A 72,089-nucleotide genomic window follows, 5' to 3' on the forward strand; every position below is an offset into this window, starting at 1 on the left:
GCATAGTATGGTGTAGTTTTTAGAACTCCTGTGATATTAGCATAGTATGGTGTAGTGGTTAGCACTCCTGTGATATTAGCATAGTATGGTGTAGTGGTTAGCACTCCCATGATATTAGCATAGTATGGTGTAGTGGTTAGCACTCCTGTGATATTAGCATAGTATGGTGTAGTGGTTAGCACTCCCATGATGTTAGCATAGTATGGTGTAGTGGTTAGCAATCCTGTCATATTAGCATAGTATGGTGTAGTGGTTAGCACTCCTGTCATATTAGCTTAGTATGCAAAAACGGTCAAAAGCTACATGCATAGGTTTGATTTGTGCCTTAGGCTGTAAAAATGCGGTAAAAATATGAGTCGATGCTTGCTGCGTTTTTACCGCGATTTTTTTATATTTTTGTTTTGTTTATGACATTAGCATAGTATGGCGTAGTGGTTAGCACACCTGCGATATTAGCATAGTATGGCGTAGTGGTTAGCACTCCTGTTATATTAACATAGTACGCTTTAAGATGAGCATCCTCCCCAAATTTTTGTACGTCTTACAAGCCCTCCCGATTCACATACCCCCCGCCTACTTTGATCAAGTTAGGTCTATGTTTTCTGACTTTCTTTGGGCGCACAAGCGACCGAGGCTAAACAGGCAGCAACTCACGCTCCCTAAATTGTATGGCGGCTTGGCAGTCCCAGACCTGCGGAGGTATCAACAAGCAACTCATCTGACCAGACTCATCGACTGGAATCGCCACCAGGCCACCAAGTTGTGGCCCAGCTTGGAACAGTCCCAATGCAAGCTCCCGCTGGACAGAGCACCGTGGTGTTACCACTCGCTGCCGAACGAAATCAGCCATCACCCACTGGTGGGATTGACTGCACGGACTTGCTCACCGAACGCCTAATTCCCGGAAGATCCAGCCTTCTTTCTGCTCCACGCATCCAACATTCCGCAAAAGATCTACAAAAAATCTCGCCACCTCCTCGACGCAGCCAAAATGTGCATCCCTCTCTGCTGGAAATCCACACAACCTCCATCTATAGGACTGTGGCTCAAAAAGGTGGAAGAAATTAAAAAGATGGAGGATCTGATCCTCACATCTCGCCACCGACAGGAACGCTTTACGGAGACATGGCACATCCACCTCTACCCTTCTTGACTGTCATCCATCTATTTTTTCCTAGTGCCTGCACCTCTTTGTCTTCACCGGCCTATGTGCTGGCCCCTGCTGTGTACGTTTCCGGCTCTCCTTTAGTATGGAGGGTCTTCTTAGTGCTGACAGTTGCTTCCCCAGATTCAGAACCTGGGCTTCCATGGAAACAATGGGCCTAATCCTCAAAAGAGATACGACGGAGTAACTGCTGTTACTCCGTCGTATCCCTGGTCCTAACTATGGAACTGATCCACAGAATCAGTTTCCCATAGTTAGGACGAAGATCCAACATGTGTAATTGAATTACACTGCCGGATCTTAGGATGCAGTACCGCATCCGCCGCTGGGGGCATTTTGCGTCGAAATGTCGCCTCGGGTATGGAAATTAGGACTTACGGAGATCCACGAAGCTTTTACGCTTCATTTTTTCTCCGTAAGTTTTATTTTGCAAACGCAAAATTAGGGCTGCTTTTACAAAGTGTAAACTGTTTACACCTTGTAAAAACAGACCTTTCTTGCTAGCGACGCGATTTTTTTTTAATTTAAAATTTTTTTTTTGGCGCCGTATCTTTTTTTTTACCCGACGCAACTTTATTGTCCCGTCGCAATCCACAAAGCCCGACGTAACGTAATTTTGCGCTATGCACGTCAGGAAAATGACGTCACAAGCATGCGCAGTACGGCCGGCGCGGGAGCGCGCCTCATTTAAATGGGAATCGCCCCCTGGAGAAGAGGAACGCCTTGCGCCGGCCGGATTTAAGTTACACCGCTCAAAATTTCTAGGTAAGTGCTTTGTGGATCGGGCACTTAGGTAGAAATTTTGCGGCGGTGCAACTTAAATAGGAAAAATTACGTTACGCCCGCTGGCTGAGGATTTGGCCCAATGTGCCTACATTTTGCACAGCAGTATTCGTCCTCGATCAGATGATCAAGGAATGCATACATGCCGCAAGATGTACACCGAGTCGCATCTCCAGAACCGCCGGGCACAGTACCTACTAATTTAATGAGGATTGGGGATTATACCCTGTCCAAATTACTCCAACTAGCTTCCTCTGAAACTAATGCCGCGTACAGACGGTCGTTTTATGCGATGTAAAAAAATGACGTTTTTAAAAACGTCAATTTCATTGACCGTGTGTGGGGGAAAACGTCGCTTTATGTCTTGTAAAAAACGACAAAAAAAAATTGAAGCATGCTTCAATTTTATGTGTCGTTTTTCAAAACGTCGTTTTTTGTGTCACAGAAATTGACCGTGTGTAGCAAAAAACGACGTTTAAAACAACGTTTTTGAACCCGCGCATGCCCAGAAGCTAGTTATGAAGCGAGCTTCAATGGAAAAAACGTGGTGAACGTAACCTCGCTTTGCTAGAGCATTGTGAAAAAACGATGGTGTGTAGGCAACGTCGTTTTTGAAAATTGAAGTTTCAAAAACGTCGTTTTTTTACATCGCATAAAACGACCGTCTGTACGCGGCATAATACTCAACAAGACAATACACAGGTGCTCAACAAGACAATACACGTGCCCTCGCTGACCAACGTGCCCTCGCTGACCAACTTGCAGCGAGTTGGTTTACTTGGCTGTTAGTTAATGACACTTGCACAACAAGTTTCACCACTTTAGTTCAGTAAATGACTTTTGCGCTTATCATTTGGACATACTGGAAAAGTGTGCACAGATACTGACACTTTTTTTTCTTTTATACCTCATAATACTTTAGGACAGGGCTGCTGATAGGGCAGTACAACTGACCCTGTTGTACCGAGCCCACCCTCATCCGCTACACAGCGGGGCACGGGTAGCATTACAGTTCATCACGGCATTTAAAGAAATATATAAGTTCTGATGCCTTTCTGGTAGGATGGGATGGGACTACACTGGTCTGGCTGAAGGTAAGGACCTGAAAGAAGCCTGTGGTGTATGTGCCCCTGGAGTGGCAGTCCAGGAGTGCCGTAATCTCACTGTGAGTGAGGGTCACTTTGAGTTATGGCACCAAGGTCACTGCACCATCACACTTTTTTCCGCACCTGCCTCTAGGGCCGGGTCTTTTGGCTAGGACCAGAGTATTTTTTTATTCCTGGCCAAAAGGCCGGCCATTGTAACACACAATGGCACCTATTGCACTTCACCACTGTCTCTCCCCCCACTTTTATTTGTGTGTTTGTCACCTTATTTGTTTTTCTTTGTTGAATGGTGTACACTTTTTGTCATGTTTGATGAATAGGTGTAGGTCCTCTGGCCTGCCCTGAAAGTCTTGGGAGGGGGTGGACATGGCCTTCTGGCTTAGCTGGCCCTCTCTCATGGGGTCTCTCTTCTACTCTGCCTACTGAAGTATGACAAGGTATGGCGCAAGTGGCTGGATGAACCTGAAACGGCCTAATGAGTTGGGGTGCCTGGGGACACCATGTCGGGGCTTGGCTCCTGGTGTTCTCCTGGGAGCCCTGTAGTTTATTCATACTGTGGGGGGTTCCAGCTAGGGCTCCTTGTGTATGTCTTTCGGGTGGTATATGGGCAGGAATTGGTGTACCCTGGCTTTGTTGATTTTGTCACAATTATGTTTGCATTGCAAAATGTACTGTATTCAATCTTCTCTCCATGATATGCTGTAAGCACTTGAGTATGTGTGTTCTGTATGTTCATAAAACTTTAATAAAAAAAAATTGCCCCATATTTCCACATCTGTAATCTGTCTCCGCCTCCTTCCTCAGGTTAGGGGGCTTATAGCTTACTCCCAGTATTATTTTCCCCTTAGATTCATCCCTTTGAAGCTCTACCCATAAGGATTCCACCTCCTCCCTAGCTTTCTTAGTGATATCATCTCTCACATTCACTTGTACATTATTTTTTATATATAAGCATACCCCTCCCCCTTTTTACCCTCTCTATCCCTGCAATAAAGGGTATACCCTTAAATGGTTGCCAGCCAATCATGAGAGCTGTTGAACCAGGTCTCTGAAATTCCCACAAAACCAAATCCTCCTCGTACAACAGTATCTCTAGTTTACCCATCTTGTCCACCAGCCTCCTGGCATTGGTGAACATGCCACGTGGTTTAGTCCGGTCGCATACTATCCTCTTATTGGGTGCTCCGAAATTGCAACTAGGACTTGTTACTATACTTACCTTGGGTTTATGTGCTTTAGTCAACCTACTACTAATGCCCCCAATACTACCCTCTGGAATATGTTCCGTGCTGACTATCTCTACCTCTGGGCCCTCACCCCGTCCCCTAGTTTAAAAACCCATCCTAACTTTTTGGTCATCTTTAGTCCCAGTTGATCTGCCCCCTCCTCATTTAGGTGCAGCCCGTCCCTTCTATAGTACTGGTGATCGACTAAGAAGTTGACCCAGTCCTTCAGAAACCCAAACCACTCCTTGCTACACCAGCTCCTCAGCCACTTGTTTACTTTCCCAATCTCCTTCTGCCTTTCTGGTGTGGCTCGATGTACCGGTAGTATTCCTGAGAATACTACCTTGGTGGTCCTTTCCCTCAATTTAGCTCCCAAATCCCTAAAATCGTTCTTTAGGACACTCCATCTGCCAACGTGCAGCATGACAGCCAGGTCTTCCCCAGCCCCTCCCAGTAATCTGTGCACCAGATCCATGATGTGCAGAACCTGAGCGCTCGGTAGACAACATAAAGTTTGGTGCTTCATGTCTTTGTTACAGATTGCCCTCTCTGTCCATCTAAGAATTGAGTCCCCTACCACCAGAATCTGTCTTTCCTTTCCCTTCGCTTCCCCCCCACTCTTACTGGAGGAGTTCTTCCCCCGGCAGCTAGGAGAGTCCCTCAGCTCCAGCAGTGCTGGTCCTTGACTGGTTTCACCAATGTCACTCAATGGAGCGTACTTATTGGGATGCTCCAGCCCTGGATAGGCCTCCCTGGCACATCCACCTCTACCCTTTTTGACTGTCATCCATCTACTCTTTCCTAGTGCCTGCACCTCTTTGTCTTCACCGGCCTATGTGCTGGCCCCTGCTGGCACCTGCTGTGTAAGTTTCTGGCTCTCCTTTAGTATGGAGGGTCTTCTCAGTGCTGACAGTTGCTTCCCCAGATTCAGAATCTGGGCTTCCATGGAAACAATGGGCCAGATTCAGGTACGAGTTACGACGGCGTATCTCCAGATACGCCGTCGTAACTCTGAGTGTGCGGGGTCGTATCTATGAGCCTGATTCTTATGCCGCGTACACACCATCGCTTTCTGCGATGGAAAAAAACGTCATTTTCAAAAACGTCAATTTAATTGACCGTGTGTGGGCAAAAACGTCGTTTTATGTCTTCTAAAAAACGACAGAAAAAAATTGAAGCATGCTTCAATTTTATGTGTCGTTTTTGGCCGACGTCGTTTTCTGTGTTCTAAACATTGACCGTGTGTACGTAAAAACGTCGATTTAAGCCCGCGCATGCTCAGAAGCAAGTTAGGAGACGGCAGCGCTCATTCATGTAAAACGACTGTTCAGAATGGAATCAGCACATTCGTTAAGGTGTTTTTCAGCTTATAGACAAGAAAATAAAGCGCTTCTTTAACCCCTGCTTTTAACTGCTACCCAGAAATGGACGTTTGTTGCGGCTGATCTTGTTGCATAGTTATGACAAGCTTTTAATTAGTTTCTTTCTTGTTTGATAATGTTTATGTTTGTGTTCTGTTATTTAGTTGTATCTTCCATCTTAAACATTTTAAATATATATATTGGTCCACCTTATTTTTTTTTTTTTAATTTTTGTCACCAATTTGATTAGTAATCTCTATTTTGTTTTTATTTAGGAGTTTGTGAAGTGTCTGCAACAACCTAATTTTTTAGTTAACTCACCCACAAGCATGTTTTTTGACCTTGTTAATGTTTGCATTATTTATTTTGTAATGGGTCTGCCCATTCAATACTGATCTCTCAAATCTACAATAAAGAAACATGTTGAAATTTGGCTGAAAAATTAACATTTATTTTAGTCTTCCTAAAAATTTCCAAAAAAAAAGGTGGCAACCCAAAAACACAACATAATAAAAACAAAGATGCCAAGGTAGGCAGCACTTTAGAGCATGCTTGATTTTTTCTGAAAACAAGGGTCCCCGAAGCCACAAATACAGCCTGTGAGTCCACATAAAAATTCCATCAGGGGCACCGTATTATTTCTTGGCCTTTTTCTTCCCAGCAGCCTTCCCTGCAGTCTTCCCTGCAGCCTTCCCGGTAGCCCGAGTCCTTGGGGGCTGGGTTCCTGGAGGAGATGAGGTGGCAGGAGCCAGAGCAGCCTCATGAGGTGGAGGAGCAGGAGCAGGTGCAGGAGCAGGAGCAGGAGCAGGAGCAGGAGCAGGAGCAGGAGGAGCAGCAAGGACAGGAGGAGCAATCCGCACAATGTGGGTGTCGTCATCGAGCTGCCCCAGGGATGCCATGGTTATGGCTTGGAAGATGAGGAGTTCGCAGCGCACACGCTGGCTCTGCTCCAGATTGTACATCTTGGCTGCAATGAGCGCTGCGAACCCCTCAACTTCACTGGGTGGCTCTCGGATGGCTGCAGTAGCTTGGCGAAGCAGGCCCTGGGTCTCCTCCTCCATTTGTCGCATACTCCTGAGCCGTTTATTGGGATTGCGGAATGGAGGGATCCGGGAGATGGTATCCCGCCGGCGTGCCTCCTGGGTCCCACTGGGGCCTGCCACCTCCTGGCTCCCAGTGGGCTCTGCCACCTCCTGCCTTGCAGTTGGCCCTGGCTCCTCCTGGCTCCCTGTGGGCCCTGTCTCTTCCTGGCTCCCTGTGGGCCCTGGCTCTTCCTGGCTCCCTGTGGGCCCTGGCTCTTCCTGGCTTGGGTCTGCCTGTGTATCAAAAAAAGGAACATATGTTATTTGTGTTTGTCATTAATCACACACATTTTTACAATCATGAGTGATGCAAATTGAATGTCAATATATATTACACACAGGGTCGCCATCCTTAATTATGTGGCCCCTTAAACACCTTCAGACATGGTCCCCCTGGAATTATGTGGGTTGTTGCATGCCTAATTTAGTAAATAAGTGGCCTTTTCCCCAAAAATTAATTTATTCAATTTAGTGTCAACTAGATAGTACTCAAAAAGGGTGTCTTCCATCTGGGACCCCTTGCAGGTGTATTGCGTTACTCCCCCCTACTGGCCTATCTGAAAATGCCACCCACTCCTTCATAAACATTATTAATTTGCCCATTTTGACCCCATCATGTTTTCCCACTACTGACTATTGATCCTATCCCTCAACTTACGAGATTCACATAGAATTTAGAACAATAGTAACATACATTTACCATTATTACTATACTTGTCATATACTAACTAAATTCATACAAAAAACACATACCATTCTCCATGGCTCACAATTGGGGTCCTCCAGGAACTCTTCCTCTTCCTCCGAGCTTGCCTGCTCTTGTCTGCAGGGAACACTGGAGGATTGGCTGCTGGGAAGCTGGGAGCTACCTCTTGGGGGAAGGGTAGACATGGATGTCCTGGTCTCAATGTGGTCGTCCAGGAACTGCAGCTGACTATAGTACCACAGGGTTGGTTTGTATATGGAGTCAGCTGCAGCCCCAGACCTCATTGAGGCCAGGACTTGGACCCGTTGGGCCCTGTAGGTGCCCCTGATGGAATTGATTTTGCTTTTCACAGTGGCTGTTGTGGCGTTGGGGACCCTTGTTTTCACAAAAACAAGCATGCTCTGTCTTGCTTTCTCCCTGGCATCTTTGTTTTTATTTATTGTGCTTTTGGTTTGCCACAGAACTGGATGTTCCTTCCATTTTTGGATGAATTCTGTCAGGAACTCCGCATCCTTGAAGGCATCCATTCTTTCTGCACATGAAACAGAAGCCAAAACATAATGTCATTAAAGGCACTAGCTTACTTCCCCTAACTAGCCCACAAACTCATTCCCTATTCACTATAATAAAGTCGGAATAAAAAACTTACGTCTCGTCGTTAGGAAAGATCGTGATTTACGCCTTCTTCCACAGACTATGCACGCCGTTTACAAACACGTCCCATCCCTTTTACACTACGCACGCGTGACGCTCCGCACGACACCCCGCCCCTGACGTTCGGTATCGTCCTTTCCACGCCCCTTCTCTGTCGTTTGGTGAGTGAGAAAAGATGGACAACATGGAGGTGTATTCTAGCTCAAGCCAGGAGGCAGGCCAGGCCCAACCACGCCGCAGATTCCGGTGCAGAGCCTCCAATATGAGTTTTCAGGAAATGGTGGAGATGGTCACCATATTGAGGAGGGAGGACTATGATGCCAAGCATGGCCCCTACATGCATCCCAATAAAGTAAAAGCCCAAATTATGGAGAAGGTCATCCGTAGGCTCCAGCGGAAGTTTGGGAAAACCAGGAGCAGAGAGCACCTGCGCAAAAGGTGGTCGGATTTAAAAAAAAGGGAACCCCACCAACTTTACAGAATTAATAGGGCTATTCGAAGAAGAAGTAAGTTTTTTCCATGTGTATTTAATTATTTTGGTGTGTTCTTTGTGCCATTTTTTTTTTTTGCCAGGTTGACCATAAAATTAATATTATGAATGTGGACGCATGATGCAGTCGTCGTAGTCGTCGTTCATTCGGTGACTTTCAATAATCCAAGACCATATTAATGAGAAATGGCATCATGCCTAGTTTGCATGTGCAAAGGGGAGTTGAAGCACTGTATCTGAACAAAAATCGTAAATTTATGAATTGTGGGCGAATGAACGACGACTCCTATGACCAATTAGTCGACACAAATATGAAAGTTGTGACATTTTTGTGGCTTTAAAAAAAGGTGTATTCAATTCTGGAATAGATGGAAATGTGTTTCAGCTTATTTTAGAAGAAACGTAAATACCTTGAGATTCACAAAAAGGAGCGTTTGCTACTCCTTTTTTTATTGAACATGTGTACTCAGTAGCACAATTGTTTGTCACAATCACAACCTATGTTGGGTCACACACAGGGGTGAGCAGATCCAGGGGAGACTTGTTTAGCTTACATATCTAAAATTAAAAATTGGGTTAACTGATTTGACATTACTTTGTGAATGGATTAAATACTGGTCTATTTTCTTGCTAATTGTTTAAAAATCAACAATAGTGACCTTTTGTTTATCATTTATTAATTTTTGGGTGTCATTTCATGCCGCTCGTAATGGTTGAACCTCATGTTTTCCCTTTCTTCAATCTTGTAGGGCACAATGAAGCAGAAAGGCAGGAGGCACAAGCCAATCAAGCCACACCCCCGAGGGATGTAGAGGAAGAGGAACCTGCCTCAACATCCGGTAAAGTAACATCTACCACATTTTCTGTGAATATAGATATAGGCATACAATCTTTTAACACATGTTTTGGTTCCACATTTCAGGAGGAAATCGGGCTGGTCAGGGACTGGACACGTATAGTGCCCAGCTCCTCATCGGCGAGGTTCTCACCTGCAGGGCCCAAGTCGAGGACATACGTCTGGCCTGCCGTGAAATACGCCACAAAGCAAAGACGCTGGAACGGCAGCTTAAAAATTTTATTAATGTTTTGGGGAGGGTTTAATTGTTTGTGTATTTTCTTTTTTCCTTGAATTTGAAAAAAAAAAAAAAATAAACTAAATTATATTTTGTACTAATCAAAAAAGACCAAAAAAAAAAAAAAAAAAATGATATTTTGTACTAATCAAAAAAGACCAAAAAAAAAAAAAAAAAAATTATATTTTGTACTAATCAAAAAAGACCAAAAAATAAATAAAATAAATGATATTTTGTACTAATCAAAAAAGACCAAAAAAAAAAATGATATTTTGTACTAATCAAAAAAGACCAAAAAAAAAAAAAAATATATATATTTTGTACTAATCAAAAAAGACCAAAAAAATCAAAAAAAAATGATATTTTGTACTAATCAAAAAAGACCAAAAAAATAAAAAAAAAATGATTTGTTGTACTAATCAAAAATAAAAAAGTAACAAATAAATAACATTTTGGACTCCAAACAATTTGTGTGTAGTTATTGGTATCAATGCAGACTCATTCAATTACTCAGGCATATTTGTAGAGTTATTAAGATTTAACACTCATGGGAATTTATGACATCCCAAACACATGGCTGGATGAGAACCTAGGAAAAAGAAACATTACCCCCCAAAACTTACAAATAACTAAAATCAAACAAATAAACACTGTTTCATCAAACAAAAAGTAAATTTAATTATTTAATCAAGATCAGGCATTGCAATGGCCCCCCTCCCCATAAAATAGTCCACATAGGATTGACGCACTGCACGTGCGGTTTGGGGGGCCAAGCCTCTATGGCTAGCCTGATGTCCCGGCTCCGGAGCCACAAGATCAGCCTCATCAGGCAATACCGTCAGGTAAGTTTGAGAATTTCGTTTCAAAAAATTGTGCAAAATGCAACAAGATAGGATGATGTAATTCCACTTGTATTCCGCCAGGTTTATTGCTGTTAAAAACAATCTGAATCGGCTGGCCATGATTCCAAAGGCATTCTCTACCACACGTCTTGCTCTGGCCAGCCGATAATTAAAAACCCTCCTCTCATGGGTGAGGGTGCGTACGGGAAATGGCCTCATGAGGTGGGGACCCAAACCAAAAGCCTCATCTGCTACAAACACGAAGGGCAGACCCTCTTCGTTCTCCTCCGCAGGTGGCAATCCTAGGTCCTCCAACCGAAGCCGTTGGGCGAACTCCGTCTCCGCAAACACACCGCCGTCCGACATCCGGCCATTTTTCCCAACATCCACGTACAAGAACTCGTAATTTGCAGAGACCACCGCCATCAAAACAACGCTGTGGAACCCCTTGTAATTGAAGAAATGGGATCCACTATGGGGTGGGGGCACAATGCGGATGTGCTTGCCATCAATGGCTCCTCCGCAGTTCGGAAAGTTCCAACGCTGGGAGAAGTCCGCTGCCACAGTCTGCCATTCCTGTGGCGTGGTGGGGAACTGGATAGAAAGAAAATAAAAAATACATTAAAACAAAGATTTTGAACAGAATATAGCTAAAATTACAAGGGATCCCACCAACAATTCCACAAAAAAGGTTAGTATTAAAAAAGAACATGTGAACAATTAAGCATATTAATCACCCCCCTCTGATGTTGAAAAAATATATTTAGGGGGAGTGGGGCTCAAGATGAGTTTCTCACATGAGAAACAACCCCCCAAAAAAAATCTAACTAAGAAAAATAATTATTAGTATGTAGTTCAAAAATCTAGGGGGGGGGGGGGGTTTGGACAATGGAGGCCACAAATAAACGGGGATATAGGGACACACAAAATGCAGCACTACAATGGAGGCCACAAATAAACGGGGATATAGGGACACACAAAATGCAGCACTACAATGGAGGCCACAAATAAACGGGGATATAGGGACACACAAAATGCAGCACTACAATGGAGGCCACAAATAAACGGGGATATAGGGACTATGCTAGGTGGGTTTGGCCACAACATAGAATGATGGACAGGTTGGCTAAATTAAATAAACATGTAGGGCTTTACTAATTGTGTAGAACAGCATACATAGAGACAAAGTGAGCATTCTGAGCATATTAGAAAAGTTTTTTTTTTTTTTTTTTTTTGGGACATAGTTTGACCATTGAAAGAACACCACTTACCTTAACATAGTCCTCCTGAAGAACCTGAATGATGGCCGAACAGGTCTCAGGGATTATGAGGCCCAGAGCCTGGGGGGAGATGCCCGTCGAGAACTTCAAGTCCTGCAGACTTCTCCCTGTTGCAAGGTAGCGCAACGTAGCAACTAGCCTCTGCTCAGCAGTGATGGCTTCCCGCATAACGGTGTCCTGCCTGGTGATATATGGCGACACCAAAGCCAAAAGCTGCTGAAATACGGGGTCAGACATCCTAAGAAAATTCCTGAAATCATCAGGGTTATTTTCTCGGATCTCCCGCAGCAGAGGCATATGAGAGAACTGGTCCCTGCGTAGCAACCAGTTCTTGGTCCACAACCTCCTCCTCACCCTGTTCATGGACCGTCGCTGGGATGCAGCACACATCCTAACAACAAGCACAGCACGATCTCGGCGACGAGTTCGTACCCGCAACATGGCTAGAAAACGGTCGTCAAATCAGATCAGACTAAAAATTACGCCCTGAAGTAAAGAATGGCCTTTGAAGAACGACCTGCTAAACAGCACCGTGCACACAAAACGTAATGCCTAAACAAATACGTCCTTAGTACAAGCACTGTATCACAGATCCGACAACAAATAGACAAACTGTACGACAGAAAACGAAATTTAAAGCACAGTCACTGAAAATCACGAATCGTATCTCACCAAACTTTTACTAACACGCAGCAACACGATATCAGCAAAAGAGGCCGTCTTCCGCATGGAAACGACCCTTTATAGTGACGTCGTGCGTGATTGACGGAACTGCGCTGTGCTAGAGCGTTGTGAAAAAGCGATGGTGTGTATGCTACGTCGTTGTTCAAATTGAAGTTTGAAAAATGACGTTTTTTTAAAGCACATAAAGCGTCGCATTTTTCCATCGCAGAAAGCGATGGTGTGTACGCGGCATTAGAATCAGTTACGCATAGATTTCCCTAAGATCCGACCGGCGTAAGTCTCTTACGTGGTCGTATCTTGGTTGCATATTTACGCTGGACGCTAGGTGGCGCTTCCGTATATTATATAGAATATGTAAATTAGGTAGATACGCCAATTCAGAAACGTACGTGCGCCCGGCGGATTTTTTTACGTCGTTTACGTAAGGCTTTTTCCGGCGTAAAGTTACCCCTGCTATATGAGGCGTAGCCAATGTTAAGTATGGACGTCGGGACAGCATCAAATTTTCTGTCGTACGCGAATAGGGCTGTGCGTAAATTACGTTCACGTCGAAAGCATTGACTATTTGCGACGTGATTTCGAGCATGCGCACTGGGATATGTTCACGGACGGCGCATGCGCCGTTCGTTAGGAACATCAATTACATGGGGTCAAGGCTCATTTTAATACAACACGCCCACTGCCTGGACAATTTGAATTAGACGGGCTTACGCCGGCCCATTTACACTACGCCACCGTAACTTAGAGCGCAAGTTCTTTCTGAATACAGAACCTGCCGCTCTAAGTTACGACGGCGTAGTGTATCTGAGATACGCTACGCCTGCCTAAAGATAGGCAGATCTTTCTGAATCTAGCCCAATGTGCCTACATTTTGCACAGCAGTATTCGTCCTCGATCAGATGATCAAGGAATGCATACATGCAAATTACTACAACTAGCTTCCTCTGAAACTAATACTCAACAAGACAATACACAGGTACTCAACAAGACAATACACAGGTACTCAACAAGACAATACACGTGCCCTCGCTGACCAACGTGCCCTCGCTGACCGACTTGCCCTCGCTGACCAACTTGCACTCGCAGATCAATGTGCACTCGCAGACCAACGTGCAGCGAGTTGGTTTACTTGGCTGTTAGTTAATGACACTTGCACAACAAGTTTCACCACTTTAGTTCAGTAAATAACTTTTGCTCTTATCATTTGGACATACTGGAAAAGTGTGCACAGATACTGACACTTTTTTTTCTTTTATACCTCATAATACTTTAGGACAGGGTTGCCGATAGGGCAGTACAACTGACCCTGTTGTACCGAGCCCACCCTCATCCGCTACACAGCTACACATCGGGGCACAGGTAGCATTAAAGTTCATCACGGCATTTAAAAAAATATATACGTTCTGATGCCTTTCTGGTAGGATGGGATGGGACTACACTGGTCTTGCTGAATGTGAGGACCTGAAAGAGGCCTGTGGTGTATGTGCCCCTGGAGTGGCAGTCCAGGAGTGCCGTAATCTCACTGTGAGTGAGGGTCACTTTGAGTTATGGCACCAAGGTCACTGCACCATCACACTTTTTTTCCACACCTGCCTCTAGGGCCGGGTCTTTTGGCTAGGACCAGAGGATTTGTTTTATTCCTGGCCAATGTGCTATTGCTATTGCACTTCACCACTATCCTTCCCCCCACTTTTATTTGTGTGTTTGTCGTGTTTGTCACCTTTTTTGTTTTTCTTTGTTGAATGGTGTACACGATTTGTCATGTTTGATGAGTAGGTGTAGGTCCTTGGGCCTGCCCTGAAAGTCTTGGGGGGGGGGGTGGACATGGCCTTCTGGCTTAGTTCGCCCTCTCTCATGGGGTCTCTCTTTGGGGGAGTCCCACCTAGTACTTGGGTTGGTCTGTTTTGACAGATCTCTCAGAGAACGGGGTCCGTCTGGTTTTGGCCAGATGGACCATGTGAAGTACCCCAGTCCCCATCTGGAGCCTAACACCCTGGGAGCTCAGCGCAAGGGTCCCTTCTCATCGGAAGAGGACCATGTGTATACCCTGTGCACGTTTTGTGTTTCACTCTTTTGGTGTGCACTTTTTTTTGGACCGGGTGGAATCTGTGTTCACACACCATGGGCTTTAAAAAAAAAAAAAAAAAAAATAGTGGGCAAAATCCTAAGAGAACTTGTTCCCCAATCAGAACATGAGATTTCCCAAAGATGGCTGATGGCTGACAAGTTCAGAGAACAGCTACAGCCTCAATTGGATTTTATCAAACATTGAAAATTTGCATATAACATGACATGCATGAGAAAGTGAGTACAGGTATGCTACAATTGTAGTCCCACTTCTCCTCTCAGCCAGCAAGACTGTACTGTATGTCACAGTTAACTCTGTATCTGAGAAGGCTAACTACAGACTGGTTGTAACAAGTAAATCAATAGATCGACTTGTGTACAACCAGCTTGTCCATACATGGATCGAAATTCGGCCAGTCCCTGTCGAACCAGCTGAATTTCGATCCATGTATGGCCCGCTTTAGAATGAGGGAGAATTACAAAGAATATAACACAATATGTAAAAAGAAAATAAAGGTCCCAAAAAATCGAAACTAATGCCCTGTACACACGATCGGTTCGTCTGATGAAAACGGACCGATGGACTGTTTTCATCGGACGAACCGATCGTGTGTGGGCCCCATCGTTTTTTTTCCCATTGGTGAAAAAAAAATAGAACCTGTTTTAAAATTTTCTGATGGTTAAAAAACCGATAGAAAAAATCGACCGTCTGTGGAGAAATCCATCGGTCAAAAATACACGCATGCTCAGAATCAAGTCGACGCATGCTCGGAAGCATTGAACTTAATTTTTCTCTGCACGTCGTTGTGTTTTACGTCACCGCGTTGGACACGATCAGATTTTTAACTGATAGGGCCAGATTCAGAAAGATCAGCGGATCTTTCTGCTGGCGTAACGTATCTTATTTACGTTACGCCGGTGCAAGTTTTTCAGGCAAGTGCTTTATTCACAAAGCACTTGACTGTAAAGTTGAGCCGGCGTAACGTAAATCCCCCGGCGGAATTCAAATTCCACGGGTAGGGGGCGTGTAACATTTAAATCAGGCACGTCCCTGCGCCGAACGAACTGCGCATGCGCCGGCCGCGACTGAATCCCAGTGCGCATGCTCCAAATGACGTTGACAATTCGTCATGCTTTCGACGTGTACGTAAATTACGTCCATCCGTATTCGCGAACGACTTACGCAACTGACGTAAAAAATTTAAATTTTGTCGTGGGAACGACGGCCATACTTAACATTGGCTGCGCCTCATAGACCCAGGGGTAACTATACGCCAGAAAAAGCCGAACGCAAACGACGTAAAAAAAAGCGCCGGGCGGTCGTTCGTTTCTGAATCGGCGTATATCCTCATTTGCATATTCCTTGCTTAATAATACGGAAGCTAGAGGAGCTAGAGCAGCCCGCAGCCAACATTACATAATACAGCGCGGCCCCGGCTCGGGGGGGGGGGAGCCGGGGATGATCTCCAGATAGGCAGATGGACTGATCCTGGATGCCGGGCTGTGCTCTATTCCTCTCCTCCTCTCCACGTTTGTTTCTGAATCAGCGTATCTCCTCATTTGCATATTCCTCGCGTAATAATACGGAAGCGCCACCTAGCGGCCGGCCTGGAATTGCAGCCTAAGATCCGACGATGTAATTCACTTACACCTGTCGGATCTTAGGGAGATCTATGCGTAACCTGATTCTATGAACCAGGCGCTCAGATACGACCGGCCGAACTCAGAGATACGACGGCGTATCAGGAGATACGCCGTCGTATCTCTTTCTGAATCTGGCCCATAGTGTGTAGGCAAGACTGATGAAAGTCAGCTTCACCCGATATCTGATGAAAAAATCCATCGGTCCGTATTCATCGGATGAACCGATCGTGTGAACGTGGCATAACAGGTTGCAAAATAGAGTAGGGAAAACTTAAAAAAAAATCTTCAGATATGTTAACTGTAAAAAGATGAGGTCTGAGCATGTAGACCCGTTACAAATTAATTAGGATTTGGTGACTGGGGACAAATACAAGGCACATTTATTAAAGCAGTTGTAAAGGCTAAAGTTTTTTGTATTGATATTGATGGTCTTGTAGTTTTTGCATGTTTAATCTTTATTCCCTTTTTATTACATTTCTTGCTCTTGCTAATCTCTGCCTTGCATGTAGTGTCAACGTCCCTGGCTTTGCCTTTCAATTGTGCTTATTACAAAGCATAAAGCGTTAACATTTCAGGAGTTAATTTTTTGTGCTGCTGCTGCTACTCCACACACTCAAGCCTTGTACACACGGCCTGGAATCCCGTCAGGAAAAAAACGTTGGTTTTCCTGATGGGATTCCTGGCAAGCTTGCCATGCATACAGACGGCCATTCAAAAGAACCGCTGTTCTTTTGAATGGCAAGAACACGGTGACGTCATCTACTACGACGAGCCGGTGCTCGTCACATTCGATGCCGTCGCCGCCATCTTGCTACACCCTATACTACCCTTGTATGCTACCGCGCATGCGTTGAAGTCTCATCCAGCCCCAGTGGGTTTAGCTGGGGATAGGTAAGCATACTGACATACAGTTTTCTCGGCAGAAAACACTCTGCCCAGAATCCCGACGAGAAAATAGAGAGCAAGTTCTCTATTTTTCTTGTCAGGATTCCCAGCAGTTTTCTCGACGAGAAAGCATAAACACGCACGGTTTTCACTGCAAAAAGCTTTTCCAGCAGCTTTCTTGCCAAGAAAACCGGTCGTGTGTATGAGGCTTCACACTCTCCTCACTCCCCTCTCTGCACTCTCTCTCTCTCCCCCGTTTGCACTCTCTCTCTCCTCACCCCCTCTGCACTCGCGCTCTCTCTCTCCCCCCTGTCAAAACCAGGTACTCCCCCCTCCCATTTGAAATGTGCCAAATGAGGTAGGGGGCAGATAAGCAGAGCTTCTCCTTTTGGATGGAGCTCCACTTTAAGTCTAATTGCTTTATGTCTTTGCTGCTTTAATAATACTCTACTGAACATAATATATACCTACAATCAGTGCTTTAACTGGGCCAGAACGCGGCGGTACTCAGTACCGCCACTTCCAAAAATGGCCCTGGAGAGTACCAGCACCTCTCCGTGGGCCCAGTACGTGGGTTTCCCGTACCGGAACGCAGCCCCAGGCCAGGAATATGATGATACGGCCCGACGGACCTTTTAATCCGGCCCCCGGGCGGAGAGCTAGCTACAGCATTGTAGTGGCTGGCCGCTGGGCGAATTACATCGCGCACCGTCTCCTCCATAATAGTCATTGGCTGGGCCGGCCATCAGCTAGTGGAGGGGGGCGGGCCGTGTGCAGAGTACGGCTTGAGCCGTACGTGCAGGCGCAGGCAGGGAGTTGACCTCACGTTAGATGACGTCAACTCCTTTCCGCGCGCCTGTGAGGAGCGATCAGTGCGGCGTGGTGGATGTGAGCGGGTGACTGGCCCTCCTAGGACGGTGCAGCAAAGTGAAAAATCAGTCATCGGACTTTGCTTTGGATCTGAAGTACAGATTCTGTACTAATGGTGAGTGATGTTTTGTTGCTATGGCTGCTCACAGACTGATATGTATATTCTATACTTCTCCTATCTATTTTCTGTGGTGTCTGTCCCTTGTCATGCTTTGTGCCCATTTTATCTTCTCTTTTTTTCGTTTCTGACATCATCAGCTGGTTTATGTAATTTTAGCAGAAAATGCACCAATATATTGCAAACCATACCAGCTATGGTTTGCAATATATTGGTGCATTTTCTGCTAAAATTACATAAACCCGCTGATGATGTCAGAAACTAAAAAAAGAGAAGATAAAATGGGCACAAAGCATGACAAGGGATAGACACCACAGAAAATAGATAGAATAATGGATGTAATTCATCAGTCTGAGCAGTCCATGTGCAAGCTTGCAACAATAATCATACAATGAACATCTTCCTACTTTTCAAGACAAAACCGAGAAAATAAACATAAAAGGAAAATAACAGGGCAAGTCTGCATGGCTGTCTGAAACGAGCCATGATAAATTGCAGAGTTCCTAATCTCTATAGGAGGAGACGCTGTGAGATGTCATTCCCCATCACCTCTTCATCCTTCTGGTGTAATACACAGGTATAATGCCTCAATCCTGTGAGATGTCAACGGTTAGGATTGTAATATACATGGCATGGACTCACCTGTGTATTACACCAGAAGGATGGAGAGGTGATGGGGAATGACATCTCACAGGATTGTAATATACATGGCATGGTACCTGTGTATTACACCAGAAGGATGAAGAGGTGATGGGGAATGACATCTCACAGCGTCTCCTCCTATAGTGATTAGGAACTCTGCAATTTATCATGGCTCGTTTCAGACAGCCATGCAGACTTGCCCTGTTATTTTCCTTTTATGTTTATTTTCTCGGTTTTGTCTTGAAAAGTAGGAATATGTTCATTGTATGATTATTGTTGCAAGCTTGCACATGGACTGCTCAGACTGATGAATAACATCCATTATTCTATCTATTTTCTGTGGTGTCTGTCCCTTGTCATGCTTTGTGCCCATTTTATCTTCTCTTTTTTTAGTTTCTGACATCATCAGCTGGTTTATGTAATTTTAGCAGCAAAATCAAATGTTAGGTTTTGTCTAAGAGAGGGTTTGTAAAATATATATATTTTCATGTTCAGTATTGGGGGGGGAGCACCGGCGCCTAATAGAGTACCGGCACCTCTTTTGGCCCACTTAAAGCACTGCCTACAATTAGTCTAAAGTGTATGGTTTCCTAGTCAATACTGCTATATATACAGAATAAATGTGTTAATAAAAGAGATTGAAGGTAGTTGGCTTCCCTCATACATGCTTCTATTGTTGGTTTACTTGTTATGGCTGCTAGGTAATGACACTTGCACAACAAGTTTCACCACTTTAGTTCAGTAAATCACTTTTGCTCTTATTATTCGGATTTACTGGAGAAGTGTGCACAGACGCTGACAGCCAGTGCAGAGAAGTATATTAAGGTAATTCAACTTTTTCCTTTTATACCTCATAATACTTTAGGGCAGTGCTGCTGATAGGGCAGTACAACCAGCCCTGTTGTACCGAGCCCACCCTCATCAGCTACACAGCGGGGCACGGGCAGCATTACAGTTCATCACTGCACTTAAAAAAAATATATAATTTCTGATGCCTTTCTGGTAGGGATGGGACTACACTGGTCTGGAAGAAGGTGAGGACCTGAAAGAAGCCTGTGGTGTATGTGCCCCTGGAGTGGCAGTCCAGGAGTGCCGTAATCTCACTGTGAGTGAGGGTCACTTTGAGTTATGGCACCAAGGTCACTGCACCATCACACTTTTTTCCGCACCTGCCTCTAGGGCAGAGTCTTTTGGCTAGGACCAGAGGATTTTTTTATTCCTGGCCAAAAAGCCAGCCATTGTAACGCACAATGGCACCTATTGCACTTCTCCACTATCCTTCTCCCCACTTTTATTTGTGTGTTTGTCGTGTTTGTTAGTTTTTTGTTTTTCTTTGTTGAATGGTGTACACGTTTTGTCATGTTTGATGAGTATGTGTAGGTCCTCGGGCCTGCCCTGAAAGTCTTGGGAGGGGGAGGACATGGCCTTCTGGCTTAGTTCGCCCTCTCTCAGGGTCTCTCTTCGGGGGAGCCCCACCTATTACTTGGGTTGGTCTGTTTTGGCAGGTCTCCCAGAGAACGGGGTCCATCTGGTTTCGGCCAGATGGACCATGTGAAGTACCCCAGTTCCTATCTGGAGCCCAGGACAGCCTGCATAGAAATATAGTGCAGAAGGGGCCCCCAGTCGTTGCAACTTGTTTTAGAAATACCCTGCGAGGGAACCATTATCACACAGCGTGGTGTTTTTTTTGTTAGTATTTTGTTGTTACATCTGTGCTATATTTATTTGTTTAATGCATGTGAATTTTAGATGTGTCCTCGTAAACTGGCACTTTACAATAAATGTTGCAGTTTATTTGTTAAAACAAAGAGTTAAGCCGGCGTATCAGTATATACGCCGTCGTAACTCTGAATCTAAGCCGTCGTATCTTTAAGTGTATTCTCAAAATGAGATACACTTAAATCTAGCTAAGATACGACGGCTTGCGCCGTCGTATCTTAGCTTTCTATTTATGCCGGCTGCTAGGAGCGTGAACGCTGATTTACGCCTAGAATGCGTAAATCAGCGAGATTCACGAACGTACGCTTGCCGTCGCAGTAAAGTTACGCCGTTTACTTAAGGCGTTTTCAGGCGTAAAGTTAGTCCAACAAATAGCTGGCCTAGCCAATGTTAAGTATGGACGTCGTTCCCGCGTCGAATTTAGAAATTTTTACGTTGTTTGCGTAAGTCATCCGTGAATGGGGCTGGACGTAATTTACGTTCACGTCGAAACCAATAAGTCCTTGCGGCGTAATTTGGAGCATGCGCACTGGGATACGTCCACGGAGGGCGCATGCGCCGTTCGTTCAAAACGTCATTTACGTGGGGTTTATTTACATAAAACACGCCCACCTCAACACAATTTGAATTAGGCGGGCTTATGCTGGCCCATTTACGCTACGCCGCCGTAATTAGGACGCAAGTGCTTTGTGAATACAGCACTTGCCTCTCTAACTTACGGCGGCATAGCGTAAATACGATACGATATGCTACGCCGGCTAAAACATACGCCGCCCTACGTGAATCCAGCTATATATATATATATATACATACACACATACGCACTTTTTTATTTTTGAGGTGGGGGTGTGGGGAATCTTGGGTGAGTTTTCCCAGGACTTGACCCCTGCTTTTTTCACATCTTATTTTCATTGAACTGTATTCAATTTTATAACAAAAAAATTCAGGGAGCACTCATGTATTTATGTGTATGATCTTTACTAATTTTTGGTAATTCACACTTGCTGCACTGTTGTCATACTTACTTACGTATATCATTATTATTATTTTTTGTTTCCCAATTTTGATAGTTTTTTGAACCTTCAGGATTCACATTATGTTCACTAAGTGTGGTTTATATGTTTCATTTGATCTATTCAGATACCACAATTCATTTATACAAGTTTAATAATCACATCTGATTCATTTAGACTAATCACTGATACCAGAAAGGGTTTTTGTATCTTGAGATACACACCCCTGTGTTTTGTTTGCCATCACAGGGTTTTCATTCATTATATTTAGCGTGACTTTCTATCCTTTTATATTTTGTTTTTGCATGGTTTCACATGTTTTGTATGTGTCACAGCTTGGCTTTTATTAGCTATTTTTAAATTTTTATTATTTTATTTTCTCATTAGCACAGTATTCCCCTTACCACTGGTATACCTAAAATTAGTCTTGTGTATGGTTTTCTAGTCAATACTGCAATATATATATATACAGGTCATTCTCAAAAAATTTGCATATTGTGATAAAGTTCATTATTTTCTGTAATGCACTGATAAACATTAGACTGTCATATATTTTAGATTCATTACACACAACTGAAGTAGTTCAAGCCTTTTTATTGTTTTAATATTGATGATTTTGGCATACAGCTCATGAAAACCCCAAATTCCTATCTCAAAAAATTAGCATATCATGAAAAGGTTCTCTAAACAAGCTCTTAACCTAATCATCTGAATCAACTAATTAACTCTAAACACCTGCAAAAGATTCCTGAGGCTTTTAAAAACTCCCAGCCTGGTTCATTACTCCAAACCGCAATCATGGGTAAGACTGCCGACCTGACTGCTGTCCAGAAGGCCATCATTGACACCATCAAGCAAGAGGGTAAGACACAGAAAGAAATTTCTGAATGAATAGGCTGTTCCCAGAGTGCTGTATCAAGGCACCTCAGTGGGAAGTCTGTGGGAAGGAAAAAGTGTGGCAGAAAACGCTGCACAACGAGAAGATGTGACCGGACCCTAAGGAAGATTGTGGAGAAGGACCGATTCCAGACCTTGGGGGACCTGCGGAAGGAGTGGACTGAGTCTGGAGTAGAAACATCCAGAGCCACCGTGTACAGGCTTGTGCAGGAAATGGGCTACAGGTGCCGCATTCCCCAGGTCAAGCCACTTTTGAACCAGAAACAGCGGCAGAAGCGCCTGACCTGGGCTACAGAGAAGCAACACTGGACTGTTGCTCAGTGGTCCAAAGTACTTTTTTCGGATGAAAGCAAATTTTGCATGTCATTCGGTAATCAAGGTGCCAGAGTCTGGAGGAAGACTGGGGAGAGGGAAATGCCAAAATGCCTGAAGTCCAGTGTCAAGTACCCACAGTCAGTGATGGTCTGGGGTGCCATGTCAGCTGCTGGTGTTGGTCCACTGTGTTTTATCAAGGGCAGGGTGAATGCAGCTAGCTATCAGGAGATTTTGGAGCACTTCATGCTTCCATCTGCTGAAAAGCTTTATGGAGATGAAGATTTCATTTTTCAGCACGACCTGGCACCTGCTCACAGTGCCAAAACCACTGGTAAATGGTTTACTGACCATGGTATTACTGTGCTCAATTGGCCTGCCAACTCTCCTGACCTGAACCCCATAGAGAATCTGGGGGATATTGGGAAGAGAAAGTTGAGAGACGCAAGACCCAACACTCTGGATGAGCTTAAGACCGCTACCGAAGCATCCTGGGCCTCCATAACACCTCAGCAGTGCCACAGGCTGATTGCCTCCATGCCATGCCGCATTGAAGCAGTCATTTCTGCAAAAGGATTCCCGACCAAGTATTGAGTGCATAACTGAACATAATTATTTGAAGGTTGACTTTTTTTTATTAAAAACACTTTTCTTTTATTGGTCGGATGAAATATGCTAATTTTCTGAGATAGGAATTTTGGGTTTTCATGAGCTGTATGCCAAAATCATCAATATTAAAAACAATAAAAGGCTTGAACTACTTCAGTTGTGTGTAATGAATCTAAAATATATGAAAGTCTAATGTTTATCAGTACATTACAGAAAATAATGAACTTTATCACAATATGCAAATTTTTTGAGAATGACCTGTATATACAGAATAAATGTGTTAATAAAAGAGATTGAAGGTAGTTGGTTGCCCTTATACATGCTGCTATTGTAGTCAGAGTCTTCACTGAGGAATGCGACACCCTAACTACCAAGGCCTGAGGTGTGCCTTAGCCTTGCTGGTCAGTATGTATGCACCTTTTTTTGCACCGGGTGGAATCTGAGTGTGTTCACACACCACGGCTTTAACAAATTGCTTACTGAGCACATATACCCCCTTCCTGTCCAGGCAAAATTTCAGCTTCCGGCACTGCGTCGCTTTAACTGACAATTGTGCGGTCGTGTGACGTGGCTCCCAAACAAAATTTGCGTGCTTTTTTTCCCACAAATAGAGCTTTCTTTTGGTGGTATTTGATCACCTCTGCGGTTTTTCTTTTTTGTGCTATAAACAAAAATAGCGCCAATTTTGAAAAAAAAACACAATATTTTTTACTTTTTGCTATAATAAATATCCCCATTTTTAGCAAAGGAATGGCGATACATATTGTGGATAAAAGGTGCTGCACACCCCTGAATAGATTTTTGAAGAAAAGGAAGAGTACCCCTAGGGGCTTTGTGTTGCAGCTGATAATTATTGAATCAAAATATGAAAAAATAATGTAATTTATTAATAACAAATAAATAACAGGATGGGAACACCCATCTGATACATATAGGAAACATGGACTCAAAAAGTGTCATTCGAACATTGGAGTACAATGGGTAAATTTAAATAGAACAATATATTGGTTTAACTTATGCGCAAAGACCCCGACGCGTTTCGACCCTTTTGCTGGTGTGGGTCTTCTTCAGGGGGAAGAAAGTTTGCAGGCATAAGTTCTATAAAAGAGATATATATATGTACATAATGAGATTTGTTAGAAAAACAAAAAACAAACAAACATATGAGTATTAAGCTATTAAAAATACAGTCATTATTGCAGACATTGAAAAAGTATATAGTTACCAAGGTGAATGTCCAGGGCAGGGCAAGAGAAACGGAAGGAAGGCCAGGCCCGGCGGAGCGAGGAACCAGCCAAACAAAGAGGATATAATGAAACCTGGGGGGAGAAAAAAAAAAACCCCATGATGTAAATATTTGCATCCTAAGTGGTAATATAAACAGAGTGTCTACAGGGAGGAAAGGTGAAGGTGAATGATATGTGTATGGACAGATAGTGGGGAAAGCTAATGTGTGTGAAAGAACAGATGAGTGAAAAAGGAAGGATGTGAATGCAAAAAAAAAAGATGCGTGAGAGGCAAATGAAAAATGAATGTGAATGTGAGATGGACCTAAGAGAGGACAATATTGAGTGAATAAGGTGTGAGGAAAAGAATAAAAATAATAATAAATATAAATATAAATAAAAATAAATATAAATATAAATATAAATATAAGAATAAAAATAAAAAAAGGTGTGTGTGCATGAATGTGAAAAGGAAAATCAAGTGAATATCAGTGTACAATGCAAGAATAGCCGGTATGTGTAGGGGGGGCATAAGTGTTGAGTGTGTATCATAACAAGGTGAGATGGTGTGGGAAGGGAAAAGGACAAAGTGAAATAATAAAAAAGAAAAAAAAGAAAAAAAAAAAAAGAAAGGAAAAAGCAAAAAGAACGAAACAAAGGAGGGGGGAAGGGGAGAACGGGAGGGGATGTTTACCTGGACTATCTAGATGCATAGGGTGAACCACTAGGCGGCAAGGTTTTATCTGTAAGATACAGATAAAACCTTGCCGCCTAGTGGTTCACCCTATGCATCTAGATAGTCCAGGTAAACATCCCCTCCCGTTCTCCCCTTCCCCCCTCCTTTGTTTCGTTCTTTTTGCTTTTTCCTTTCTTTTTTTTTTTTTTTTTTTTATTATTTCACTTTGTCCTTTTCCCTTCCCACACCATCTCACCTTGTTATGATACACACTCAACACTTATGCCCCCCCTACACATACCGGCTATTCTTGCATTGTACACTGATATTCACTTGATTTTCCTTTTCACATTCATGCACACACACCTTTTTTTATTTTTATTCTTATATTTATATTTATATTTATTTTTATTTATATTTATATTTATTATTATTTTTATTCTTTTCCTCACACCTTATTCACTCAATATTGTCCTCTCTTAGGTCCATCTCACATTCACATTCATTTTTCATTTGCCTCTCACGCGTCTTTTTTTTTTGCATTCACATCCTTCCTTTTTCACTCATCTGTTCTTTCACACACATTAGCTTTCCCCACTATCTGTCCATACACATATCATTCACCTTCACCTTTCCTCCCTGTAGACACTCTGTTTGTATTACCACTTAGGATGCAAATATTTACATCATGGGGGTTTCTTTTTTCTCCCCCCAGGTTTCATTATATCCTCTTTGTTTGGCTGGTTCCTCGCTCCGCCGGGCCTGGCCTTCCTTCCGTTTCTCTTGCCCTGCCCTTTCCCCCCTCCCCCACCCTCCGGCCCAATGCGGGGTCCGGGGTTGCGATCCCTCGCGGGCTTGGGGGTTGTTCCACCCATCCCACCACCTGGTCTATTTTGCAATCTTGACCTCTCCCTTCATCCTGAGTGTCCCCTGGGAATTCCCCGTCATGGCGGCCTGGTCTGTGTCTGGCTACCGGTTCTGGCTCTGGACATTCACCTTGGTAACTATATACTTTTTCAATGTCTGCAATAATGACTGTATTTTTAATAGCTTAATACTCATATGTTTGTTTGTTTTTTGTTTTTCTAACAAATCTCATTATGTACATATATATATCTCTTTTATAGAACTTATGCCTGCAAACTTTCTTCCCCCTGAAGAAGACCCACACCAGCAAAAGGGTCGAAACGCGTCGGGGTCTTTGCGCATAAGTTAAACCAATATATTGTTCTATTTATATTTACCCATTGTACTCCAATGTTCGAATGACACTTTTTGAGTCCATGTTTCCTATATGTATCAGATGGGTGTTCCCATCCTGTTATTTATTTGTTATTAATAAATTACATTATTTTTTCATATTTTGACTCAATAATTATCAGCTGCAACACAAAGCCCCTAGGGGTACTCTTCCTTTTCTTCAAATATCCCCATTTAGTTTTCAGTTTAGGCCGATACGTATTCTCCTATTTTTGGTTAAAAAAAAAATCGCAATAAACGTATAGTGACTGGTTTGTTCAAAAGTTATAGCGTCTACAAAATAGGGGACGTAATGATCTTTTTTTAATATTTTTTTTACTAGTAATGGCGGCGATCTTTGATTTCTATTAGTACTGCGGCATTATGTCGGACGCATCGGACACTTTTGACACATTTTTGGGACCATTCACATTTATACAACGAACAATGCTATAAATATGCACTGATTACTGTATAAATGTGACTGGCAGTGCAGGGGTTAACTCTAGGGGGCGAGGAAGGGGTTAAATGTGTAACCTGGGAGTGATTCTTACTGTGTGTGGAGGGGGACTGACTGGGGGAGGTGACCGATCTGTGTCCCTATGTACAAGGGACACAGCATCGGTCTCCTCTCCCTGACAGGACGTGGAGCTCTGTGTTTACCCGCCCCCTAGTGGCTGTGAAAGACGAGGACGTCATATGACGTCCTGTCAGAACAATAGATCTATTGTGCCACCGTCAATTGATGGTGGCCGGTAGTGTAGTGGTTAAAAAAAAAAAAAACGGAAAAGTGGTGGAAAAAATCTTAAGAGAACTTGGCCCAGATTCAAGAAGCTATTGCGCCCGCGCAACCATAGGTTGCGCGGCGCAATAGCTGTTTTGCTCCCGCGTAGCGAATGCCCCTGATTCAGGAACATCGCTACGCGGACTGCAGCCTAGGATATGACAGACATAAGCCTCCTTATGCCTTCATATCTCAGGCTGCATTCTTGCGTTGGCCGCTAGGGGGCGCGGCCATTGTGATCGGCGTATAGTATGCAAATTGCATACTACCACCGATTCATAAAAGTTGCGCGGGCCCTGCGCACGCAAGGTACGGAGTTTCCGTACGGCGACTTTAGCATAAGGCTGCTCCTACTCATAGTAGGCGCAGCCAATGCTAAAGTATAGCCACCCTTCCCGCTCGTGAAATTTGAATTTCACGTCGTTTACGTAAGTGATTCGTGAATGGCGCTGGACGCCATTCACGTTCACTTAGAAGCAAATGACGTCCTTGCGACGTCATTTGCCGCAATGCACGTCGGGAAAGTTTCCCGACGGAGCATGCGCTGTTCGCTCGGCGCGGGAGCGCGCCTAATTTAAATGATTCCCGCCCCCGGCGGGATCATTTACATTAGGCGCCCTTACGCAGGGCAAATTATCATAGCGCCCGCGCAATTTACGGAGCTACTGCTCCGTGAATCGCGGGCAAATCAAAATATTTGCGTGGGCGCAGAGGAAATTCTTTGCCCTTTGACCACGCAAATATTGCGCGGATCTACCTGAATCTGGGCCCTTGTTTTTCCCAATCAGAGTATGGGACTTCACAAAGATGGCTGATGGAGACAAGTTCAGAGAACTGCTACAGCCTCAATTGGATTTCACCAAACATTGAAAATTTGCATATAACATGACATTTCTGCATGAGAAAGTGAGTATGATACATTTGTAGTCCCACTTCTCCTCTCAGCCAGCAAGACTACTATATGTCACAGTTAACTCTGTATGTGAGGAGGCTACCTACAGGCTGGTTGTACACTGTGGCCCAGATTCTCGTCGAATGGCGTAACTTAGGGCGGGTGTAACGTATCTCATTTACGTTACGCCGCCGCAAATTTTTCAGGCAAGTGCTTTATTCACAAAGAACTTGCCTGTAAAGTTGCGGCGGCGTAGCGTAAATCACCCGGCGCAAGCCCGCCTAATTCAAAATAGGCGGGTAGGGGGCGTGTAGCATTTAAATTAAGCACGTTCCCGCGCCGAACATACTGCGCATGCGCCGTCCGTAAAATTTCCCAGGGTGCATTGCTCCAAATGACGTCGCAAGGACGTCATTGGTTTCGACGTGAACGTAAATGGCGTCCAGCCCCATTCATGGACGACTTACGCAAACGACGTAAATTTTTAAATTTAGACGCGGGAACGACAGCCATACTTAACATTGGTTGCCCCTCATATAGCAGGGGCAACTTTACGCCGGAAAATCCTAATGTAAACGTCGTAACTTTACTGCGTCGGCCGCGCGTACGTTCGGGAATTCGCATATCTAGCTAACTAGCATACTCGACGGGGAAAACGACGGAGGCGCCACCTAGCGGGCAAAAAAAAATTGCAGTTAAGATCCGACGGCGTAAGAGCCTTACACCTGTCGGATCTAATGGATATCTATGCGTAACTGATTCTAAGAATCAGTCGCATAGATACGACGGCCCAGATTAGGACTTACGACGGCGCACATGGCGTTGCGCCATCGTAAGCCCTTTGAGAATCTGGGCCTGTGTGTACAACCAGCTTTTCCATACATGGATCGAAATTCGGTCAGTCCCTGCCGAATTCCACTTTAGGGTGGAGCGCCGCTTTAATGCATTCTATGCAGCTATGGCCGCGGACTGTATCACACAGGAGCGCGCACGCAAGATAACCCCCTCGGGAGAGAGCTACCCAAAGGGGGTTAGCTCTTGCAGTGAGGAGCCGCGAAAGCCGCCATGGGACCCCAGAAGAGGACGTTCGGGGCCGCTCTGTGCAAAACTAATTGCACAGTGGAGGTAAGTATGACATGTTTGTTATTTTTTATTTTTTTTAAAAGCCACAAAGCTTTAGTACCACTTTAAAGTAAAGGCTAAAGGTTTTTTACCGTATTGTATTGATAATGATGGTCTTGTAGTTTTTGTACGTTTAATCTTTATTCTCCTCTTTTTCATTACATTTGTTGTTCTTGCTAATCTCTGCCTTGCATGTAGTCTCAACATCCCTAGTTTTGCCTTTCAATTGTGCTTATTACAAAGCATAAAGCGTTAATATTTCAGGAGTTCATTTTTAGTGCTGCTGCTGCTACTCCACACACTCACACTCTCTCCTCACTCCCCTCTCTGCACTCCGTCACTCTCTTCTCACTCCCCCCTCTGAGCTCTCTCTCCCCCCCCCCCTGAACACACTCTCTCTCTCCTCACTCCCCCCTCTGCATTCTCGCTCTCCTCACTCCCCCCTCTGCACTCTCTCTCCTCACTCCCCCCTCTGCACTCTCTCTCCTCACTCCCCCCTCTATGCCCTCTGTCTCTCTCCTCATCCCCCCTCTGCACACTCTCTCTCCCCTCTGCACACTCTCACTCTCCTCACTCCTCCCTCTGCATGCTCTCTCTCTCCTCACTCCCCCCCTGCACACTCTCTCTCTGTCTCCTCACTCCCCCCTCTGCACTCTCTCTCCTCACTCCCCCCTCTGCACTCTCTCCCCCTCACTCCCCCCTCTGCACTCTCTCCCCTCCCTCCCCCCTCTGCACTCTCTCCCCTCACTCCCCCCCTCTGAACTCTCTCTCCTCATTCCCCCCTCTGCACACCCTCTCTCTCTCCTCACTCCCCCCCTCTGCACTCTCTCCTCATTCCCCCTCTGCACTCTCTCCTCACCCCCCCCTCTGCACTCTCTCCTCACCCCCCCCCCCCTCTGCACTCTCTCCTCATCCCCCCCCCCCTCTGCACTCTCTCCTCACCCCCCCTCTGCACTCTCTCCTCACCCCCTCTGCACTCTCTCTCCTCACCCCCTCTGCACTCTCTCTCTTCCCACCCCCTCTGCACTCTCTCTCCTCACTCCCCCCTCTATACTCTCTCTCCTCATCCCCACTCTGCACACTCTCTCCCCCCCCTCTGCACACTCTCCCTCTCCCCACTCCTCCCTCTGCATGCTCTCTCTCTCCTTACTCCCCCCTCTGCACACTCTCTCTCTCTCTCCCCCCTCTGCACTTCCTCTCTCCCCTCACCCCCCTTCTGCACTCTCTCTCCTCACTCCCCCCTCTGCACACCCTCTCTCTCTCCTCACTCCCCCCCCTCTGCACTCTCTGCTCATTCCCCCTCTGCACTCTCTCCTCATTCCCCCTCTGCACTCTCTCCTCATTCCCCCTCTGCACTCTCTCCTCACCCCCCTTTGCACTCTCTCCTCACCCCCCCTCTGCACTCTCTCCTCACCCCCCTCTGCACTCTCTCCTCACACCCCCCTCTGCACTCTCTCTCTCTCCTCACTCCCCCCTCTCTCTCTCTCCATACTCCCCCTCTGCTTTCTCTCTCCTCACTCCCTCCTCTACTTTCTCTCTCCTCACCCCACCCCCCCTCTGCTCCCTCTCTCTCCTCACCCCCCTCTGCTCTCTGTCTCTCTCCTCACTCCCCCTCTGCACTCTCTTTCTCATCATTCCCTCCTCTGCACTCTCTCTCCCCTCCCTCCCCCCTCTGCACTGTCTCTCTGTCTCCCTCCTTACTCCCCCTCTGCTCTCTGTCTTTCCTCACTTTTCCCTCTGCTCACTGTCTTTCCTCACTTTCCCTCTGCTCTCTCTCTCTCTCTCCTCACTCCCCCTCTGCTCCCTCTCCCTCTCCTCACTCCCCCCTCTGCTCCCTTTCTCTCCTCACTCCCCCCTCTGCTCCCTCTCTCTCCTCACTGCTCCCTCTCTCTCCTCACTCCACCCTCTGCTCCCTCTCTCTCCTCACTCCACCCTCTGCTCCCTCAGATTCTCGTAGAATGGCGTAACTTAGGGCGGGTGTAACGTATCTCATTTACGTTACGCCGCCGCAAATATTTCAGGCAAGTGCTTTATTCACAAAGAACTTGCCTGAAAAGTTGCGGCGGCGTAGCGTAAATCACCCGGCGCAAGCCCGCCTAATTCAAAATAGGCGGGTAGGGGGCGTGTAGCATTTAAATTAAGCGCGTTCCCGCGCCGAACATACTGCGCATGCGCCGTCCGTAAAATTTCCCAGGGTGCATTGCTCCAAATGACGTTGCAAGGACATCATTGGTTTCGACGTGAACGTAAATGGCGTCCAGCCCCATTCATGGACGACTTACGCAAACGACGTAAATTTTTTAATTTAGACGCGGGAACGACAGCCATACTTAACATTGGTTGCCCCTCATATAGCAGGGGCAACTTTACGCCGGAAAATCCTAATGTAAACGTCGTAACTTTACTGCGTCGGCCGCGCGTACGTTCGGGAATTCGCATATCTAGCTAACTAGCATACTCGACGGGGAAAACGACGGAGGCGCCACCTAGCGGGCAAAAAAAAATTGCAGTTAAGATCCGACGGCGTAAGAGCCTTACGCCTGTCGGATCTAATGGATATCTATGCGTAACTGATTCTAAGAATCAGTCGCATAGATACGACGGCCCAGATTAGGACTTACGACGGCGCACATGACGGAGTGCAGAGAGAGAGTGTGCAGGGGGGGAGTGAGGAGAGAGAGAGCATGCAGAGGGAGGAGTGAGGAGAGTGAGAGTGTGCAGAGGGGAGAGAGAGTGTGCAGAGGGGGGGAGTGAGGGGAGAGAGTGCAGAGGGGGGAGGGAGGGGAGAGAGTGCAGAGGGGGGAGTGAGGGGGAGAGAGTGCAGAGGGGGGAGTGAGGAGAGAGAGTGCAGAGGGGGGAGTGAGGAGACAGAGAGAGAGTGTGCAGGGGGGGAGTGAGGAGAGAGAGAGCATGCAGAGGGAGGAGTGAGGAGAGTGAGAGTGTGCAGAGGGGAGAGAGAGTGTGCAGAGGGGGGATGAGGAGAGAGACAGAGGGCATAGAGGGGGGAGTGAGGAGAGAGAGTGCAGAGGGGGGAGTGAGGAGAGAGAGTGCAGAGGGGGGAGTGAGGAGAGCGAGAATGCAGAGGGGGGAGTGAGGAGAGAGAGAGTGTGTTCAGGGGGGGGGGAGAGAGAGCTCAGAGGGGGGAGTGAGGAGAGAGAGAGTGTGTTCAGGGGGGGGGGGGAGAGAGAGCTCAGAGGGGGGAGTGAGAAGAGAGTGACGGAGTGCAGAGAGGGGAGTGAGGAGAGAGTGTGAGTGTGTGGAGTAGCAGCAGCAGCACTAAAAATTAACTCCTGAAATATTAACGCTTTATGCTTTGCAATAAGCACAATTGAAAGGCAAAACTAGGGATGTTGAGACTACATGCAAGGCAGAGATTAGCAAGAACAACAAATGTAATGAAAAAGAGGAGAATAAAGATTAAACGTACAAAAAGTACAAGACCATCATTATCAATACAATACGGTAAAAAAAACTTTAGCCTTTACTTTAAAGAATGTCCCCTCCTGGACGATGATGTGGTCATATGTTTTCTACTGATGGACTTTTTTTCTGTGTTTCTATTATTTAATGGACACTTATTTACAGATTACTGTGGTTTAATTGCATTTATCCATGGTTCTTTATGCACTTTCTTAAGTGTTTTTTTCACTAGCGCTACATGTTTCTTCACTATTTCTATTCAATTTTTGTCACATTGCTTGTGTAGCTGCTCATTTTATATTTCTAGATTAGCGCAGTTTTTTCCTTTTTTTGCATATTTTATTAAACGTTATTACGCTATTGGCTTTTCCTGGTTCTTTTTTGCATATTCATCCCATTCGGAACGCCTGGAACTGATATTTATTTTTCCATGTCTACATGTGTGCAGGCACAATCCTGCGTCAGCTTGTGTGACTATCTTTTTAACTAAAGTGGTCAACAAGCTCTGGTAAGAGCATTTAATTTACAATACACCTTGGGTGTAAAAGGAGATTGAAAAGTGTGGTGGTGGCATTCTTTACTTCTCTCCATTAGGAAGATCACAGCAAATTGAGAAGATTCGTCTTGCTTTTTATGCATAATTTATTTATTTATTTATTTATTAAAATTCTTAAAAGTACAAAAAAAAGTACAAAACGCAGTCAGTTACCCGTAGGCCTCGATGCGATAATATTGGGACTATATTTTTTTCTTTTCTGAACACAGTGAACTTTAGTGTTTGTTTATATACACTGCAGAGCAATCTGCTCAACTATGCACAATTGTTTGGGATCACTTGATTTATATTGATTTATAATCTTTTATCTTCCAATTCTAGTGATTATTGTTCACTTATGGCACAGATCTGTTTGAAAACTTATTGTATCTATTGAAATTTATTATTTGGTACATCGCACACATTTGTGGTAATCAGCAATCACATCTATCATTGTGTGGTATAGCGCCCTCTATCCCTCACTTTCTACGTTCACAATTCAGTATTGTTTTATGAGGAGCAGCTTTTTTCTTATTTAATTTTATTTTAATTTAATTATTTTTTTGTATCTGGCGCGGAATTTTTATCTTTTCACTTCCAAGCATGCGTCGACTTGATTCTGAGCATGCGTGGATTTTTAACCGATGGTTGTGCCTACTAACGATCGTTTTTTTCCCATCGGTTAAATTTAAAGCAAGTTGGCTTTTTTTTTAACCGATGGTTAAATAACCTATGGGGCCCACACACGATCGGTTTTGACCGATGAAAACTGTCCATCAGACCGTTATCCTCTGGTTAACCGATCGTGTGTACGAGGCCTTAGCTCATTATGTAATACTCACCTCGGATCAAAGCCCCCACTGCGGTGCCTGACACAGCACCAGCCAGCGACATGTTGTCCCGGAGTCACTTCCGGGTATCACGGCTCCGGCGCTGTGATTGGCCGGAGACGCGATGATGTCACTCCCGCGCATGCGCGTGGGACACGCCGGTAACGGCACAGTCACTGAAAGCAACGGCACATACGATTACATCGGCACATGCAAATACAGGGGATATCTCCTAAACCGTTCAGGTTTAGGAGATATCCAGGGTAGCTACAGGTAAGCCTTATTATAGGCTTATCTGTAGCAAAAGGTGTGTTGTAAGGGTTTACAATCACTTTAAAGTGCCCGCACTGCATAGATTGACTGCTTGTTTTGTCCAGGGGTGAACAGAGAGCCTATACTTTCATCCTTCTGAAAACAGTGCACCCCCACGTCCAATGGTGGACTGTTCCTGCCATTCTCATATCCAGAGCTGGTCTACAGGAATGATGGCACAAGACCGATAGACTGTAGGGGGGCAGGAGTGCCAGGGACCGGTCTTGTGCTGGGAGGATGGGCAGATTAGGTAAGTCCTCTCTCTACTCTTATCACCCCTAGACAAAAATGATCAGTTAATGCAAGCAGTGCAGGCACAGCCCCGGCCCCCACTGCATGGGATGACAAAAAAAGTTGAGTTCTGCTTTAACTTCAAACTTTCTGGTTCCATGGCTGGCCTTGTGGTAGGAAGGCGTGGTGGGCTTGTGATCACAGACATCATGATCATTGATTCTGAGGATTTTGTGATAGAACAAACATTCTGCTTTTTCCTATTTCAGGAAATGTTCTTAGGAAATTCCTAAGAAAATATCCTGAAATACAAAGTGTACATAATGATTCTGAGCTTGTTGGAGCAGCCTCTTCTTCCACTTACATCATATCTGGACTCTGGAGACAAGTAGGAACAGGTGGACTGGGATACAAAACTTTACTTAAAATTTCACCAACTAAACGTAAACAAATGTTATTGTTGTCTGTTGCAAGCTTTGACCAAAGTTGAATAATGTTGAATAGTGCCCCTGCTGAAGCTGTAGGCAATTTATGTACCTGATGCAGCCTGATTGGAAAACTTCTAGGACATGGCCAAGAATCACCTAGTTACCACATGAGTGAGCTCTTAGATGCTGAGCTCAGTGCTACTGTATCAGGAGTGATAAAGTGCATGTGAGGGGTTTGAATAAAAGAAAAAAGCACCCTTCTGTGATGGTGAAGGTGAGCAGTAACAACTAGGCATCTCTAAGCAACGTCCTGGGAGTGTTCCAGTCAGACTTGATGAGGTACAGTATGTACAAGAAACAAACACAAAAGGGCACACCAGCCTAGTGCATTATCCCACAGTATTAATTTACGAAGAAGTTGTCTTAGAACATGCTCACAAACATGTGAATTACCGTATTTATCGGCGCATACCGCGCACTTTTTTGCCCTGAAAATCAGGGCAAAATCGTGGGTGCGCGGTATACGCCGATACCCGCTTTCCTGCGCCGAGTTTGAATACTGCGCCGACATATAGCGAGTGCAGTACACTCGTGTATTGTCGGGCAGTCTCGGCTCCTCCCGCGCTGACGTCCTGGACGTACAGGACGTCAGTGCGAGAGTAGCCGAGCATTGCCGACAATACACGAGTGTACTGCGCTCTGTATATGTCGGCGCAGTATTCAAACTCGGCGCGGGAAACGAGCAGGGAGGACGCCGCAGAAGGACGCCGGACCCGACGAAGAGGACACCCGAAGCCGCAGACGGACGCCGGACCCGACGAAGAGGACACCCGAAGCCGCAGAAGGACGCCGGACCCGACGAAGAGGACACCCGAAGCCGCAGACGGACGCCGGACCCGACGAGGCCGCCGATGGACGCCGCGCAAGATACCAAAACTGTAAGTACAAAAAAAACTTTTTTTCCACAGGATTCGGGGCAACTTTAGGGGTGCGCGGTATACGCGGAAGCGCGCTATACCGCGATAAATACGGTAATAACCGCTCATCGAGCTACTAGTCTGTAGCTCATCCGTCCTAGACACAGTGCACTCCAGAGTTTGAGGGGACCCTACCGGGGCCCAAACTGACTGTCACATTTCGATGGTAGCACCTTCTCTTCAGAGCCAAACCATACATGAGGTATGTATATGGTCTACACTTATAGCAAGGGCATTATTCAACTTTAGTCAGAGCTGCACAGTTTGTTTTTATTTACAGACATCCCTTATCTGCATAGACAGTTTTATGGTAAAAGTAAACTCTGGACTCTGGGGGAATGTTGGTGGTCAGGCTAGGGGTAGGGGGCAGGCCTAAAGCTGTGTAAGGTAGGGTGACCAGACATCCCCAGTTTCAGGGGACAGTCCCCTGATTGAGGACACTGTCCCCGGACCAAGTCTGTCCCTGGTTTTGTCCCCAGATTGGATTTAATAGGGGGCAGGGGCAATTTCAAAGACAGTCGGTGCAGAATTAAAATAAAAAAAATAGAATTACACCCCCCGCTCCGCCGTGCCTACTAGCATAGGGGGGTTGTATTTTTCCCATTATCTGTGCCCCTTTCTGATGATCATGTGCTGGTCGGAGCGGAGGGAATATTTCTTCAGTTTCGGGCGCATGCCCATTCAGCTCCGCTCACATGTTCTTCTGCCTTGGCTCAAATCCTGGCCAGCCACCTGCCTATCTCCTTGCCTTCCCTGGCGGAGTGATCTTCCTCCGCTCCCCATCCAGTAGTAGCCGGAGCCCGAAGAGTAAGACTTGAGCGACTGTGAGGCGGGCGGCGACGGCAGAGAGTCGCTGATTGTTGCCATTACTAGTAAACAAAAAATATGTCCCCGGATTTAATTTAAAAAATCTAGTCACCTTAGTGTAAGGGGCCCCAAAATATCTAATGGCTACCCTGACTGTCAAATCCAGTGATGCGGGAGCTTGGGGGGAGCAGCACTTTGTGTCAATTGACAAACACAATGCGGCTCAGGAGCAAGCCTACACAAGTGCACCCCCCCCCCCCCCCCAGCTTGCTAGTGGATTGTATCCAGGGCCGGACTGGCCTAGCGGGACAGCGGGAAATATCCCGGTAGGCTGGCTGCTGTGAGCATGACTCGGGGCTGGATGAGGAAATAAATTCCAGCAGCAGAGCGGAGGGCTGGAGGAGCACGTGACTATCGTGCGGCAGGCACTGTCAGGTCTGTGTGCTGTGGAGGAGGATAATGCAGGAGGGAACACTTACTGGCCACTGGCCAGTCATTTCTCTAGTAGGGAACCCACAGCCAATAGCGCTGCATAAAGGAGTTCAAGGGAGGACCTGCTCCTCCTCCGGTCCATCCACAGCCAATCAGCAGGCAGTGTAGCTCTTCCCCCGCTCACATTTGATTGTAAGTGTTGGAGTGAGGCTGAATGGGGCACGCTAGGAGGGAGATGCAGGAAAGGAAAGGTAGGATGACAACAATCCACGTTCTGCAGCCTCAGGACACACAAATCTGAACAGTAACATGTTGCTGGCCGGCTGCAGTGTCTTTCAGATATGTGATCAGGCAGTGTGCAGGTTATCAATCAGCCTCCCCACACACACACCTCTTGTCTCCCTGTTTCTGCCTATAACTTGACCTGCACATTGTCTGATCACACTGATAAGATCTCTGGAAGACGCTGCAGCAGTGTTCTATGAGACCAGGGACACATTTAACCATTTCAGCCTATAATCAGCTATTTAGGCAGAGCTCTGTGTGTGCTGCACAGATTGTTTGATAGGAGTTTGTTTTTGTTGGAGGATTTACTGCTGGATGAGGCTAAAAGCTTAACAGACCAATTAACTGGTTACTGTCCTCCACTAATCCTGAGCAGTTCAGTTTTTGCAAGAAAATTTGTATTTTAGAAATTGGATGTGATTATTTCTTCTGTCACTTGGTTGTACTTTCAAAGGATAAAGACTGCCTTGATCCTGCAGAGATAGTTTAAATAGAGTGGAGCAACCCTGCAATACTATATACCTGTACATTGAGTTCATCTTTAAATGCAGCCTCTGACCATCTCCTGAATCAATCATGTCTGCAATCCTTAACCGTCCCCTGTACCATGTCTGCAATCTCTGACATTCTCCTGTACTATAATCTGCAGTCTCTGACCATCTCCTGTCCTGTAACTACAGTCTCTGACCATCTCCTGTAATATATATCTGCAGTCTCTGACCATCTCCTGTAATATATATCTGCAGTCTCTGACCATCTCCTGTAATATATATCTGCAGTCTCTGACCATCTCCTGTAATATATATCTGCAGTCTCTGACCATCTCCTGTAATATATATCTGCAGTCTCTGACCATCTCCTATATACATATAGGTGTAAATACATACACTGTGCGTGCGTGTGTGTGTGTGTGTGTGTGTGTGTGTGTGTGTTTAGATATAGAGTTGAGAGAGGAAAAAAACAAGGAGTAAGAGAAGGAATTAAAAGAGGGGGATAAAGAAAGAAAACGAGTGAGAAAGAACATGAAAGATGGATAAAGAGCGATAGATAGGGGGTGGGGACAAGACATTAGGATAGAGCGAGATAAAAGTTAAAGAAAGGAGAACAAAGAGAAAGAGTGGTACATCCTAATGCCACGTACACACGATCGGTTTGTCTGATTAAAACGGTCTGATGGACCGTTTTCATCAGACTAACCGATCGTGTGTGGCCCCCATCAGTTTTTTATCCATCGGTTAAAAAACTAGGAGCTTTGTTTTAAAATTACCTGATGGTTAACTAACCGATAGAAAAAAACGATCGTCTGTGGGCACGTCCATCAGTTAAAAATCCACGCATGCTCAGAATCAAGTCGACGCATGTTCGGAAGCATTGAACTTAATTTTTTTTTCAGCACGTTGTAGTGTTTTACGTCACCGCGTTCTGACACAATCGTTTTTTTAACTGATGGTGTGTAGGTACGACTGATGAGCTTCAGCTTCATCGGATATCTGATGAAAAATCCATCAGACCGTTTTCATTGGATGAACCGATCGTGTGTACAGGGCATAAGGGGTTTAATACTGTACGAGTGGAAGGGACTCGGCGTGCTAAATGTCCGCGGGTTAGGGGTGCAAATTACTTGCCTTGGGTGCTGACAACCCCCGCTACGCCACTGGGGCTGCTATGAAAGAATTTCCAGGGCTGGTTTTTATGCCCAGTCCGGCCCTGATTGTATCATCAGGAGCTTTCCTTAGGTCTCCCTCCACAGTCTCCCCTATCACTCATTTAATACTTCCACAAAGTTTTTCTGTGCATTACAGAACCTAGACATGTAAACACATACACTACTCACAAGGAAGGCAGCATTATTTAAACAGGCACATGTGTGACTAATATAATATTATTATCAGGCTAATTTTCTGATTTTATTTTGCAGTGAGAAGGATCCTACTGCTGAATCATCATGTGGCTCCCTTTGCTGGTAGTGTTGGGTTTGATCTTCTTATACAGATGGTACCGACAAAGTCTAATCCTGGACAATCTTGCAGGCAAATATGTCTTCATTACTGGATGTGACACAGGATTTGGAAATATTCTGGCAAGGAACTTGGACAAACGTGGAATCAGGGTTCTGGCTGCATGTCTGAGCGATACAGGAGCTGAAAATCTGAAAAAAGATACTTCCAGTAGACTGCAGACTGTCATTTTAAATGTCACTGACAGTGAGAGTGTTAGCAGTGCAGCCAAATGGGTATCTTCTATTGTTGGAGAACAAGGTCAGAGTTTAGATTTTCAATCTCTTTATAAGCAATATAAAACATGTAATATGATGGGGGCAGTGCATTGGCATTTCTAGTTAACTTAAAGTGGATGTAAACCCGATTTGTGAAATTTTAACTGGGCACATATATCTCCAATGTTTTCTTATCTCTCTTCAAAGCACTAAGTCCCATAGCTTTCTCCTGCTCCCTTCTTCTGTTATCAGCCTGATAACTCCTAAAAAGTTCTCCATCACGTGTGATAAAAGCAGCCTGAGCTTTGTGTTGGGGAGGATGCTATAAATAGATTAGTAGAGCCCTGAACTATTCAAGGAACAGAGCTGAAAGTCTCTACCTAATCAGCTGTCTTGACTGTGTGCCCAGGCTTCACTGCAGTGCTAACCAGGAAGAGAAAATCTTCTAACATGATGTGCACTTTCTGAACAGACATCGCTTATCTGCATAGACAGTTTTATGGTAAAGGTGAACTATGCCTTTAAACTCTGGACTCTGGGGAATGTTGGTGGTCAGGCTAGGGGTAGGGGGCACGTCTAAAGCTGTGTAAGGGGCCCCAAAATGGCTACCCTGTCTGTCAAGTATAGGTATATAAAGATGAAGACAGCAGATATACATGTAAAACTTATGTAGGGAGATTTGTTTCATTTCTGTATCATCTGAGGATGTTCACTTCACTGGGTATATGTGAGGGTTTACTTTAAAGTTGAATTCTAGGTTAACTGTCTCTTTAACCACTTAACGCCCGCCGCACGCCTATTTACGTCCACAGAATGGCACGTACAGGCAGATGGGCGTATATATACGTCCCTGCCTTCTAGCGGGTCGGGGGTCCGATCGGGACGACGGCGCGGCTATTCGTTTATAGCCGCTCCATCGCGATCGCTCCCCGGAGCTGAAGAACGGGGAGAGCCGTATGTAAACACAGCTTCCCCGTGCTTCACTGTGGCGGCTGCATCAATCGAGTGATCCCTTTTATAGGGAGACTCGATCGATGAGGTCGGTCCTACAGCCACACCCCCCTACAGTTGTAAACACACACTAGGTGAACCCTAACTCCTACAGCGCCCCCTGTGGTTAACTCCCAAACTGCAACTGTCATTTTCACAATAAACAATGCAATTTAAATGCATTTTTTGCTGTGAAAATGATAATGGTCCCAAAAATGTGTCAAAATTGTCCGAAGTGTGCGCCATAATGTCGCAGTCACGAAAAAAATCGCTGATCGCCGCCATTAGTAGTAAAAAAAAAAAAATTATAAAAATGCAATAAAACTATCCCCTATTTTGTAAACGGTATCAATTTTGCGCAAACCAATCGATAAACACTTTACTAAAAATAGGTAGAAGAATACGTATGGGCCTAAACTGAGGGAAAAAAAATGTTATATATGTTTTTGGGGGATATTTATTATAGCAAAAAGTAAAGAATATTGCATTTTTTTTCAAAATTGTCGCTCTATTTTTGTTTATAGCGCAAAAAATAAAAACCGCAGAGGTGATCAAATACCACCAAAAGAAAGCTCTATTTGTGGGGGAAAAAAGACGCCAATTTTGTTTGGAAACCACATCGCACGACCGCGCAATTGTCTGTTAAAGCGACGCAGTGCCGAATCGCAAAACCTGGCCTGGGCATTTAGCAACAAAATGGTCCGGGGCTTAAGTGGTTAACTAGTTCTTTTGGGCCAGGCTGGCCCAAACTATTTTAGACACTAGCAGGTGCACCCACTGGGTGCAGTCTAGAAAATCTATGTAGCCTCAGCTATAAACAGTATACAGGCTCGTGCTCTGGCACTGAGATGAGAAATTCTTATCTCACACCCACATTTTGCTATGTTACAGCCTCATTCAAAAATGTATTCAATTCATTATTTTCCTGAAAATTCTACAAAGAATACCCCATAATGGCAATGTGAAAGAAGTTTGTTTGAAACCTTTGCAAATTTATTAAAAATCAAAAACAAATCACATGTACATAAGAATTCACAACCTTTGCCATGACACTCAAAATTGAGCTCAGGTACATCCTGTTTCCACTGATCATCCTTGAGGTATTTCTACAACTTGATTGGATTTGATTTAGATCATGCATCATGCAGCAACAATAGACCCCACCCCAGCAACAATAGACCCCCCACACAATAGACCCCCAACACAGCAACAATGGGCCACCCACAACAAAATACCACACTGAGCAACATAAGATCCATCCCAGAAACATATTGGTCCCCCCTACCAGCAACATAATACACCCCCCCCCAGAAACAATAGATCCCCCAGCTTACTTAAAAACAGATCCCCACCATTGACAATAGACTAGGGCGACCACATTTCCAAACTACCATTCAGGGACACCCTTCATTCCAAAAATCAGTTTGTGCTGTAACAAATCACAGCTCAGTGATTGAACACAAGAGGCAGAGTTTATGATTTCTCCAATCACAAGCAGGGGGCGGGGATTGTGCTCCTCCAGGTATTCCTGGCCAGGACAAGTACTGTCAGTGAGTAAAGCAGTGATGTGGCGGCCTTTTTTGGGGGCATCAGATTGGCCCAGGGGGGTGGCTGTGTCAGTTTCATTCAGGGACACTGTATTGTCCTGGAATGAATGTGCCCGGGACAGACCTGCAAAATGCGGGACTGTCCTGGGAAATCCGGGACACGTGGTCACCCTACAATAGACCCCCCAGCAGCCGGTTCCCCGTGTTCCCACAAAAAAAAACAATATATATATATAATATACTCCTGTTCTCATCTTCACAGAAATAATGTGTATCAATCAATACATTAATGACTAAATATATATATATATATATATATATATATATATATATATATATGCACCTTCTTTTTCAGGACTCTGGGGTCTTGTAAACAATGCAGGAGTCTGTATACCATGCAGTCCCAATGAATGGATGACTAAAGCCGATTTTGCAAAAGTCCTTGATATTAATCTGTTGGGATTGGTGGATGTTACACTCAACCTCTTACCATTTATCCGGAAAGCCAGAGGGCGCGTGATCAATGTAGCCAGTATTGCGGGAAGGTTTACTCTAAATCCTGGAGGATATTGCATGTCCAAGTATGGAGTAGAATCCTTCTCAGACACCCTCAGGTGAGCTATTAAACAATTCTACTTCTGCATAAAAAAAGGGTAAAATGTTATTACATACGGTAGACTTGTTATTGTGTAGCTCAGGAATGAAATGGTTTTAATTCAAGGACCTAAATAAAAAAATGGTTACTGTACTGGGACACAAGAAGGGAATTCTTGCTAAAATAGTTAATATAATTTCCATACAAGTCTATATATCTGACAAAAAGGAACAGGGCCATGGATAATTTTTTGTTCTGGGGGGAGTCCAGCAGCAGATACTAAGTAAAAGTTTTTTAATTAAAATAAATTGGTGCCAAATTCAAAGACTGGAAAAGGGAAAAACTATATGTGTTACCCATAGTAAGCAATCACATCCGTAATTCTATTTTCTCGGGTCCTCGGGTTTCAGTTTTTCCTTCCAGTTTTTATGAACGTTGCCCAGTAAGGTTAGCTATTTTACAGTCCTACCCTAGTTCACATTTGTGCATTTCTGTGGGCCACGTTTGCACTGGCACAGCAGACCATTTATTTGAATAGGTTGCCTTGCCTGTGTTTCCCACAGAAAAAGGTGCTTGTATCTTTTTTAAAACGTAGCTTGCAGGGAAATTTCAGGGAAAATAAAAAATGAACCTTTACAACCCCTTCAGAGGCGACTCTCTAATTAGGCGGCCGCTCAAGGCCTCACACTCACAGGGGCCTTGCGGCCGCCTAATTTGTCTGTGATCAATACTAATGTCGGCGCCATTGAATCTCTCCATCACCCGTCTCTTTCTCACCTCCCCCTCTCCCCCCCCCCCCTCCTCTTGCATTGGCTGAATATGTCTGATGGGTGAGGAGGGTGCCCTGGAAGTGGTGCTGATCACATGTGTGCTAGATCTGTGCATTTTATGCAGCCATTTTTCTTGCTTGAATTATGTTTCCCATTATGGGCATGAGTGGGGCCTCATGTCTACGTTTTGCCTAAGGCCTCACAAAGCCTAGAGCCGCCTAATACAGGGGTCAGGAGTGCAAAAATCAGAAATGTATAATGCAATGAGTATAGGGGAAAGGGGTCCATAAAAAAAAACATGATGTATGTGTCAGAAATGTTTAATGCACAAAGTGTAAAGCTCAGGAATGTGTAATATAAAGAGTGCAGGGTTGAGAAATGCGTAATGCCCAGAGGTCGAAAAGGTCATAATGCACAGAGTTTAGGATTTTATAATGCAAAAAGTGCAGAGGAGATATAGACTGCAGGGGTCAGAAGATTCTATTGCATAGAGTGCAGGGTTCCAAACTGCATAATTCAGAGTGAAGTGTCAGAAATGTGTAAACTCTCTCTCCTCATTGGCTGAGACAGAAGCAGGGGCAATTGGCAATCACAGTCAGTGAGCCAATGAGAAGAGAAAGGGGTCGAGGCCAAGCTGAAGCTCCATGTCTGAATAGACACGCAGAGCAGCTGCTCAGCTCAAGGTGCCCTCATAGCCATCTGTGGGGGCAGGAGGGAGGGGCCAAGAGCACCATTGAGGGACCCAAGAAGAGGAGGATCTGGGCTGCTCTGTGCAAAACCACTACACAGAGCACGTAAGTATACCATGTTTGTAATTTTAAAACTAAAAAAAACAGACTTAAGTATCACTTTAACACACAGAGGTCAGGAGTATGTAATGGTGAGTGCAGACATCAGGAATATGTATCATGTTTCACATTCATTGCTGTTTGTGTTCCTCTAAATAATTTTGTAATTTCGTTACTTACCTAGATTCAAACCTATGCATTTTTAGTGCGTTTTGCAGTTTGCAGAAACGCACTACAATCCATTTAACATGGTTTCCTATGGTACAAGTTTACATCTATGCGTTTTGCGGCCAGTGCATTTTTGGAAAGGGTCGGTTACTTTTTCCCGCGATTTGCAAGTAATAGACTTTAATTGAATCGCACCAGAAACCGAAGTGTTGTGTTTGTGATGCAATTTTTTTATGTGTTTTGCGTTTTGCCCTTTTTATCTTAACACTGTATATAGCTACTTGCTAAGCAGGGGGCCGAATAGCCAGCCGCTGTGTCCTTAACAACCAATGAGTTATCAGCTGTCAGCGGGGATCCCCACTAACAGCTGAATCTAAAAAAATTAAAAAATAAATTCCCGTCAAAAAAACAAATCGTGGGAAAAAAACATTTTTTTTTTAAATGGCGTGCCCCCCCCCCAAATCCATACTAAATGAATACCGATCGAGCCCCCCCCCCCCAAACCATACACGGCCGCATGCCCTCCACATGCCCCCCCCTCCCAAAACACCATCCTAGATTTTTTTAATAATAGACTTGTCAAAAACTGACTTTTTTTACATTTCACTGCTTTTTGAGGTGAATGGGTAGGGGTACGATGTACCCGATACCCATTCACATAGGGGGGGCTGGTTCTGGGGGGCCCTTCTTAAAGGGGGCTTCCAGATTCCGATAAAACCCCCTGCTCGCAGACCCTGATGTGAATGGGTATCGGGTACATCGTACCCCTACCCATTCACCCCAAAGAGAAGTGAAATGTAAAAAAAAAAAGTTATTTTTTTAATAATGGACTTGTCAAAAACTAACTCTGAGCTGTTTTCTCCCACCGCCGTCTCTCCTGCTGCCGTCTTCTCCCACCGCTGTCTCTCCCGCTGACAGCTGATGACTCATCGGTTGTTAAAATAGAAGAAAACCCTCCATTACAACTTTCACCTACAGGTAAGCCTAGATTAAGGCTTACCTGTAGGTGTTTGCAATATCTCCTAAACCTACACGGTTTAGGAGATATTTCCCAAAAATAATGCACCGTTGTGTATGGCGCATGCGCGACAACTGCGCAGACGCACTGAGAATGCCAGTTTTATGAATGAATAATGCCTTAGATTAAGGCTTACTGAATGAATAATGCCTTAGAATAAGATTAATGCCGCGTACACACGATCATTTTTCGGGTTGTAAAAAATTACGTTTTTTTTAATGTCATTAAAAACGATCGTGTGTGGGCTTCAGAGCATTTTTCGTGTTCTGAAAAACTCCTGAAAAAAGATTTGAACATGCTCTATTTTTTCACGACATTTTTAACGTTGTCGTTTTTCGGGTTGTAAAAAATGGTTGTGTGTGGGTTTTAACGACGTGAAAAATCAGTGCATGCTCAGAAGCAAGTTATGAGACTGGGAGCGCTCATTCTGGTAAAACGACTTGTTCGTAATGGAGTAAGCACATTCATCACGCTTTTTTGGTTTACAACCACTTTAAGGACGCGGTGGCCAGCTTTCCGCCCCCCCGCTTAGCAACCAGCTATGTACAGTGTGTTTACAGTGTGTTTAAATAGAGAAAAAAAACGTAAAATGCATGAAAACATACATGAAAAATGCATCAACCGCAGCTGCATAGATGTGAACCTAGACTTAATAGCTAGGGAATGCAAGTCCCATCCTTCTTTATTCTTTAAAATTCATTGATCACATGTGCTGTATTCTGCTGGAGCTAGACATTTTTGTGTGGACCTCCACTTTAAAGGGGTTGTAAATTATTATTTTTTTAAATAACAAACATACCATACTTGCCTCCACTGTGCAGTTCGTTTTGCACAGAGTGGCCCCGATCCTCATCTTCTGGGGTCCCTCGGCGTCTGTCTCGGCTTCTCCCTGCAAGAGCTAACCCCCCTCTGGGAGGCGCTCTCCCAAGGGGGTTGCTTGCGGGCGCTCTCCCGTGTGATACAGTTGCGGCCATAGCCGCCAAGTGTATCACTCGGCCCCGCCCCCCGGCACGCTGCTTTATTGATTTGATTGACAGCAGCGGAAGCCAATGGCTGTGCTGCTATCAATCGTCCAATTTAGAGCTGGGGGAAAGCAACGCGGGATCACACCCATGGAGATTCGGGCTCAGGTAAGTAAAAACGGGGGCTCGGGGGGGGGGGGGGGGCGGAGGGTGCAAGGTGTTTTTTCAGCTTTACATTCTCTTTAAAGGATCACTAAAGGAAAACAATTTTTTTGCTGAAATTACTGTTTACAGGGTATAGAGACATAAAAGTTAACTGATTCCTTTTAAAAATGATTAAAAATAGATTAAATTCAATCATATAATGTGCCTGCAGTTTCACTTTTCGTTTTTAAACTGGTTTCATGTTTATGTGAAGTAAAGAGACCCACAGAACAAAAACAAACAAATCCAGGGCAGTGTTTTGTTTTTAAAATGAATCTGATTAGTTCTGTTAAGTTTTAGACACACAGTAATGACAGCTTAGACCATCATGAAAAGCTCCCAGTATGATGGTTATAAGGAGCCAGACGACCAGGAAGTGTGGAGATCAGAGCAGTTTTACAGCAACATCAAAGCAAAAACGAGCAATGAGGACATGAAACCAGTACTGCAGTAAGGTAAAGGAAGCTATTTAGCTAAAAAAAAAAAAAATCCTTTAGTGACCCTTTAAGGACTGCTAGGTTTCTGGCTGCTTTGTACAAATTGCAAGCTGGATTGCACAACTTTAGACTGCACTGTACTTTCTCCTGATTTTATGCTATCTTACTTGTAAGTATAGAAAAAACTTTGGGGCTTGTCTAATATGTGTAATGTGTTTGCAGTCCAGATCAAAACATACAGCATAAGACACTAGTCTAAGCTACTTTCATAACAATACAACACACATCATTGCCTAAAACAATAAAAAGAAACACTGCAAGTCAATCCTACTCACTGAGAAACAACACAGCATTTACTGTACATAGGTGAGCAGCACAACACAGACTGTCATCTGCAGAGGAATTTGCACTTCAGTGTAAACAAGGAGTTATGGAGGGGTGAAGTCTGCTCTTTCTAAGGCCTCGTACACACGATAGGATAGCCAGAGGACAACGGTCTGAAGGACCGTTTTCTTTTTTTTAAATAAATTATTTATTTTTTCAAGAAGTTTCACGTTACAGATTATCACATTACATATCATCCTATTGTATCAACTATATCCAAAAAAGGAGGGAAAAAGCGAGGGAACCCCCTCTCTCTCTCTCTCTCTCTCTCCATATCTTCTTTCCGTGTAGCTTCTCATTTCCTCACCGTCCTATCTCTCTCTCTCTCTCTCTCTCTCTCTCCATATCTTCTCTGATTCTGTGTAGCTTCTCATTTCCTCACCATCCTATTTCTCGCTTTCTCCCTCCCCTCCCACCCTCCCTTGAAAAAAAAGGGGAGAAAAAAGAAAAAAAAAAAACCCCCGTCGGTCGCCTCTCCCCCCTCTCGCATCTATCCCCCTCGCTCCTCCATATACTTCAAGTATTGGGTCCATATCTTCCGGTATCTTTCGGTTTGGATCGTTTTCATCAGTCCAAACCGATCGTGTGTAGGCCCCATAGGTTATTTAACCTTAGGTTAAAAAAATGAGAACTCAAAACCGATCGTTAGTATGCAAAAGCATCGGTTAAAATCCCGCGCATGCTCAGAATCAAGTCGACGCATGCTTGGAAGCATTGAACTTAGTTTTTTTCAGCACGTCGTCGTGTTTTACGTCACCGCGTTCTGACACGATCGTTTTTTTAACTGATGGTGTGTACACACGACGGACCATCAGTCAGCTTCATAGGTTAACCTAAGACAACGGTCCTTCAGACCGTTGTCCTCTGGTTAACCTATCGTGTGTACAAGGCCTTATCCAGTTAAATCTGGTTCTGTGGAAGTTGTGTGTACCACATGGGAAACAGAATGTCAACTGCTCAGAACTGGTAAAGGAAGAGGAGGGGTTAATTAAAAGGGGAACAATTGTTTTCACCAAGCACCACTGGCAGAAGCAGATGGCACAGAAGAAGGACATTACTTTAAATCCACAACATTTTAAAACTGGCAAATTAATAAATTCTCAAACATGCTTATAATGTATGTTTCTACAGGCGTGAAATGAAGCCATTTGGAGTGAAGGTGTGTATCATTGAGCCAGGATTTTTCAACACCCAGTTAACAAATACACAAGCTTTAAAAGCAGATTTACAAAAGAATTGGGAAAGCACTACAGAAGAACGACGACAAAGTTATGGAGAAGAATATTATTTAGAAAGTAAGTAATTTAACAATTGTAAATATGTTTCTTTATGGGAAAAATATAATTATGCTGGTTTATTTTTATTAAAATTACTTTTGACGATTTACACATGTATACTGTAAGCTTAAATGAAGAGGTTTTAAATCTTTCCGTGCTGGGCCCTGCTTTCCACTGAGGTGGCCAAACCATTTTTGCTAGTTTTCACTTTATCATGTTTCAATATATTTTACCCACAGCTTTGGAAGTTTGTAAAACAACCCCCAACCGATACATTTTATGAAACCACAGGACTTGTGGAATAAAATTATGGTGCTGCTAATTTTTGTACATTGTGCAAATCTTTATTAAAACATTATTTTCTAAAATAATAAAACAGTAAAATCATTATTAGAGCTTAAAAACACAGCCTAAATAACAAAATTTGTATTAAATCTAAAAAAAAAAAAAAAACTGTATTAATAAATGTCTAATGTTTGTCAAATTAAAATTTTGGCTTTTTTGCAAAATGGTGAAAACAAATGTATGCAAAACATAAAGGGTTTACAACTCCTTTAACTTTTATCCATGAGCTTAAAGGAACACTAAGGCCCAGATTCACGTAGATCGGCGCATCTTTGAGTGGGCGTAACGTATCCTATTTACGTTACGCCTCCCAAACTTAGACGGGCAAGTGCAGTATTCTCAAAGCACTTGCTCCGTAAGTTGCGGCGGCGTAGCGTAAATAGGCCGGCGTAAGCCCGCCTAATTCAAATGTGGAACAGGGGGGCGTGTTTTATGTAAATGTTATGTGACCTGCCGTGATTGACGTTTTTAACGAACAGCGCATGCGCCGTCCGTGGACATATCCCAGTGTGCATTGCTCCAAATACGCCGCAAGGACGTATTGGTTTTGATGTGAACGTAAATTACGTCCAGCCCCATTCACGGACGACTTACGCAAACGACGTAAAATTTTCAAAATTCGACGAGGGAACATCGTCCATACTTAACATTGGTACGTCCCATGTACGCCTTATATAGCAGGGGTAACTTTACGCCGGGAAAAGCCTAACGTAAACGGCGTATCTGTACTGCGTCGGCCGGGCGTACGTTCGTGAATTTGCGTATCTAGCTGATTTACATATTTCTAGGCGTAAATCAGCATACACGCCCATATCGGCCAGCGTAAATATGCAGTTAAGATCCGACGGCGTAAGAGACTTACGCCGGTAGGATCTAATACAAATCTATGCGTAACTGATTCTAAGAATCAGGCGCATAGATACGACGGCTCAGACTCAGAGATACGACGGCGTATCTGGAGATACACCGTCGTATCACCTTTGAGAATCTGGGCCTCAAGGTTAGTTTTTTATTAGATCAATTGATTGCTGTAAGCTAAAGCATTTAAATATCACTTACCTCGTTTTTCCTTTTGACCTCCAAAATACAGTAATGCAGGTTTGAAAATGCCATTTCCTGTCACTCCTCTTCTTGCTTTCCACCAGCATCGGAGCCGTTTTGCATGGTGGAAAGCAGAATGTGCTCACCCCCTCCCTATGACTACAGCCCTGCATGAAGATGCTCTCTTATTTCTCACAGGCATGGAGGCTAAGCCTAATGGGAACTGTAGTTCCCATTAGGCCGTGATGTAGCAAGAATGAATGCGCACCGCAAACCAGGAAGTCAGGGAGAATAACGATTCAGGAGCAGGGCTGGACTGGGACGAAAATTTGGCCCTGGACTTCATCCAGACTGGCCCACTTTGACAGGTCTCTCCCATGGCGGCCGGACAACTCCCGCACCCCCCCGGCCACCCAAGCCACCTCTCCCCCTTCACTAGCCATTCTACTTTATTAGAGTAGAAGGGCTGGTACTGGTACTTATAGGCGGTACCAGTGGGTAAGCTAGACATTATTTCAACCGGGGCAAATAATCAGTTTGGTGCCCCCCCCCCCTTATGGGACAAGTTTAGGCAGAAGTGAGAAACTCCCAGGCCATAGCTGTTGAGTCAGCTGTCTGTCCCCTCCCCCATGTTCCTCTGTCGTCCCCCCTGCTCCTCTGGTCCTCCTCCTGCTTTTTTGTTCCCCCCGGTTGAGTGCTGCGGGAAGGGAGAGACAGAGGAGCGGAGGGGGGCAGCGGTCCGCTGTCACTTAAGCCGGCCCACTGAGCCATCGGCCCACCGGGAAACTCCCTGTAGTCCCAATGGCCAGTCCAACCCTGTTCAGGAGTGACGGAGGTGAATAAAACAGCTCGATTTCAACAGGTATCAAACTAGTTATAATGCAAAACATTACTTTTTACTTTATCAGCTACTGTCAGACTTTAATTTAAGAGGAACATTTTTTTGTCTTTACAACCCCTTTATAGAGGTTGTAAAGGTTTTTACTGTAAAAAAAAAGAGGTTGTAAAGGTAAATGTTTTTTCACCTTAATGCATCCTATGGAGGCACTTTATTCTACTCCTGAAATGCATCTCCATCCCTGGATAATATAAAAAATAGGGATTGAGGCCTTTGTTTGTTGTTCATATGCCTCATGTTAAGTCCCAACCTTATTTCTTTTTTTATATTATCCAGGGATGGAGACAGGGGCGTAACTAGAAATCTCAGGGCCCCATAGCAAAATGCTGTATGGGGCCCCCCCCCCTCCAAAAAAAATGAACTAATGCCATTAAACAACACATCTGGGGTAAAAACTGCACATACACTGACCTACCCGACTAATACACTGACCTACTGTACCTGATTCCTACACTGACCTACCTGACCACTACACTGACCTTCCTGATCCCTACACTGACCTAATTGATTGCTGCATTGAAATACCTGACACTAACCTGATCCCTACACTGACCTACCTGATCACTACATTGACCTACCTGATCACTACACTGACCTACCTGATCACTACACTGACCTACCCGATTCCTACTCCCCCATTGGGGGAGCATGTCACATCTTCAGCTCTGAGGGGCCAATGCTGGGACCTGTAGTCCTTCATTAGGAGGATGAGGTCAGTGGCAGACTGGCAGTGCTGGGGGCATGGGTTAAGTGACAGTGCTTAGGAAGGGATGGGATCACTAACTCCCACTTGCTGTCACTAAGGATGAGCTCCAGCGTGTTTGCATGGTGCAGAGCCCGCCATGAAGTCTGCACAGCACTGCGCTAATCACAGCCAGGGAGACATTGTCCCGATGCTCGGCTGCAGAGATCGGGTAATATCTCCCTGGCTGTGATTAGCGCAGTGCCGTGCAGACTTCCTGGCGGGCTCCGCACGTGTAGCATGCGAACACACTGGAGCTCATGCTTAGCTGTCACCTGTTAGTCAGTGTCCACTTGGCAGGGGAGAGGGGCTTGGTGATGGTGAGAGAGAAGGGGGGTAGGAGAGAGAGAGAGAGAGAAGGGGTGGGAGAGAATGAGAGAGAGAGAGAAGGGGTGAGAGAGAGAAGGGGTGAGTTGGTAGAGAGAGGGGGTGGATGGGAGAGAAAGTGGGGAGTGAGAGGGGCTGGATGAGAGAGAGAGAGGGCTGGATGAGAGAGAGAGGGCTGGATGAGAGAGAGAGGGGCTGGATGGGAGAGAGGGGCTGGATGGGAGAGAGAGAGGGGCTGGATGGGAGAGAGAGAGGGGCTGGATGAGAGAGAGAGAGGGGCTGGATGAGAGAGAGAGAGAGAGAGGGGCTGGATGAGAGAGAGAGAGGGGCTGGATGAGAGAGAGAGAGGGGCTGGATGAGAGAGAGAGAGAGAGAGGGGCTGGATGAGAGAGAGAGAGAGAGAGAGAGAGAGGGGCTGGATGAGAGAGAGAGAGAGAGGGCCTGGATGAGAGAGAGGGGCTGGATGAGAGAGAGAGGGGCTGGATGAGAGAGAGAGGGGCTGGATGGGAGAGAGGGGGGCTAGATGGGAGAGAGAGGGGTTGGATGGGAGAGAGAGAGGGGCTGAATGAGAGAGAGAGAGGGGCTGGATGAGAGAGAGAGAGGGGCTGGATGAGAGAGAGAGAGAGGGGCTGGATGTGAGAGAGAGAGAGAGAGAGAGAGAGGCTGGATGGGAGAGAGAGAGGGGCTGGATGGGAGAGAGAGAGGGGCTGGATGGGAGAGAGAGAGGGGCTGGATGGGAGAGAGAGGGGCTGGATGAGAGAGAGAGAGGGGCTGGATGAGAGAGAGAGGGGCTGGATGGGAGAGAGAGGGGCTGGATGGGAGAGAGAGAGGGGCTGGATGGGAGAGAGAGAGGGGCTGGATGGGAGAGAGAGAGGGGCTGGATGGGAGAGAGAGAGGGGCTGGATGGGAGAGAGAGGGGCTGGATGAGAGAGAGAGGGGCTGGATGGGAGAGAGAGGGGCTGGATGAGAGAGAGAGGGGCTGGATGGGAGAGAGAGAGGGGCTGGATGGGAGAGAGAGAGGGGCTGGATGAGAGAGAGAGGGGCTGGATGATAGAGAGAGGGGCTGGATGGGAGAGAGAGGGGCTGGATGAGAGAGAGAGGGGCTGGATGGGAGAGAGAGGGGCTGGATGGGAGAGAGAGGGGCTGGATGGGAGAGAGAGGGGCTGGATGAGAGAGAGAGGGGCTGGATGGGAGAGAGAGGGGCTGGATGAGAGAGAGAGGGGCTGGATGGGAGAGAGAGGGGCTGGATGGGAGAGAGAGGGGCTGGATGGGAGAGAGAGGGGCTGGATGGGAGAGAGAGAGGGGCTGGATGAGAGAGAGAGGGGATGGAAGAGAGAGGGGGGGTGGAAGAGAGAGAGAAATTGACCCCCTAAGCTGGCCTGCAGTCCTTCCTGTACACCCTGTCCCAGCCCCTGTCTGTGGGTAGGTGTGTGTGATGCACCTACCTCCAGACCATCCTTGTCCTCTGTCCTCGGTCAGCCTGTTTCTTCTTGCTGACAGGCACAGCTGGAGCAGACGTTGGGGGAAGGTGTGCAGGCTCTGGGACTGGGAGGATGTCACTGCTGCTCAGGTCAGGTCTTCTCTCTCACTCCCTCTCGCGCTGTTCCTTCCAGTCAGCCTCCTGCTGCTCACCGGGGCCACCACTCTCTGTTGTTGGCTGCTGTTCTCAGATGCTGTTGCTCTCCCTCTCAGTTGCTGCAAATGTGTCCCTCTCTGCTATGTCAGGGGGCGGCCTCGGTCGGAGCTCAGCTTTGTTGGGCCCCAGGAGACAGAGCTGTAGCGCGGAGGTTGGAGGAGGAGGAGGAGGAAGTGAAATCCTCCCGCGCTTTCAGCACTGAACACGGAGGGGTGCACTGCAGCTGTGATGTCACTGGTTGCTACACGCCAAGCGGCACAGGCGTTAGCAACCAGTGCAGCAACCACCTCCTCCCTCCAGCGCAGCGTAATGACCAGAGTCTCTCTCTCACCGCCACTGATTATACCGATGTGAGAGAGAGAGACTCGGTCGGGACTGCAGTCAGATTTTCGGGCCGGGCCCCACTCGGCTGCGGGCCCCACAGCGCCCGCGTGGGTCGCTATGGCGGTAGTTCCGCCACTGGATGGAGATGCGTTTCAGGAGTGGAATAAAGTGCCTCCACAGATTCACCATTGATGATTTGTGTATTGTCTTTTATGAATATTTCCACTCCTGCTATTCTTTTGTGATATCTTCGTATATACACATGCGTTTTTTCCAGCGCTCTTTATTGTTAAACCAGCCATAGGTAGGCACATGGTCAGGTAGCACACCGACACCTTTGCTTCTATACGCTGGGTGTTTGGTGTGCCCCTGCCCCTTTAAGGAGGACTGGGTTACCCCCAGTCACCTGCCCCCTATCTATTGATTAGTACACCTGTGCTCCCACGGAGGAGACTTTAAAAAGGTCATAGTTAGGACTGCAGTACACAGAGTGCCTTGACGGGGCCTGCAGCTTACACAGGTATTTGCAAATGCATGCAACTAAACCTCTGTTTTTAATGCATACAGTTAGACATGTTTGGTTTGTTGCTTTTTTGATTGGTAACTTTAAACCTGGTTATTATGGGGGAAAAAATTCATATATATATATACTTAAATATTGCTAAAAACGCATTTAAAGTCCCAAAAACCTCCCCTTCCTCTATCCATTAATAGGGATGGAGGCCTATGTTTGTTGATCATATGCCTCATGTAAAGTCCCAACCTTATTTTTTTTTTTTATACCTTCCATTTGAGGATGCCCCACAGATGCTCAATAGGGTTTAGGTCTGGAGATGTGTCCGTCCCGCCAAGCCAGAAAACGTGTCCGTCCCGCCAAGCTTGCGCGCAGAAGCGAACGCATACCTGAGTAGCGCCCGCATCATGTAAACATCATGTAAACAGTATTCAAACCACACATGTGAGGTATCACCATGATTGGTAGAGCGACAGCAATAATTCTAGCCCTAGGCCTCCTCTGTAACTCAAAACATGCAATCTGTCGAATTTTTTAAATGTCGCCTATGGAGATTTTAAAGGGTAAAAGTTTGTCGCCATTCCACGAGCGGACGCAATTTTGAAGCGTGACATGTTGGGTATCAATTTACTCGGCATAACATTATCTTTCACAATATAAAAAAAAAAATGGGCTAACTTTACTGTTGTCTTATTTTTTAATTATAAAAAGTGTATTTTTTCCCCCAAAAAAGTGTGCTTGTAAGACTGCAGCGCAAATACGGTGTGACAGAAAGTATTGCAACGACCGCCATTTTATTCTCTAGGGTGTTAGAATAAAAAATATATATAATGTTTGGGGGTTTTAATTAGAGGAAGAAGATGGCAGTAAAAACAGTGAAAAACACATTAGAACTGCTGTTTTACTTGTAATGCCAACGGCCACCACAATATGGCACCAGATCACAGAATGAAGCTTAGGCCTGCAGAAGGCCGCAAAGCCTCTGCCTCAATTACCGGCGGGCGCGGGCCCGCCGCGATCGCGCTGCGGGGGAGGTGGGGGCGCACAGAGACACAGGATCCTGTGTCTCCGTGCGCCTCCACCTTTCGCGCTGCGCTTTTGTGGCAGGTCCGCGCCAGCCGGTAATTGAGGCCGCAGCTTTGCGCCCTTCTGCAGGCCTAAGCTTCCCCGGGCGCCAGGTTACAATTTCTTGTCGCAATTGCGACCGGGCGACCGGATCTTGTCAAGCCCTGCTTGGAGGTGCGTTTGGGGTCGTTATCATGTTGTAATACTGCCTTATGGCGCAGTCTCCGAAGGGAGGGGATCATGCTCTGCTTCAGTATGTCACAGGACATGTTGGCATTCATGGTTTCCTCAATAAACTGTAGCTTCCCAGTGTCGGCAGCACTTATGCAGCCCCAGACCATGACACTCCCACCACCATGCTTGACTGTAGGCAAGACACACTTGTCTTTGTACTCCTCACCTGCCGCCACACACGCTTGACACCATCTGAACCAAATACATTTATCTTGGTCTCATCAGACCATAGGACATGGTTCCAGTAACCCATGCCTTTAGTCTGCTTGTCTTCAGCAAACTGTTTGGGTTTTTTTTTTTTTTTGCATCATCTTTAGCTTCTTTCTGGGACGACAGCCATGCAGACCAATTCGATGCAGAGTGTGGCGTATGGTCTGAGCACTAACAGGCTGACCCCCCCATCCCTTCAACCTCTGCATATACAGTATATATATATATATATATATATATATATATATATATATATATATATATATATATATATATACACACACACACAGTATATTCTAAGTTCCTCTCACATTAATGCATGTACAGGTAAATGTCATTTAAAATTATATTCTTGCATACATTTGTACCATAAAAGGAAATTTCAGAAGGCCAGTGCATGTTTTTTGCCACAAATGCGTTATTTAAATTTTTACTATATTTTATGCTTTTCTTATTTTTTTCAGGTCTAAAGTGTATTGATGCAGTGAAGCTGGTATGCAACAACAATCTGCAGCTGGTCCCACAGACAATAGAGCGCGCTCTGTCCGCAGTTCATCCATGGACACGATATTCTGTAGGCTGGGATACTACGCTCATATATTTGCCCTTGTCCTATTTTCCCACTTTTATCCTAGACTTTCTCCTAACCATTGCACAGCCTAGACCAGCACAGGCAAAGTGATTGTGTATTTGATTGTCCTAAGCTATTATACGAACAAAATGTTATAATATGAATAAATATGAGCACTCATTACCTAAGCCTGCCAAAGGAACATTAAAGTGACTATAACGTTTTTTTTTTTTTGTTTTGTTTTTTAAATAACAAACATGGTATACCATATTTATCGCGGTATAACGCGCTCCCGCGTATACCGCGCACCCCCAAAGTGACCCCCAAACCTGTGGAAAAAAAGTTATTTTTGTACTTACAGTTTTGGTGTCTTGCGCGGCGTCCATCGGCAGCCTCGTCGGGTCCGGCGTCCTTCTGCGGCTTCGGGTGTCCTCTTCGGCGGGTCCGGCGTCCTTCTGCGTCGTCGGGTGTCCTTCTGCGGCGTCGGGTGTCCTTCTGCGGCGGGTCCGGTGTCCTTTTCGGTGGGTCCGGTGTCCTCTTCGGCGGGTCCGGCGTCCTCGCGTCCTCCCCGCTCGTTTCCCGCGCCGAGTTTTGAATACTGCGCCAGCATATGCCGAGCGCAGTACACTCGGGCAGGCTCGGCAACTGTCGCGCTCACGTCCTGTACGTCCAGGACGTGACCGCGGAAGAAGCCGAGACTGGCCGAGCCTGCCCGAGTGTACTGCGCTCGGTATATGCCGGCGCAGTATTCAAAACTCGGCGCGGGAAGCGGGTATCGGCGTATATCGCGCACCCACGATTTTGCCCTGATTTTCAGGGCACAAAAGTGCGTGATATACGCCGATAAATACGGTACTTACCTCCTCTGTGCAATAATTTTGCACAGAGTTTCCCTGATCCACCTTTTCTGGGGTTCCCGTGCTCCTGGCTCCTCCTCTTCTCAAGTGCCCCCTCAGAGAGCAGCTTTCTAAGGGGGCAATCGTGCGGGTACGCTCTCAAGTCCCGCTGCTGCATCCATTGACACAGACAACAGTATTTGGCCCCACCCCCAGCTCGCATGTCACTGGATTTGATTAACATCAATCTATCCAATGAGGACCCAAGACAGCGGCTGGAGCTGCTGTGTTTGTTCCCGTCGCTGGAAAGATCGCCTCAGGTAAGAAAAAGGAGGGGCCTTGGGGGGTGCTGCAGCACAAAAGGTTTTTCACCTTAATGCATAGAATCTCATCGGTTTAACCGATCGTGTCTACGTGGCATTAGCCCCTAATTGCATAGCTTTACATTTATCAACATAAACCTCATTTGCCACTTAGTTGTCCAATTAGAAGGTGTATTGAATTTAGCTTGTAAATTTGAAACATGCTGTAAAGACATTATTCCACTGCATAGCTTGGTGTCATCTGCAAAGACAGAAATTTTACTTTTAATCCCAGACCCTATATAATTTATAAAGATATTAAAAAGTAAGGGTCCCAACACTGAACCTCTGGGTACATGTTCTGTTCCCACATGAAGGCGAATGAAGGTATAACTGATAATAGCTGTGTGACTTCTTACCTTCGTATCCAAGCAGTGGGGCAGACAGGACCAGCAGATGTTCAGGTTAGATGGATCTAGACTCAGACATGAAGATGAAATCAGCGTGGGTTTATTCAATCCAGATAAGACAACAAACGGTGATACAATACTGTTCTGTAGTAGTGGTATCAATGCTGACTTGTTAGAATATGTCCTGAGGCTAGCTGCTGTGGCTGCTGAGCTGCTGCTAACTACTGCTGACTTCTGCGTGGTCAAAAACTGATGCCTTCTCGAGCCCAAAAATGTGGAGTGTCTAGTCACACAGCCATGAGGAGAAAAACTGAAAATGGCTGCTCCCAGTGAAGAGACCTGCCCAGCAAGAGTCCACGCCTCTGAATACAAAAAACTTTACTAACCAAAACAGAGACGTGTGTGGCATGCAAATTCTGGCCAGCAGATGGCAGCAGTGAAAGAAATGCATGAAAACAAACATGGAGAAATAAAAATTAAGAATGCAATGTACAAATAACTATAAGGAGAACAGCACACTCCCCGTCTGAAATTTACGTAAGGAGATTTCACTATGACGAATGTCCATAAAAATATAATACAACCTGTAACAAAGAACATGTGAAATGCAATAAACATGACATAGTGGGTTGGCTGACCCATAGCGGGTAAAACTGTGAAGTTCGAGTTCAGTCCTTTTTCATCCTTCAGGAACGTTCTCGATGGGTAATATTAGAATGAGTTTGTTAATCAGCCTTGCAAAAGTTTTAAGCTCACCCTTCCTGAAGATCTTCAGCTCCACCTTTCGGACCTTGCCATCCTTGCTAGGAAGAACCTTTGTAATTAGTCCCATAGGCCAGGTGATCCTTTCGGTTTGTTGCTCCTTCATCAATACGAGGTCTCCTTCTTTCAAGTTTGGTTTTTGATGTTGCCATTTCCTCCTTACTTGAAGAACATTGAGATACTCTTTACGCCATCTGTTCCAGAAGTAATCTGCCAGGTGTTGTACACGTTTCCAGTGTTTTTGGTAGATATTCCCATGGGTAAATTCTCCACTAGGCGTGAGCATATTGTCCGTTTTTTGGGTAAGTAGAATAGCCGGAGACAGTATGGCTGGTGTTTCAGGATCCATAGATACTGGCACAAGGGGTCTTGAATTGATGATAGCTGAAACTTCAGCGAGAAGAGTGACGAGAGTCTCGTGTGTAAGTCTTGAAGAGTTTACATCCATCAACATAGAATTTAAGATGTTGCGTGAGATCCCGATCATTCTCTCCCAGGAACCCCCCATGTGGGAACTATGAGGAGGATTAAAAATCCAGGTGCAACCTTTCTCCGCCAACTTATCTTGGATAGGCTTAGTGTCGATGTTCAGTTCTCTACAGGCGCAGATGAAGTTACTTCCCTGGTCTGACCTCAACTGTTTCACTGGTCCTCTGATGGCGAAGAACCGTCTTAAGGCATTAATGAGGCTGGATGTGTCCATAGATTCTATCACCTCTATATGAACGGCTCGCACACTCATGCAAGTAAATAGCACGGCCCAACGTTTACTGTTTGCGTGACCACCACGGGTTCTACGTGCGGACACCATCCATGGTCCAAAGACGTCTAGGCCAGTGTAGGTGAAGGGCGGCTCTGTGCATAGTCTATCCGCGGGCAAGTCGGCCATTTGTTGGTGTAGCTGTTTTCCTCTGGCTTTACGACAGTGCACACAGTCATGCAGTAGTTGGGCTACACGTTTCTTCATACCTATAATCCAAAGACCCGCAGACCTTAACTTGCCCTTAGTGATTTGTCTGCCCTGGTGTTCAGTCTTTTTGTGGTAATGTCGGATCAGCAACGTGGTGATATGATGTTTGCTGGGAATAATGACAGGATTTTGCTCCGCAACTCATAGGTGGGCTTGATTCAAACGACCACCAACTCTGAGCAGGCCAAAACTGTCCATAATTGGGTTTAAGTTTGCAAGGGGACTTTTTATAGGAATCTGCTGTCTGTTGTTCAAGCACTTCCATTCTACGTTAAATTCCTGCTGCTGGACATGACGTATTATGAGAGACTCGCTATGAGAAATGTCCTCAGCAGAGAATGGTTTATGGCAGACGTGCCAACCATGACAATCTTTATCTTTCTGAGTATTGTGATAACATCTGGCGATGTGCACTAACCTTGCAATGGTTCTGACAAGTCTCATCCAACTGGAGAAATGTTCAAAACGATGACAGTCAAGCCTGGAGGTCTGCTTTGTTTCGGTGACTAATGCGCTAACTTCGGCGCGGATTTCTGGATCATTATCCGGATCCTGGATGCTGTAAACTTCCTGTTCTCATTTGTCTGCCCGTCCTAGCAGAAACTCTGGGCCTGTAAGCCAAGTAGATTTAGTAAAGGAATGCATAGACGTAGGCCTGGTTGCGTGATCTGCTGGATTAAGTTCGAATGGTACAACGATGTGTTCTCTCGTCTCAGGCTTGCTGTCCATGGTGCGCTGAAGAGAGTTAGATCTGGATAGCGCTTGCTCCTGATTGTCCGGGAGACTTACCCTGGTGGTTCGGAAGGGTAATGGAGAAACACAGTGATTGGTTTCGTCTTTAAAGAACTCTCTGTCTTCTACTGATAAGGCTACCTTATCATCATCCTTGGTTGTGCGAAAGACTGATCTCCCCAAGTCGTCAGCAAAGAGGGAGAAATGATGTCAGGTGGTTGTACGAGGTCTGGAGACTTCTCTTTCACTTCATAGTGATGAGGACACGGCTTAATACAAGTTGTGCGTCCGTCTCCACGCACGTACGTTTTGAAGGAGTCGATTTCTGGTTGATCCAGGCATACATTTCCTATGACTACCCATCCCAGGTCCAGCCTCTGGGCATATTATTTATTTATTTATTTATTAAAATTCTTAAAAGTACAAAAAAGTACAAAACGCAGTCAGTTACCCGTAGGCCTCGATGCGCCGAGAACAACAATACAGCAACAACCAAAAAAACACACACAGGCAGCGGAACAGATCAAATTTAAAATAGTAGCAGATCAAAGAACTATAAAAACCTATGTAATTCCATAGGCTAGACTGAAAAGCTCAGTTTTTAAAAGCTTCCTGAACTTAAAAAGATCATTCTCAAGCCTTAATTTTAGAGGCAGGGAGTTCCAAAACTGTGCTCCCTGGACCGCACTCGTCCTCCCTCCGCATTTTTTCTTACGAAATTTAGGAATCACCAAAGTTTCCAAATTAGCCGACCTTAAGGTACGGTTGGGCACATACTTGGTGAATTTTTGCTGCAGGTACACTGGCCCCTTGCCATGGGTAGCCCTGTGCACCATGCATCCAGTCTTAAACAGAACCCGTTCCTTCACGGGTAGCCAATGCAGGGCTCTCAGCGATGGCGTGATGTGGTCACGACGACCAACACCCGTGAGTAGCCTCGCAGCGGCATTCTGAATAAGCTGTAATTTGTGCATGATGTTATTAGGTAAACCCAGGTACAAAGCATTATAATAATCTAATCGACTTCCAATAATGGCATTGACCATGGAGATCTTATGCGTGCGTAGTCAGGACCATTACACTGTTGGCGCACCTTGTTCACCCTTAGATTGTCTCTGCCAAGCAGGAGTAGAATCTCAGCATTGTTGTCCATAGGTGGGATAACGTTGGCTAGGTGCCTTAGGTGCGGTTGGTGAAACGCAGCTTCTGGGGTAGGAATCTCATCCCTATGGTTGGGTATTTGATCGCATTCAATCAGTGTTGGTAGGGGTATTTCTGTATTCCCACTGATGGGGGAAGCAATGAATCCTTGCGCCCTCCTGCCGCTAGTCTCTATGCGGCCTGAGCAGGTGTTTAAGATGTAGGGTTCTGATGGTCCCTTTATCCCAAAGGCTTCAAAGAATTTTGGTCCTGCTAGGAACCGGTTGCTTTGGTCATCGATGATGGCATACATTTTTACTGCCTTTTCTGGTAGTCCCTCTGGATAGACCTTGATTAGGCATATTCGGGCACAACATTTCTCACCCTGGCCCTCGCCACATACTTCCGAACATGAGCAGGAAACTGCGGCGGCTGTGTTAGCGTGGTTCTGGGGCTCCCCGCCATGACTTGGAGCGGGACTGGTGGTGACGGCAGCTAGTGAGTCTCTGGGCAGTGGAACTGGGTGCATAGCCGAGGCATGTCTTTCACTATGACACTCCTCACAATTGATGATGGATTTACAGTCCTTAGCCATGTGCTCCAATGAAGCGCAGCATCTGAAACATACCCCAAGCTCGCTGAGGACCTTCTTGCGCTCCTGTATGGGTTTGGATCTAAACCCCCTGCATTTGTTCAGTGAGTGTGGTTTTTTATGAATGGGACATTCATGATTGAAGGACTTGTCTCCTGATGAGGTATTGTACTGTTTACCCATGGGTGCTGCAGAAGATGGTAGGTTAGTCTTTCTAACACTCACGCTGCTCTTAAAGTCTCTGTGTTTATGCATGGCACTCTCATACCTTGGTGATGGTGTCGCTGGAGCTGTAGTGTTGAACTCCAGGAAATCGAGGCTGGGGTCATTCCTCATCTGGGACTGTTCTTCAATGAATCTGCAGAAATGAATTAATGGGGGAAAGGTGATGTCATGCACCCTTTTGTACCTTGAGACTGATGCCGCCCACTTTTCTTGCAGACTGTATGGTAGTTTCACGACAATTGGGTTCACTCCATGGGCTGTATCCAGGTAGCATAGCCCGATCAGACGAGGGTCTCTTTTGGCAAGCTCTAGTTCCATGAGCAAGTCACTCAAATCCTGAAGCTTATGGACGTCCTTAAGATTGATCTTTGGGATGTTCTGCAGTCTCTTAAATAGGGCCTTCTCTATTGCTTCTGCACTGCCGAAGGTACGTTCGAGTCTCTGCCAGGCGGCAGCGAGACCTGCTTCTGCTTGTCCCACATAGACAGTTCTGAGGCTCTTGATGCGATTTGTGGAGCTTGGGCCCAGCCATGTGATCAGGAGGTTGAGCTCCTTCTCTGCGTCTAGTTTGAGGTTGGCAATGGTGGCCTTGAAAGTTGCCTTCCAAGCTCTGTAGCTCTCTGCACGGTCATCAAATTTTGAGAGACTTGTGTTAATTAGCTCTCTGCTCGCCATAATCCTGGCCAATTCAGACATATCTGATTTCTCACTGCTTGTTGCCACGACAACCTGTGGTGCCGCCGGGGCGTGTAGGCTTTGCAGCGTGAAAGGGTGAGATGCATCCAGGTAGAATGATGCTGCTGCAGGGTTGAGCTGTGATCTAGTCTCTCTAGATCGTGAGGACTGCTGCTTGAGCTGTGGAGGTAGGCCAGGAAACGCCTGATGGCCCTTTTTGTAGTTTCGTAATAACTGTCCTTGAGAAGGCACATCTGGGTGAACACCATCAGATTTCTCGGGTGCTGTAAGTGACACTGGCACTGTAGGTGGAGATGACTTTGAGGTTTCGGCGTTGTCAGCTTGGACGATACTGCATACTGGGGGTGATGCAGATAATTGTTTCAGCACATAGTCGCTGGTGCGGTAAGCTGAATCTTCTACCTCCTGTGGTAGTGAGCAGACTGGATCAAGACCTTGGCTTAATGCTTGCTCAAGTAGTCTTACTTTAGCTAATGCAACTTCCTCTTCCATCTCTGATTCAAGAATCTTTATTCGAGCCTCTGCTTCTGCGTCTGCCCTCTTGGCCTCTGCTTCTGCGTCTGCCCTCTTGGCCTCTGCTTCTGCGTCTGCCCTCTTGGCCTCTGCTTCTGCCCTCTTGGCCTCTGCTTCTGCGTCTGCCCTCTTGGCCTCTGCTTCTGCGTCTGCCCTCTTGGCCTGTGCTTCTGCTTTTGCCAGAGCTTCTTTTTCAGTGAAGGAACGTCTGGCTTTGGATTGCTCTGCATTTATGGGGGCCTCTAGTAGTCTGTCGCTTAGGGTTGAGCTTCTTGAGCACGATGATCTGTATGACCGAGAGGAATGTTTGGATGAATTTGATCTGTGTGATCTAGTTTCTTGCAAATGGGAGATGCGGAGTTCCGCTTTATCTTTAGCAAGCAGCACCATGGTGTCTCTTTGAATGTCTATAGATTCTGCCTTGCTCAGTTCTGAAAGGGCTTCATCATTATTAACGTTTTTAGAAAGGTTATATACCTTGTGAACAGTCTCTTGTATCCTTCATGAGCTGTGTTCAGCCGCCTGATGCCAACTTGTAAGCTTGAGGTATCACCAGAGGATTTAAGTCCTGACATGAGGGAGGAAACTCGCTCCCATAGCTCTTCCAGGTTATCGCATAGCTCATCTTTTGTGGTTTGATAGTTTTCCCTGACCTTTATTGTCGGTTTGAGGGAGCGTCTTGGTCGCACGACTTGGTCTGCTGGAAGCGTGGGTTCTGCTTCCTGTACTTCTTGGTGATCAGTATCAGGCTGCATTAGCTCTGTTTCATCACTGGGGAACTGTGCAAGGTCCTTTTTGTCCATTTTGATTTAAGGTGCGCTGTCTCTTTAAGAAAATAAACTTTTGAATTGGGGGCTGAAAATTGCAGTGCGGCTGCGCTGGGGCACTCTGGCAAGGATCCTCAGGTGTTTTAAGTGATATGCGGGGGTTTAGGTTAGAGAGGGACCCCGTGTGCGTTAACAGTTCTGCTATGCGAGCAAAGGTTGATATGGGATATAGAAAACGGCTTGATGAGTTGTGGAGGGCTTTCAGGCAACAGTAAAGATACTGTGGACATGCGGTGCTTGCCCTGAGACTTGTGGAACATGCACTGTAGCCGGCAGATTCGCTGCAGATGGGCCTGTTACAAGGGAGATTCCTTAGTGTGGTAACTCTGAGGGAATCTGTGACTGGGGTGTGGACATTAAGGCAGTTTTTGACTGTTCTGTTCCCACATGAAGGCGAATGAAGGTATAACTGATAATAGCTGTGTGACTTCTTACCTTCGTATCCAAGCAGTGGGGCAGACAGGACCGGCAGATGTTCAGGTTAGATGGATCCAGACTCAGACATGAAGATGAAATCAGCGTGCGTTTATTCAATCCAGATAAGACAACAAACGGTGATACAATACTGTTCTGTAGTAGTGGTATCAATGCTGACTTGTTAGAATATGTCCTGAGGCTAGCTGCTGTGGCTGCTGAGCTGCTGCTAACTACTGCTGACTTCTGCGTGGTCAAAAACTGATGCCTTCTCGAGCCCAAAAATGTGGAGTGTCTAGTCACACAGCCATGAGGAGAAAAACTGAAAATGGCTGCTCCCAGTGAAGAGACCTGCCCAGCAAGAGTCCACGCCTCCGAATACAAAAAACTTTACTAACCAAAACAGAGACGTGTGTGGCATGCAAATTCTGGCCAGCAGATGGCAGCAGTGAAAGAAATGCATGAAAACAAACATGGAGAAATAAAAATTAAGAATGCAATGTACAAATAACTATAAGGAGAACAGCACAGTACACCACTAATAACCTTACACCATTCAGAGTAAGAATCATTAACCACTACTCTCTAAATTCTGTCTTTTAGCCAGTTTTCATTTACAAATGGATCTTTCCAAGCCTGTAGACTTTACCTTACACATTAGATGTGTGTGGGGAACTGTGTCAAACACTTTTGCAAAATCCAAGTATACCACATCCACAGCCACTCCTCTGTCCAAGGTTTGACTTACCTCCTTTTAAACTCTCAAGTATCTTCCCGACTATAGAAGTTAAGTCGTTAATTGATAAAGACGTTGAACCCTTTTTAAATATGGGCACTGCTTTACCCTACGCCAATCCAGTGGTACCATTCCAGTCATTTATGAGCCCCTAAATTTTAGAAACAATGGCCTTGAAATGACAGAGCTCAATTCTTTTAGGATCCACTTTATCCAGCTTTATTCTGTCTAAATATTTCTGGACCATATCACTATGGAGCCATTGTGGATCATTTGGGGCTGTGTCACCACCACTCTCATTATGAACATGAGCTCCCCCATGCTTCTTCGTATACACAGAGCTGAAGAAAGTATTTTAATAAACTTGCCTTCTCTTTATCCCCAATCACCCACTCTAGATTATTTGTTATAAGGGCCTACATGCTCAGACCTGACCTTTTTACTATTAAAATATTTGAAGAATTTTTAGGAGTTTGTCCTTCTATCTTTTGCAATCTGTCCTTTGTTTTGAATTTTGCACCCTTGATTTCCTTTTCACATATTCTTATATAATCTTTGTAACATTTAAACGATGATAACGTTCCTTTGTTTTTAATTTTTTAAAAGCTATTTTCTTTTTATTTATAGCCATTTTAACTTTGGCCGTAAGCCACATAGGTTTTATTTTTAGCCTTTTAAACGTATTGCCCATGGGAATATACTTTGCAGTGAGTTTACATACAGTCACTTTGATAAATGTCAGTCGGTCAATGGAGTCTGTGGACAGGCACGCACTTTTATCTGTCACAAAATCTGAATGCCTGTTTGGAAAGCACACTGAATGCAGGGCAGCCCAGCAGCTCAATTGCGTACTGGACAAGTTCTGGCCAGTGGTCTATTTTCATAACCCAGTGGATCGTCAACTGGAAATCGCTCCATATCTGGTTTCGCCCCCAGATAATCTCCCACCATATAATGCAGATGCTGTCGGTGGGATATGAAAGATGACAGCCCTGGGCGCCGAGAACTAAAATATTTTTAAAATGTATCACTGACGGGGCCCCTTCTCCACTTCTCCTCTCTTGACCAGCCTCAAAACTAGCCTTTTTATGAGACTGTAACCTAGCAGAGTCTGGACAGGCATTACATAAACTCGTCTTTAAGGTGTCCTCAACATATTTCATCCTCTGCTCCCTCTGTGAGGACAGGATGAGTTTCAAGACTTTGCCCTTATAACGGTGGTCAAGGAGAGTTACCAACCAATAGTGAAGCCACAAATTCTCAGGTCTTTTCGCAGTGACCTTATCATCATTCCCTCCATCCTCATCTTCACTGGAGCCAACTTGGCAATATGCTGCAGCTGGGATAACATGACTGCCAATTTGTTGTTTACCAGTGCTCACCCCTCTCTTTAAGCTCATGTTCCTACCTTCCTCAACATCAGAATCAAGTAATGCCTGTGCATCGTCAAGGAGCAAGTGGCTGATGCTGTGTTCAAATAACTTAGCTAACTTCTCCATGCATGATGCAGGGGCTATGGCAGAAGTAGCTGTGGACAAGGAGACAAAATAAGCCGCTCTGGCAGCTGCGGTGGACTGCGCACTAGTTTGTGCTTGGGTGATAGAGGATGAGGATGGTTTAGTAAGCCAGTCCACCACCTCCTTTGCATGCTGTTGCTGGATAGAATGAGCAACATCACTAAACAGAGGAAATGATGCCCTGGCTGAGGACACAGACGCTGCTTGACCCCTCATAGTGTCATAGGAACGTCTGCCTCTCTTTGTTGGTCTCTCAGAAATGATGGGGGGCTTATTACTGAAATTTAATAGAGATCGGGAAATGTATACTTGGATGCACTTTAAAAAATGGAAAGTGGTGTTTACTGCACTTTAACTTGAGTACTTTCTACACAGACACACTTCACTGACACATTATGATATACTGCACTAAAACTGCACTGGCACACTTCAATATACTTCTGTAAAAGTGCACTAACGCACTTCAATGTACTTCCATAAAAGTACCCTGATGCACTTCAATATACTGCATTAAAAGTGCACTAACGCAATTCAATATACTGCAGTAAAACTGCACTAATGCACTTCAATATACTGCGGTAAAAGTGCACTAACGCAATACAATATACTGCAGTAAAAATGCACTAACGCACTTCAATATTCTGCAGTAAAAGTGTATTAACACACTTCAATATACTGCAGTAAAAGTGCACTAATGCACCTAAAAAAACTGCCAAAAAAGTGTACTAACACACTTTAATATACTGCAGTAAACGTGCACTAATGCATTTTTAATATCCTGCTGTAAACATGCACTAAGCACTAATGCACTTCAATATACTGCAGTAAACGTGCACTAACACACTTCAATATACTGCCAGAAAGGTGCACTGATGCACTTCAATATACAGCTGTAAAAGTACCCTGATGCAATTCAATATACTGCAGTAAAACTGCACTAATGCACTTCAATATACTGCAGTAAAAATGCACTATAGCACTTCAATATATAGGCCCGGATTCACAAAGCACTTGCGCCGACGTATCTCGAGATACGCCGCGTAAGTGCAAATATGCGCCGTCGTATCTGTGCGCCTGGCCCACAAAACTAGATACGCCTGAAAATAGGCTTAATCCGACCGACGTAACTTGCCTACGCCTGCGTATCGTGGGCGCATATTTAAGCTGGACACATCTGGCGCTCCCATTGATTTTCTATTCAAATATGCAAATGAGGGAGATACGGCGATTCACGAACGTACATGCGCCCGGCGCAGGCTACGCTAAGTGCGCGTAAGTTGTACCTCCGGCCTAAAGTTATTCCTCATAAAGCAGGTGTAACTCAGCAACAGACGTACACAGGTCAGCTGGAGAGCAGCTGCAGCAGCACCATTACGGACGAGCTGAGCAACAACACTTGCAGGACAACACATCTGTATGCCAACATGCCAGGGGCAGCCATGGTCATAGCACTACTGTGACCACAGGCACAGAGGAGGGAACGGGAGAGGATATACCGAACGTGCATGAACGTCTTTGGCATGGGGAAATCGGAGGTGTATCGCATCTTCAGATTCAGCCCTGATGCCACACTTCAATATACTTCTGTAAAAGTGCACTAACGCACTTCAATGTGCATACATCATGAGGGGCACATGCACGGCTGACATCCTCCTGTCTTTTCCCTTCCAGGTGACTCGGCATATGCACTTGGGCCCCATCTCCTGACTCCATACTGGAATCCCCAAACCAAAACAACGTGATTAAATAAGTGAATATGGAAAAAGGCCGCAATAACGTGTCATAACACAAACAATATAAGAAAAAGAAAAAATCGCGCCAATCTATTAAATGACACTCAAAACTTTGTGTAGACACAAATATTGTAGTGAATAAATATCCAAAAGAAAAATAATGTCCCTCAAATCCTTAGTGAAATAAACATAGTAGTGTGATATATTTAAAGTCCAAATAACTTTGAAGTTTCTTGGGACAAACAACACCCGGTGCACAAATGGTTAAGTGGGCCGCCACCACATGGACTGGGGCTTACCAGAACACATATAAATAACAGCGTTATTTAAAGATTGCAGCAGGATATCCAAGGAGTATGGTCACAACACAGGATCAATAGATGTACAGCGTGTATCCTTCAATAGTAACTCCACGGAGGGATATGGTAAACTCGATACTGACAAAACTCTTGGACCGTAGCAGGAAACCAGTGGCATGTCATGCAGAGAGAAAGCTGCACATAGCGTAATACGTCCAAAAATATATTTATTAAAATAATAAAAACCTACTTACATCAAGTAAATGAATATAGGCATATAAAAAGCTGTCCTGCACATTAGAGCCCAGGTCACCAGATGGTGAGGGACCCCCTGCCACCATGTGCTGCCGCATGCCCTCCAGGGTCTGGGCTTAGTCACCCATGCAGGTCACCATGGCAGCGCAGTTAGCGCTCACATCCTGAAGGCTGTCAGAGATGGAGCTGCTCTGCTCAGCCTGCTGCGTGAGGCACTGCTGCACAGCCAGTGTGCATTCAGCCTGGGTCTTGGCCGAGGAGGCCAGGCTGTCTGCCACATGGCGCAGGTCATCGGCTAGAGCACCCATATGGCGTGTCTGCCAGGCCTGCTCCCTCTGCAGCCCTTCTTGGTCTTTCATATAGCCTTCCTGGGGGATGGAGAGGCTTGTGCCTGTCTGGACGGGGTAGACCTGGAGGGGGTAGCCCTTGAAGGGGTAGACCTGGAGGGGGTAGCCCGGGAGGGGGTTCCCCTGGATGGGGTAGCCCTGGAGGGGGTTCCCCTGATGGGCGGGGAGGTGTCTGAGGGTCCAGGGAAGGTGGAAGCCTCCTCATAATAGAGGCATTCCTCCAGATCCACCGTCTCCTCCTCAACAACCTCTAGAGGAGAGGTGTGGGCACTCCCCTCCACCAATATTACCGGGCTTCCCAGGGGGTCAGGCTGAGGCACAGGATGTTTCGGGGATGGCATGGGTTGGACACCGGCAGCAGATGGCCCAGCTCTCTCCAGCACATCTGTGGTGGACCCACACACTTGTCACATGTTCCCTTCCACCCCCTCACATGCTACACACCGAATGGGGGATAAAACACACTTACCTGTCCTCAAGTCCTGGTCACTGGAGTCAAAGCCCTCAATGCCCTCCACCTGCTCCCGCTCCAGACAGCTGGCGATGACCTCCTCCTCATCAGTCAACCTCAGAGATGAGGCTGGTCCTCCTCCCGTGCCCCTGACGTGCCTCCTCATACTGGCCAGCTTATCCCGGATGTCTCATATCATTTATCTTCTCATTTATATCATCGGGGGTCCAGGCCTCATACCCAAGGGCATTGACATCCAGGGTGAGCTTCTCCAGGATCTCCCTCTTGCGTGCCCTGCTGGTCCTGGCACTGTGGGCACCATGGAGGTACACATCATATTTGGCTATTGCCGATATCAGGATAGCCCTCTCTTCCACAGAGAAATTTCTCTTCCTCCTCTCCTTAGCAGCTGCCATGGCTCAACAAAAGTGCTTTGCTCCAGGGGGGGAAACAAGCAAACGGATGTACTTTAACGCTGGACGGGCGCATGGCTGGGCGTATTTATGCGCTCGGCGTAAGCCGGTGGGCCGGCGTATCCCAGGAAGTTGCGCCAGCGTAGTTGTGAGCATGCGCACAGGGGTGCGGTCATACGTCCGCGTCACGGCGCATGCGCCGTTCATGATACACTCATAAAACACTGCTCCACGCTCGGACCATCATTTGCATGGGGTCACACCCACTTCCACCTACGCCGGCTTACGCCTTCGAAATCTAAGCCATGCCGACGCAGCTTGGGGAGCACTGGCTTTCTGAATTCCATACTTGCCCTTTCTGTGCTGCGTCGGCGTAGCGCAAAGGAGATACGCTATGGCGGCATAAATATGCGCCGATGTATGTGAATCCGGGCCATTGTGTTAAAAGTGCACTAACTTTTCTGCAGTAAAAGTGTATTAACACACTTCAATATACTGCAGTAAAAGTGCACTAATGCACCTCAAAAAACTGCCATAAAAGTGTACTAGCACACTTCAATATACTGTAGTAAACGTGCACTAATGCATTTTAATATACCGCTGTAAACATGCACTAATGCACTTTAATATACTGCAGTAAACGTGCACTAACACACTTCAATATACTGCAGTAATCGTTCACTAACACAGTTCAATATACTACAGTAAACATGCACTAACACACTTCAATATACTGCAGTAAACATACACGAACGCACTTCAATATACTGCAGCAAACGCGCACTAACATACTTCAGTATACTGCAGTAAAATTGTGCTAATGCACTTCAATATACTGCAGTAAACATGCACTAATGCAGTTTAATATATTGCAGTAAACATGCACTAACGCACTTTAATATACTGCAGTAAAACTGCCCTGACACTCTACACTGACAGACACACTTCAATATACTGCAGGTAACCTGCCCTGAAACACTAAACTGACACTACAGTAAAAATGAACATTCGGACCACACTCACGTTGCATTATCAATATATTCACACTAAACTGCCACTAAAGTAAAAAAGGAAGGTCGCACTACACTCACGCTGCACTATCACTATATTCACACTACACTGACACTATACACAACCTTATTAAATGAACCATAGGAGGCTTATTATAGTCACAGAGGGACATAATCATCTTCCTTCGAAAATAAATAGTTTTTATCTTTACTAAGTCATTAT

The 72,089-nt window shown here is 45.5% G+C and overlaps 1 protein-coding gene across 1 annotated transcript; it reads left to right on the forward strand.

Annotated features, from left to right (window-relative positions):
• Positions 1–19,399: 19,399 nt before the first annotated feature.
• LOC120929493 (retinol dehydrogenase 7-like) lies at positions 19,400–56,862 on the forward strand. Its single transcript, XM_040340976.1, has 5 exons — positions 19,400–19,503; positions 39,343–39,682; positions 42,532–42,790; positions 48,634–48,797; positions 56,580–56,862. The coding sequence occupies exons 2-5, from the start codon at positions 39,370–39,372 to the stop codon at positions 56,795–56,797; spliced, it is 954 nt and encodes a 317-aa protein (XP_040196910.1). The 5' UTR covers positions 19,400–19,503; positions 39,343–39,369; the 3' UTR covers positions 56,798–56,862.
• The last annotated feature ends 15,227 nt before the right edge of the window (positions 56,863–72,089 follow it).

Source organism: Rana temporaria, chromosome 2 (assembly GCF_905171775.1).
Source record: "Rana temporaria chromosome 2, aRanTem1.1, whole genome shotgun sequence".
Lineage (NCBI taxonomy): Eukaryota > Metazoa > Chordata > Amphibia > Anura > Ranidae > Rana > Rana temporaria.

Bases quoted from the DNA above. Each gene is read 5' to 3' on its own strand.
- LOC120929493 (XM_040340976.1), top strand. From the start codon at position 39,370: ATGTGGCTCCCTTTGCTGGTAGTGTTGGGTTTGATCTTCTTATACAGA. The intron at 39,683-42,531 runs GTCAGAGTTTAG...CTTCTTTTTCAG, and splicing joins TTCTATTGTTGGAGAACAAG to GACTCTGGGGTCTTGTAAAC. The intron at 48,798-56,579 runs GTAAGTAATTTA...TATTTTTTTCAG, and splicing joins AGAAGAATATTATTTAGAAA to GTCTAAAGTGTATTGATGCA.